The following is a 72,089-nucleotide window of genomic DNA, read 5'->3' on the forward strand; positions in this document are numbered from 1 at the left end:
GTGTTTCACAGTTGCAGGACCTATGTGATGTCTGTTCTTTCAAAGGAACGGACACCATGCATTCACAGAAGTCAATAGGACATTATCAAATTCTTTTTAAAAAGAAGTACATGGTCACACTAAGAGGAAATTGGTTATAAATGAATATATTCATACAAACTACTCATTTTATTTAAAACTGTGTTTAAAAGTGAATATACAAATTATATGCATTTACAACAACAGTTTGTTTCATAAGTACAATACATATATGTGCTGACATTTTTCATTTACTCACTGGCAGCAAAAGGCACATAATGGTAAGCATCTTTGTTTGTTTATTTGTGATTACAATTGTGTTGGTCATTTATATAATCAAGAAATTTTTATTACAAAATATTCACTTTACTTTCATACCATGAAGATGGTTCAGAAACAGTGACATTTAAGGGCACTTCTAGATTGACACTCAAACTGTAAGCTCAAAAACTAGTATATATCAGAAGCTTTACACAGAATTGTTTTCTTCAATAATATTCCCATCCACAAAAAGGATATGGACAATACCTTCTTTTCGTTTTCCACTTGTCACAGTCTTAATACATGCTGGTCTTCCTCCAAGATAAAAGAGAGTTTCACTGCCATCTTCTACAAATTCATGCTGAAAACATAAGGGTTTATGGAAAAACAGACTTCAAGAATTCACAGAAATTAATGTAATCCTGTGTGCTTCTATACTTTAATGCATGAACTGGATACCCTTGGGCCTTAGATTCACATCTTAATTAAGAAATTTTTATCATCTGGAATGTTGGGAACGTTAATGTTTCTTTTATGTATTAGGGAACTGGTGTTGACTGATTCTCAATTCACTGCATAATGTGACTCTTCAAGGTTAAGCTCAAATCCACTGTATTCAATGGAACTCATTCTTTGTGAGTAAAACATGACTTTGATATAATTAACACCCTAAGTTTGACAATATTATGAAAAGGATAGTTACTGCTCACGATATAGTGGAGATACTGAGTCACAGATAAGCACAACAAAAAGACTGTCAGAAAGTAAGCTTTTGGCCGACAAGGCCTTCATCGTAAACAGAAAACATACACTGGCAAGGGCAGATTAAAGGGGGGAGGGGTGGAGGGGGGGGGGGCAGAACAGGCAATCACCCCCTCCAAAAGTTGAAAATAAATTAAAATCAATGGTAATTTTTGTAATCTGCAGCAAAGGTAAGTATGTGAATTTAGAGTCTTGGTCAGTGGTTTTAGTCATTTAATTCAGTATTCCCTAAGCCGTCTTACTTGATGTGCCCAAGAGAATGTACTACCTGTACCAGTGACTTGTGCTCCCCCTCCTGGTTGAATTGTGGGTACCAAATATTAGCAGGGCTTCCTGATCTGCCACAGCAGCATGCTTTACAATTATAATTTTCAAAATATAAATACAAATACATTTATGAACTAAACTGGCCAAAATATAGTTGTGAACAAATTAAGAACTACAGTTTTAAAAGTATTTTATTCTAATTTTAGTTTATTTGCTTTTAACTTGCTTATCATCTGTGTGTTAACAAAAGGCTTGAGAGCTTGTTGCTGTTCGTTAACAATTATATAAAAGACAAAAGTTACTTAGAAAAAGGTTGTGAATGCTACACATTTCAAGAAATTTAAAACTTTTTTGTCTAATATAAAACATATTTTTGCAATCATTTGATATTTTTAAGTATCAAAACAGCTTAAAACAGTAGTTTCTGAAGGTTTTTTCCTTAACTTTCAAGGCGAGTACCCCTGGGTCTTCTGTCTCTTCTAGACAACTGCCCTCACTCACAAGACTTCTTTAATCTCCCCTTTACACACACACACACACACACACACACACACACACACACACACACACACACACACACATACACACACACACACACACACATTAAATGTACAAGAGAAAATGAAATGCTTTTCAAAGGTACGTTGAAGAAATACCTGCTTGACCATCCACTGTACTCATTAGATGAATTCTTTTCCAGAAGTAATGCCCTCCCTTAATAATAGATGTATTTAGTCTCTTAGTTATTAGATGGACGGTACAATATTATGTTAATGTTATAGTTATAATGTTATATTGTGAATTGCTATACTAGTTAAATGACAGCTTGTAAATGAGAAAAAGTGATACTTATTAATATCTGTATCATTGTATTATATTACTATTCTGTAGCATTAATTGTATTTGTACAATTGTATTGACACAGTCCACATCCATGGAATACACATACCAAATAAATAAATAAAATAAATAAAATGTGTGTATGTGTGTTTTCTATTTCCAATGAAGGCCTTGTTGGTCAGAAGCTTACATTCTGACAGTCTTTTTGTTGCACCCATCTGCGACTAAGAATTTCCGCTATATGGTGAGTAGCAACTATCCTTTTCATAATATTGTCATAGTCCATCCTGGATTTTCCACTGTTTGAAATCATAAGTGTGTATTCCTGACGCAAGGGAACACTGTGGGATCTCAGTTTCCATATTTAGTATAAAGGAGTGTTGCTCGAGCAGTAGCATCTCTTTTAATTTGGCACTGTGAAATGGACTGCTCACCATCATGTCAAGTTTGACTCATTGTTCTTCTAGTTTTAATTAAAAGTTGATGCATTTAATCAAATATTGATTACTGAGTTATTACATTTATACAGTCAACTGTTCTGCGTCATTATTACAGCCCCTTTTGCCTACATGTGTCTTTTGTGCTAATTGATAATCACTGAGAGAACATCAACAGCTATTCGAAACATGTTCAGCACTACAACATCATATATGATATTTTTATATATTAAAAAGAGTACTAACACTAGAGTAGGCATCTAACCTGCAAACTGTATATAACTGGGAGACAGTGACATCCATAATATAAATTGAAGACCTAAAATCTTTTTAGTATGTATACGGAAAAAAAAATATCAGTAACAGTTATGTACCAGTATGAGCCTACTGTGACTTAGAACACTTCACTGCAGGTACTGAAAGTGTCCAGAAGAATCCTCACTTAGTTCTCATTCAAACACACTGTGTTTAACTGATAAGTCCATTATCTTACTTCACTACTTACTCTATCACATCAGACACATGATTGTAAATGACTTCTCCTTGTAAATTCTGTTGACAGTCACTTTGGCCAATAAACTTCCAGATTCATAATAATGTGGCACTGTAACTTCACTAAAATTTCCTTACTGCTAAATAGTGTCTCCTGTATGAGTTCTAAGAAATCTGTTCATCCCATTTCAGTATCTCTTACTGCCTCCATTCAGCTTGTCTACATTGGGTCCTAAGAGGAAGTGAATCTAGTATGCTTTGACTTTGTTCTAAAACACTGTTTGTTTGATGTTATTCTCACACAATGTTTTGTTAAAATTGAAGCCCTGTGGTGGACTCAACAGAAATTAATGAGTTTTAATTGACATATGATTTACAATGATACAAAAAAATTAAATGATCAGAGTATTAACATGTCAAAAACGAGTATTTCACACCAAATGCTGACATAAGAAGTCCTACAGTTCTTGACATTGAGCCAGATGAGGTTTCAGTGTCTGAGGAACAGCATTGCATCTAACTTGGAATCTGAATGTTACACTTAAGTTCAACAGTATTGACTATTAGAGTAGCATCGTAAACAGGTCATTGAATGATTTAAAAAAGCTCAAATGTATTAAATGGGGTGTTTTTTTGTGGGGCTGGGTGTCAGGGGATTGGAGAGCATGTGGAGGAGCAGATACATGCATGCCAGGCAAATAAGCAAGGTAGAGAAGATGAATTACTGAATATTGTTTGTAACACATGGATGAACACGTTTGTTGAAATAACAAGTGGGAACATTATGTTGAGCCTTGCAGTATCTCTGCTGGAGCCATACCTCTTGACAGCATGGACTGCTCATGACACTCAATGGTGCAAAAATTGTGAGTACCTATTTACTGGCTAAGAAGTACTCATCCCTCACTGTAATCCAAACTGAACTGAAGCTCATTGGAAAAACTGATCTTTTGCCATTTGATGCATCACTGTACACATTGGCAAGTCTTTAATCTGTGCAGAAAAATGTATGTAAAAAATCTGATATAAAACCTAACAGCTGACCAACAATCACAGAGACTAAGTCTAAGTAATTTACTTAAAGCAGCAATAAACTTGGCCATCCATCAGCACAATAAGTGCAGCCATCTGTCCAGACTAGTGACACTGTACAATGAAGAGGATTCCAGAGGAAGTGTTGTCTTCTGCTTGAGCTGTTCTGCCACTGAATCTACTCATGTTATAGCAGTAAATGTCATGCAATGTAAACACAAAGCTGAAGATTCAAATCCACTCCTTTATTGATATTCTAAAAAACATTTCATCATACTGGTTGTGATGAAAGTATCAGTATGATGTAAGTTTAATATAATATTACTGTATTTCACTTACTAACTCACCAGTAACATATCAAAAATATTTTTTATGAAAGAGCTCGTGGCTATTTGTCCAGCTCAGACTACTTTCTGCTTGAGTGTTTGGCCACAATGCAGTAATTATTTATTTCATACAAAAATGCAACTATGTTATATTAGTAAACACCACTGTTAAAAAATGGTGATTTTTTAGCATTATGTATCACAATATTTGGACAGTCTCCCCCATTCCCACACCATCTGCTTCATCTTCATCTATATCTACAGTTGCATCTGCATACATACTCCACAAGCTACTGTAAGGTGCATGGTGGAGGTTACCCTGTACCACTACTCTTATTTCCTTTTCTGTTCCACTCGCAAATAGGGCGAGGGAAAAATAGCTGTCTGTATGCCTCCAAATGAGCACTAATCTCTCTAATCTTATCTTCAAGATACTTTCGTGAAATGCATGTTGGTGGCAGTAAGATTATTCTGCAGTCAGCCTCAAATACCAGTTCTCTAAATCTTCTCAGTAGTACTCCTTGAGAAGAATGTTACCTTCCCTCCATGATCCCCATTTGACTTCCCGAAGCATCTCCATAATACTTGCATGTCATTTGAACCTATTGGTAACAAATCTAGCAGCCCACCTCCAAATTACTTCAATGCCTTCCTTTAATGGAACCTAGTACAAATCCCAAATACTCAAACAGTACTTAACAATACGTCACACTAGTGTCCTATATGTGGTCTCCTTTATAGGTGAACCAAACTTTCCTAAAGTTCTAGCAATAAACCAAAGTCAATGATTACCATTCCATACTAGGGTCCTTACATGCTCATTCCCTTTTATATTGCTTTGTAATGCTTCACCTAGATATTTAATCGATGTGACTGTTTCAAGCAATGCACTACTAACACGATACTCAAACATTATGGTTTTTTTTCCCTACTCATCTGCATTAACTTACATTTTTGTACATTTAGAGCTAACTGACATTCATCACATCAAGTATAAATTTTGTCTAAGTCATCCTGTATCCTTCTACAGTCACTCAATGACGATACCTTCCCATACACCACAGTAAACAGCCACAGACTGCTCCTTTCCCTGTCTGACAGGGTATATAAAATGTAACACCAGACCTATCACACTTCCCTAGGTCACTCCTGACAATACCCTTGTCTTTGATGAACATTCCCCATTGAGAACAACATACTGGGTTGTGTTATTTAAGAAGTATTCGAGCCATTCACAAACCTGGGAACCTATTCTGCATGCTTGTATGTTCATTAAGTCGGGAGTGTGGCACCACGTCAAATGCTTTATGGAAATTAGGAACATGGTATCCACCTGTTGCCCTTCATTCATGATTTGCAGAACCTCATGTGAGAAAAAGGCAATCTGAGTTTTGCACAAGTGATGATTTCTGAAACAATGCTGATTTTCAAACAGAAGCATTTCCCTCTCAAGGAAATTTATATTTGAACTGAGACTGTGTTCAAGGATTCTGCAGCAAACCAACATTAAAGATATTGCTCTGCAATGTTGCAGGTCCATTTTTTCAACTTTCTTATATACAGGTGTCATGTGTTCTTTTTTCTAGTCACTTGGGACTTTGTGCTGGGTGAGAGATTTGTGATAAACGCAAGTCATGTAAGGGACCAATGCTTTATAGTACTGTTTGTAAAACCGAACTGGGATTACATCAGGGGCTGTCAACTTATGTACTTTCAACACTTTCAGTTGTTTCTCTACACCAGCAATAGTTATTACTGTATCCTCTGTACAGGAGTCTTGGTGATGGTCAAATGAAGGTATGTTTGTATGATTCCCCTGTGTGAATGATTTCTTAAACGCAAGATTTAAAACTCTGGCATTACTTTTGTGATCTTCTACTGCCACACTAGACTGGTCAACAAGTGACTGGATACAAGCCTTAGACTCACTTAGCAATTTTATGAAGGATCAGAATTTTCTCAGGTCAATAAGATCTATTGCTAAGGTATGACAGTGGTAGTTGTCATAAGCTTTGCACATTGATCTTTCTTCAGATGCACAAGTTTCTATTAACTTTTGCCTGCCATCATTTCTGCTTTCTCTTTTGAACCAAGTGTGCAACAACCTTTTGTTCCTCAGCATTTTTTAAAATTTTGTTTTTAAATCATGGTGGATTTTTTCCATCCATAATCTACTTACTCAGCACATGCTTCTCCAGAGTATGATGTACAATCCATTTAAACTTTGTACATAATTCTTCTACATCCATCATACTGAAACTAAATGCTGTCAATTCATTGTGATATCTGTACCTTTGTGTTCATATCTTGAGGTGGTGTAGAGTGCTGTGTATAAACGCCTCTCCAAGCTGTAGTTGTTTTAACTTTTTTTTTATGAATGCACAGTGTAATGGAAATTTTTCACCACTAGCAGAATGTGCTTTAGGCAGTATGATGGTGACCAATGGCTGATTCAAAAGGGTTACTGCATTTTTGAAAAGCTTTTGTGATTATTGTTGGCAGAAAACTGAATAATACATTCACAAAGGTTGGCCATTAGTCACCAGACAAATTCTGTCACTTGGTCACACAGCATACATTGATGTTGATAAAATGCGCTGATTTGTCATGTGATATTTTATAAGAAAATATTCAGTATTTTCATACAGCCTTTTATGTATATACTGAACATCAACATTTAAAGAGTATGATTCAAACCATATAGATGGAGTCATCCTCAGGTTGCAGCCATTAGTGTGGGATGCCTAGCTTTGAATAACTTTTATGTCTCTTATAATTTGCATGTCTTTTTCATTTACAAACAGTTATGTAATCATGCTGTTCACAAATAAGTGTCTGCTATTTCATCATCTTTACAGTTCATGGTTGTCATTGCTTGTTTAAAAAGGTTAACAGACAATAACAAACATCAATAAAGATGAATAAAATGGCCACATTAATGTGTATACAAAATAAGTATACCATTTTTTTGTTAACATTGTAACAGAATTAAAGATGAAGGCAAATGAAATGAAGATGCAGGCAAATGAAATGAAACATACAGGACAATGTACAATGTGGCTTTACTGAAATTGTAGTTCATATATGTGACACATCATGAATTACTGTGAGGCACGAATAGGTACCATGATGGCAATCCATTAGGATCAGTATTTGCTCAAGTATGTATAAATGTGAGAGTACTGTACACCAGTATTAAACTGAATGAGGTAGTGCATTTGTTAAGAAACTGACCTCAGTTCTGGTGGATGAAGACTCATGCTCTGCCTCACCATCATGATTTAATTTTCCTGTGGATTTCTTAAATCACTTCAGGAAAACAGTGGGATGATTCCATCAATAACAGCAAGATTAACCACCCGTCTGCTCCTCATTAAACACATCTATATGTCTGTATATATAACAGGTTTTACCAACTATTAAACTGGTATATCCTATGTTATTGTAAAATTACCCTTGAAGAAATAAATTACATACTATAGGCTGCTACTGCAGTTATAAATATTCCCTTACTACAAAATGAAAAAGCAGTTTGTGTTTTAAAATCTCTTCTATACATTTCTTTCTATTCTAGAAATATGTATGAAAGTTTTCAGTAATATTTATGGCTGCACCAAACGATACAGAACTGTGCTGATAACATTTCTATAATAAAAGACCTATCTGAAAAATCTGAGACCTAAGATAAGGCTACCAAGAATGGATAAGATGTTCCTGTCATGCTGTGTAATGGCATCTGTATTGTAGACCGTTAAATATGTATTTATAAATTTTGAATGAAGCACACATATTCATGTAAACTGATGAAAATAAATTACAATTTTCTGTTAATACTCAATTACTGCTGAAAACTAGAATATGGAAGTTAGAAGGCACTTATTGATAATTAAATTTTTAAAATAGTTCTGTACACAGAAAAACAGGAAATAAAGACAAAATATGACTTACAGTACATTCCAAATTCTCGCCATTTGCCCAGACATCTAGTGTACTTTTTTCTGAAAATAAATTAGGTTGTATTTGAAAAACATATTAGCAAAAACTAATTAGAGTACAAATCATAACTTTAAAATGCTACACTTCATTTAGTTGCAAGCAAAATACCTATAAAGTAAATGCAATAAACAGTAAAATGTACTCATAAACCAATTATATGTTGTTCTTGCTTATGGTACCAGGGTTGAAATCTACCCTCATGCTAATACAAGACCCATTAAATGTGAATGAGCTATCAGCACAGATAATATAGTGCTTAAACAGCTGCATTAGAAATGTTTTATGTATTCATCATAAAGGCCTTTCTTGCAATATTAGGAGGCAAGTAAACCATTTTCATAGTACACGTGCTTCCATATATTTCACTTTTATAGAAAATAATATTATTGTTAGATGAGAGAAGCTGACAAAGTCTATGTACTATAAAATTAAATATCAGATAACCTACAGTAGCCTTGACTCACACCTTAGTACATATTTTATACTCAGAAAGAATACATATTCATAAATTTATAATTATCAAAGTATATCTAGATAAATTTAAACTCCTTTTATGAATGTACTCCTGTGGTTGATGCGTGTAGTTATGTGTCTTTTGCATCATGTATGTGGACCTGAAATTCTATATTTGTGTACATATACAGGGTGAATATTAATAAAACTGGCAACCTGCAGGGACAGACTCCTGACTGGTAATGCAGGAAAAAAGGTCCTATGAGTATGTGCCTGGAAATGCACTGTTGCCACAGTAGATGGCACTGACAAATGACAGCATGTTTTACAATTTCTCTGACCACATTCCATGTGTTCATTGTGTCTTGCAGGGTGTGTGATTGACACAGAGTACTTTAAGCAGCAGAATGGTTTGTCAGTAAAGGGGACTGGTGACAGAAATCCCATAATTATGATGGTCTGGTGCAAAAACCATCAACAAAATTCTTCCCTGTAGAGAGGATTCACTGCTGATAACCCTTGCACTCATTGCAGGTGATAAGGATATTAGAGGTTGTCATGCAGAATACACATAATTGTACTTTGGGTTAAACTATGTTAGCAGGCCACTCGCTTGGAGCTTGTACTAAGGTTTGTCTCAATGTCCTGTAGAACCTGGTCATCTAAATCTAGTGTATGTACAATCCACCACCTCCCAGCATTTTCATCTGTCTGAAAGGACCCATGATCATACAAATGCCAAAAAAGGGGCTTGAAATGTTGAGTGATGTGATTAATGTCTGTGAGGGTACTTGTTTTGTTATAGCCATGCTGCCTCTCGACTATTTCCATCTGCTTGGCATGTTCTTGACATGAATACAACACCATTAAGCTACTCGCAGTATGCTGTGTCAATCACACAGCCTGCAACACACAAGGAACACATGGCACATGGTCAGAGGAACTTTCATTCATCAGTGCCATCTTCGTGGCAGTGATGCATTTCTGAACATATGTTCAGAGGACATTTTATCCCCCATTTCCAGCCAGGAATGTCCCTGCAGTTTGTTGGTTTTTTTAATGTTCCTCCTGTGTAACTAGAATATTTCTTACTTTACTAAAACCAATCAAGATGTTTCAATAACTTATCAGATACTATGTGTGGTGTCTTTTGTGTGTCTGTATGTATGTATGTATGTACATAAAAAAGTGTTTTCTTATACTTACTTAAGTAGAATATTGTTCATTTTATTACAGTCAGTGAATGTGTGTTGATGAGAAAGCTACCAGACTACACATAATATTACAACTTATATGTGCCTATAGTTTGTAACTGAATATAAACTTGAAAAATTCTATGATTTCATATGTTTTGACAAGTCCTGCATCATGAATGTGATAAAATAGGAATAAGTAATTAAATACTTTTATTTTGCAGTGGCCTTCATAGAATGTAATGTGTGTGTGTGTGTGTGTGTGTGTGTGTGTGTGTGTGTGTGTGTGAGTATCTTACATCTCTTATAATTTTCAGTACTTAAAAAAACTTAAGAATTTTCTATGTGATCCTGTTGTTATTCATTCTGTGTAAGTGACCACAGAACTGTGATTAATGTGTTCTAATTGAACTAACATTTCCATTAAACTGATGAATTCTGTTTGATTGTTTTCTTCATCTGCGATTTTCCTCAAGATTTTTCTTCTTTGTTTATAATTTGTCATCTGCTACATAATATCATAGTTTCAAACAAGTATAGCACTTCTGTCTCAATCAGTGTTTCATAATATTATAGTTTTACCATTTTTATTGAGAAATTTCTATTATGTGTGTTCAAGTGAGCTTATATGCCACTTGTAGTCTTGTAATTCTTTCTTTGTTAGAGCTTCTTGATGAACCCCTGCCAGTTTAATAATCTCAGCTGTTGTGTTGTGCTCTTGAGTCCTAAGATTGCAGTTCTCCATGCTAGTTCATTTTGTGCAAGTGTCTTCATCTCACCATTAAGTACAACAATTTTGTCCTTTGTTTCTTTTACTGCATGCTCTATGTACAGTTTTAGTAACAGGAGGAATACACTGCAACTGAAACTCTCAACAACCTCTGATTATTTCAGTTCATACAAATCCTGCCACCTTCATTTCCTATAATTTTCAAATTTCTTCAGCTATAATATGGATTTCATGATTATTAAATTATGATCTATGTCCACATCAAGACCTGGAAATATTTTGCAGTTCTATATCTGGTTTTGAAATATCTCTCTTATCATTATATAATCTATATGGAACCTTATGGTGTCTCCAGGTCTCTTCCACATAAACAACTATCCTTCCATGATACTTAAACCAAGTGTTAAGCATTATTAAATTGTGCTCTTTGTTGAATTATAACTAGCAACTTATCCTTTGGTTCCTTTCTCCCATTTCATATCCTCTTACTATTTTTCTTCTCTTCCTTTGCCTACTATGAAATTAGAGTCCCCACTACACTTAAGTTTTCATCTTCCTTAGCATACTAAATAATTGATTTTATCTCATGTTACATTTTTTCAATCTCTTCATCATCTGCAGAGCTATTAAACATATATACTTGTATAATGGTGGTGGGTCATGGCTTTGTGCCTGTCTTGGCTGTGATGTACTACTTACTATGCTGTTCCCAGTAACTCACTTTCATTCCTGTTTTCTTATTCATTATCAGACCTACTCCTTCATTACCCCTATCTGATATTGTGCTGACAGCACTATACCAGTCTGACAAGGAATCCTGCTCTTCGTGTCACCACATTTCACTTATCTCCACTATATGTAACTTACAATGATCCATTTTTGTTTCACATATCTACCCAGTAAAGTAATCTACAATTCCACACTCTGACCTGTAGAATGAGAAATCCATTTCATGGTCTATTTTACTTCCAGAATATTTTACCCAGGAAGCTGCAGTTCTTTGGAAAATGTAATAACTGTAGTTCCCCCTTGCTTTTAGCTGTCCACAGGACCAACATACTAAGAACTAATAGACTAATATTACAAGGCCAGATCAGTCAATCTTCGAGACAATAACTATTGCAGAGGATGACATCCCACTTCTCTAATCATATGTTAGTCCAGCCTCACCAAAGACACCACTCCATTGTGGATGTACCTAAGACATGGCTCTTTGTATAATTGAAACACTCATTTAAATATTCATATTTGTCTATAAGGGAGATTTTTCCAAATGTGATGGCTGAAGGGTAATTCTTGAACCCCTTTTCTGCATACTGTATGAAATACTTCTCCTATGGAATTCTGGAGTTCAATCTTTGGTACTGTTTCATGAAGCTTCTATACTCATTGAACTTTATCTTGTTTATTGTTGGAGAAGATTGTAATTTCATCAGGAGATGCTAGCCAATGAAGATTAAAGCAGATTAGGAGACGTCTGCCAATAGTTGAACCCTTACATTCATTTTGATATTTTCTAATTGCTTTCTCCTAAATTCTCTTTGTTTTTCAATAAGCTTGTGTAAAATAAATATTGAATTACCAGTGAAAAATGCTTTTCTAAAAGTCATTTTTTTAAGTAACTGTTAATAAATCAGTTATGAAGTGCCAAATACACTTATACTTCTATAGTTATTACAATGGGGTTTCTAGAATTTCTTGAATAATGATGGTTTCTGACAATTCTCCAAATTTTGGTACAATTTTCTGCTTCCAATAAAACTTATAAAGCTATGATAGGCTGTTATATACATTTTCCCTGTATTTAATTAGTTCTGCATTAAAACCATTTAAACTAGTCTTTCATTATGCCAAATGATTTTTAAATAATTTATCCATTCTGCATAGTGTATTAATCATTTGTTTAGGACACAGCAGACTCATTTGAAATTAGTAACACAATTAATTTCAATAAAATTATAGCTAATGATATGGAGCAGTAGTCTAAAGTTATTTTTTTCCTTTAAATTTGCAGCTATATTTACATAATAAAATTGATGATTAGTGACACCCTGCTTAAATGATCAGTTGTTCTTTATGATTGTTTTCACTGAGTAGTAACATTTATGTATTGCATTATCATGTAAATCTTTCAATAGACCTAACCTCATGTTCAGAATGTTCTTGTGTTTCAGGCTGTCAAAAATTTATGTTCTCTTATATTGGAAGAGTCTTAACACATAATTTTAATCAATGAACAGGAAGCATAAAGTTCAAGGATGCCCAAGTCCAGTGGCAAAAGGGGGGGGGGGGAGGGGGTACACTACCCTCCCCCCCCCCCCACCCCTTCCAAACCCAGAGTAAAGTAAAAATATAGTGTAGTCAGAGTCAGGTGTTTTTCTTTCAGAAAAAAGATTTGAAAGTCAGTGTTATGCCGGTTTTTAATAGGATCAGAACTGGAAATTTTTTATGGTTACTTACGTCACCATTCACCTTCTCAGATATTAAAAACATTCCATATTACATACCCCAAGTCTAGTCCCCTCCCCCACTCCTCCTTACAAACTATCATATGAGTGCCCTTGACAACATTGTCTTTATTTCTTGTGCTATATGAACAATCAAATAGATGTATAAGGTTGGGACTGTTAAAAGTTTTAGTTTTTTAAATAATATTCAGCTAACGTATGTCTGATATGTTGTTTCTAGAGATTCAATACACATGGTGTATTAATAGAGCCTCCCCCATAAAACTAAGTCATACCGTATTATTGATCAAAAATACTGTGGTGAGTAATTTTCCATGTGTCCATGTCAGTGGCACTGGACAATATTTGCAATACAAATGCACAGCTACATAACATACATGAAAAGTACTCAGTATACATATTTCAGTTTAAATGATCTGGATTTACTTCTAAAAATATGACAGTTTCTACGTCTGCTATGTCTTTACTTGGTAGCTCATTTCAGTTTCCTTGCATTCTGACTATTAGTTTGTCCACTGTACCATATGTTTTTGACATGTCCACCTGGAACCATGTTTTTGAGTTATCGAGAGTGTTATATATGTAGTCAGAGATTTTATTCTGCTTCGCAGTTTCAATTAAATTCATCGATAGTATGAAAACTGTAAGACTTACTGTTATCTTTGATGTTATGATGCAGCAATATTGTACTCATTACTTATTTCTGGATTCTGGAACTTTTTAAGCTAGGCATGCCCTTTTCTCTGGCGGGAGCATTGTTTTGCTGTCTGGTATAACACAACAATGCCGCAGTGGTAGTGGTCATGCACAACCTTGGTATGTGCAGTGGAGTTGTTGGGATTTTGGACAGAGCAATGATGTGCAGCTGCATCGCAGATAGACAGTATGAAGAAATTGGTAGAAAGTATAATTAAGACTTGAAAGGGTTATGCTGTTTTATAGGAGAAAATTACTAAGAGTAATTAAGTTATTTTGCTGACAGCTGCATGGAATTAGTTATGAGATTCATGGTTGAAGCAGTGTCATCTTTATGAATCAGTCACTTTCATGGAGGAATATATTGAGAGTAGAAAATAAATGTAAAGACTTCCGTGATCAGTGATTACCTATTTAAGTAATGTGGAAATGCAAGATAGCTATGGTTACTTCAGTATGAATGTGAAATGAGCTTTTAGCTGTTAACACAAGATTGGATGAATTTAGGTATTGTTAGTGAAGTGTGGTACATGTGAGAGGGACAATAAAACAAAGTAATTTGAGTTGTACTGTTATTATTTCAAAGTGTCATTTTCCATTTTTCTACTGAACATCTTTAATATCTGAAAAGTACAGGAGAGACACATTTATACTGGGCACATGGTCAGCTTTATTTCATAGCAAAGTGTGTTGTCTATGTAAAGCTGCTGTTCTTAAGTCTGATAGCGCAACTGCCATAAAAATTAATCTACGACTACTAGAGAAGCTTTACAAAACATAACTGATGTAAAATTGATGGGGACTGGCATTTAATTAAGATAGAAAAGGAAGAAAACATGACCAAGAATAGAGTCTCCAGGGACACCTTGCATCGCTTATTTGCTATTTTAAAGGATAATTTAGTGTATTCGAGAAGATAATTACTCTTATGTTACATAGGTATCATGTAAGTCACTGTAGTAAACTGTCCCTAATAGTATATTCATTTGTTTTGTGGGCTAGTGAGATGTTGTTTACTAATTCAAAGCTCTTTGTGAGGCCATAGGAGATTCTTGTCGCTGTATTAATCTTGCCTAGTGAGATACTTATACTGTCAACATAGTTATTTTTAGTGTCTATCTTGTAATCCCACCATATGTGTAAATGGATGTTGTCTCATTATTGATATGCCATATTATACCTACATCTACCATGGTTAATGTGAGAAGGGAACAACTCAGTGTCTCTGGCTAGCATGTCATGTGAGCCTATCAGGAAGCCAGTTCAAGGTCAAGTGGCTGCCGGCCCACTCTCACTTCTGTGTGCAAGTGAATGCCCCATGGCATACATACTCACAACGAATCTGTGCTACATTAGTTATTTGTTGGACTGTTTGCATTACAAATGGGCCTGGTTGGGCTCTGAGTATAGTGCCAACAGCCTGCCACTCTTCTGCTTCAGAGGACTGTGACACCATTATTTACCTAAGTGATTAATTTTCACCTCACATATGAGTGGTTTCCACCAACATAATTCTAGTTGTGGTGCTATCTGTTTTTATTTGTGGTCTTGGACAATTCACAGGATAAGCAACTCTCGTGAATGGAGTGTTATTTACTTTATGTTTCAGCATACTCAACATGAGTTAATAAATGACTTTTGTAACCTTAATTGGGTACTACAAAAGTCCACAGATTCTTTTCCTTGCAGGAAACCAAATTAGTTATTCAAAATAATCTTATATTTTACAATAAAATTTTGTATCTGGGTAGCAGCTAGTTTCTGAATAACTTTTAACAAGGGAGAAAGAAGAGAGATATGGTGATAATATCCTCTACCTTCCCTTGGCCCTTTATTGAAGAGTGGTTTCAGTTCTGTATATTTTGATAAATCTAAGAAACAGCATTGTTCAAAAAGCCACTTTATTACTGTAGCTGGTGGTTGACTTATTTTATGTGCTGATTTAAGTACTTTTGTGGGTATTCCATTATCAAATTCAGAAATTTTCTTTTTTAATGATAGTAAAAACTTTATATGTTCTCTGTTCAAATATTTCTGAATTTTGTGATAGCAGTATCAAAGTTGTCTTCATCAAACACACCCAGCACAGTGTGTGTTGCTCACAGTTACATGGGAGATGCCACTTTTGAACCCCCCAACAGTGCATCACTGGGCGAGCTTGCTCTTACATCACCCACTGTTCCAATAGAGAGGTGCCTGCATACATGCCACCAGAGGATGCTAAATACACATGACCTCACTGTGTGTAACTCTGATTGTCTGGCTTGAATTTTGAGCAGCCACACTCAGAGCTTCACCTCAGAGGCTCAATGGCTCTACAGACTTATTAACCTTAGTACAGAAGACTGCAGTGAGGAAAACACATTGCCATAGCACAATGTTACTGAATGTTACTATGTGTCAGTGACTTATCTGAGTGTATCACCAATGAAGACTACCTGTTTTATGAACAACATGACTCTCACTGTATATAGCTCAGCTTCACAGGAGGACCTACAGCTCTTTAAAGTTATGTATATTTCCATTATTGTTGTTATGTGTTGCCTTTTTGGAAATGTCTCATTGCCTTTATTAGCAATATATAAATATTAGTCAATACATCAAAAATATACTTGAACTTTTCATCAGTCCCAAAGTGATTTAGTTTTTCTGGTAATACGCAACACTAAACTCTGATACAACATGTTTGAAAAACTCATTGAAACACTGTGGTGCTTCTTCAGGATTTATAATAGCATAATTTTCAATCTTAATCTCAGAAATTTTGCTGTTACCAGATTTTTCACCAAATTCAGATTTAATACTGACTCAATACCAATGACTTATTTTTATGTCTTAAAATTAAGCTATCATTTGACATTTGCTCTGCTGCCTTCACAGCTTCCTTAAATACAATTTATAATGTTTAACATGCACAATAAACACTTCATAGGTGAGTTGGCAACATGTCTGATTGTCATGTGGAGGACTTGGGTCGAATGTCTGGTACTGCCATGAATTTTTACTTGGTAGGAGGACTGGACTGGAGTTCACTCAGCCTTGTGATGTTAACTGAGGTGGTAACACAATGTGAAGTGGTATCTCCAAGGTCTGGAAAGCTGACAACAGCTGGGGGAACATGTGTGCTGACTCCATACACCTCCATACTGCATCAGAACGATGCCATATGGCAGAGGATAATATGACAGCTGCTTGGCATTGTACAGTCCTTTGGACCTGATCATAGTGTTTAGATTTTCTTTTCCATTATATAATCAATAAAGGAAATGTCTCTTATATTTTAGTTTTATTTGTAACAGCCCTTTTGGAGTGCTTAAGATTTTTATGCCTTCACTGATCTATTTAAATTTGTTGTCAGTTTGCTATAGCAAGTTTTAGGTAGAAAGATTTTGTTGGGCACTTCTAAAGAATTAATTACAATCTTGTTAAACTGTTCACTATTTGAAATATTTTTGTAGTAGTGCCTTTCTGTTTTCTTTGACCTATCACGAGACGCAATCAAATTTTCTTGATTGAGTTTCTTTTTCAAATAGTTTCACACACCCTATAATGCAATAAGTACTCTGCTCATCACCCAGTTTTACCCAAAATATACTTCGTAATGAAAAGAAATATATTTGTCTCCACAATCTTTTCAACATAATTGGCATTAAATATGATGTACAAATCAGGTGAAGAAGAACAGGAAAGAATTAACCATGAACCTACTGAGAAAAATCCTGATATCTACATCTAGATGACTACTCCTCAAGCCATACTTAAGTGGTTGGCAGAGGGTTCACTGAATCGCCTTCAGGCTATTTCTCTTCTGTTTGACTCTCTCACACTGCATGGCAAAAACGAGCACTTAAATATTTCCATTCAAGCTTGGATTTATCTTATTTTCTTTTGATGATCATTTCTCTCTGAGGTGGGCATCAACAAAATATTTTTGTATTAAGAGAAGAAAGGTAATGACTGAAATTTCATGAAAAGATCTCACTGTAGCAAAAAACACCATTGTTTTTGCAATAATGTAAAGCAAGATACCCTTAGAATTTTTTCATTGTCCTTTGTATGTTTAACCTGCAATGATTTAAGGCATCACAGAGCACCTAAATCAAGATATCAGATTTTGACTTGAACACCAGAACTAAGAAGCTCATAACTTAATTGCTGTTCCATTTTCATTAAATACTGTGGGTCAGTTTCCTGCATCATATCAACAGTGATCTTCCTCCCAAGTGTGTAACATGTGTTTTGCTTCACTATAAGCTACATGGAGTAATGTGGTCTTCACTTGTGTTGTTAGTTGATAAATATCTAGCCTGTTCATATGGAGTGACAAACCTATACAATAACATATGTGTGTGTTCTACACTACTTTGTTTGACAATATTGTGAACCTACATAATGAATGGCAGCACTGACCCTAACTATTCTTATTGCTAGACTTAATTTGCACTAAATACACAGGACAATGTAGATGTTATTCCCAATTAAAAGAATTTTCTTCATTGGTTTACTTCCATGCACTGTACATAATGACGGTGATCAAAATCACCTCTCGTGATGGTAGATTTCAATTTTCCTCATCTCCATTTCTGACTGCAATTGTATTCCTGGATCTGAACAATGTTAAATGCATCTTGGTGATTCAAATATGCATCTTGGTGATTCAAATAGATTTTCTGGTTGTAGGACTAAAAATCATTTGAAGTAACTGCACACTGAAAAAGGTTTAGACTACAATGGAACAATGTTTTCCAGTTTGATTAACACTTCTTCTAATGTGCTAACTAATAAATAGGAGTTCTCATAATACCATTCTGTTCCAAAATAAAAGTCTCTTCAAGTCAGCTTCCATGGTCCATCCATCTTGTTTTAAATGAAATTTTTTTGACAGTACTAAATTATATCCTTACTTCAAATGAGTTCACTGAGTTTGTGAAAACAATCAGTGTTCCAAAGGTTTTCTCATTTTTCTCTGCCAAATCTCAGTTTTCAGGATGCTTTTAATGAATTAAAAGTCAGCCTGTACAACAAAGAGAATATTAACAAGTTTTCATTTTTAAATTGGCAAAACTGTTCCACCACTTACAAGCTTATATTCTTAAACATGGATGACCAAAAGTGTACAGCTTTCCTCTTAGTCTCAGGACCATAGTTTTATAATACTGATAAATTCAACCAATTGATAGCCAGAAAACCTGTGCAGTCACTGATATTAATGGTACAATATCACAATTCAGGTTTCTTTCAGTTGATTCAGTTGTTTAATTTTTAGTTTAATATATTTATTAACTTACCTAAAATAACTCTGAATGATCCACTTTCAAGCTCTACCAGCCATGTTTTTTTTGTTTTTCGTTGTATTTCTGTGAACTTTTGGTAGCTTTTGTCATTCACACAAAGCTCATAAGAAAAGGAAAATGCTCCAGCGGGCATAACTTTAAGCACGCATTTAGCATTTCCAATGTTGAATATTTCATCACCGACCAACTTAAACATCCAGTCACGGTGGATTATTTCCTATCAGGAAGAATAGATATAAATTATTTTCTTTTTTCCCCTATTCTTATTTGAAATTACAGAGAAAAAGGTACACAAATTAATTAAAGTAGGTCTACATGAAAGATGAAACTCCTCTGTGAGATACTAACTTGTGCAAATACATTACATGAGTTACAAACTGATTTCTATGAAAGCTATCAAACCCCTAATTAGAGAGGAAAAGGCATCAGTTAACTTTACTCTGAAATAAAACAAGTTGTCATCACAGACTATGATCTGGGGATATTGCCGTTATTTGTCATCTGTAACACTGTGTTTTGAGTGTTAACTTGATGTACCCTGTGCCATTTCACTGGCATATCCATTTGAGAGGTTGGTATGCTGAAAACAACACATATGGTATGGTAGAAGTCTAAGCTAGCCTTATTTACTTCTCCCAAATCCTCCCTGTTACTGTCTCTCTTGTATATTATATTTATCTTTTTGGACACTGAATGCACATAGGTCTTACAAACAGGAACCAAGAAATGCTCTACTAATTTCATATTCACATTAACCTTGGTCTAGGTGAAGACTTTTGTTTCTGCACATTTCTCATTGCTGAAGAGATCAATTCTATGTAATTTTTATTTTGTCTCATGATTGATTTATTGTGAGTATGAGTAATTAGAGGAGAATATTATGGCTATTATGATATCTATAGGAGGAAACCTCTTCCTTTTTCATCATATTGATCATTTTTCTATACTTAACCTAGTCCTAGCTGTATAAATGAGATCACTATAATGCCCACTTTTTTCCTTAATCTAGTGTGAAATAGCTAATTTAGGATCTGCTGAAACACTGGGAATACATAGCTATCTAGATGACAGTGTGCAAATTTAATATGAATTAATTAGATTTAGTTTATGCCAGTTTTTCACCATTCACAGAAAGATATATAAATTACTTAACTTTAAATTTGCTAACTTCAATTTTATTATTGCTATACTTATACCAACAATATTTTGTCACTTCATTCTTAAAGCAAAAGAAAAAAAGAATAATTAGCATTAATTTCTAATTTCACTACATTAACTAAAAGTTTTAAATTATGTTCCACAGCCTCTTTGTAGGATGATAATTTTGTACTTAATTTTGTACTTCCTCAGTCACTGTATACAATAGCATCATCCACAAAAAGCCTCATGGAACATCTGATTTGTCTATTATATTATTTACATGTCCGCAGCTCATGGTCTTGTGGTAGCGTTCTCGCTTCCCGAGCATGGGCTCCCGGGTTTGATTCCCGGCAGGGTCCAGGATTTTCACCCGCCTCAAGATGACTGGGTGTTATTGTGTCATCTTCATTACCATCATTCATCCTCATTATGGTCAGAGGAAGGCAATGGCAAACCACCTCCTTGCCTAGTACGGCGGTGCGGGTCTCCTGCATCGTTCCCCTATGCTCTGTCAAGGAGTATGGGACTTCACCACCATCACCATTGTTTACATATAGCATAAAAGCAGTCTTGCCTCTTGTCACATGGCCAGCATAGGAAAGAGGTCCATGGGGCCAGCAACCTGTGCTGGCATTTTGGTTGCCATCTGGTGACTGCATGTAGCTTGGTAGCCCTTGAGAGTCATCTGTAAGGAAGTAGGTTGCCTGCATAACTTGGTAGCAATGTGGGTTGCTGGTGGAGTAGACATTAGCCCGTGATATAGCTGCCACTATACTCCTGAGACAGGGGGCCTGAAAAGTATGCAGTCACCATGTTTGATCCACATTAACACTTGTAGTCACCCAAACTATTTTGCACTTGGAATCTGCACTAATATCACTAGGTATTAATATTATTTTTATGGCTGTAAACATGCATCTATCACCAGTGTTCACCCTATCTTTATGATATCGTCCCAGTTGGAATTTAGAATATCATTGCTACAGATATCTGGTTTCAGCCAGCTTTCTGTTCCTACTACTATGTGGGCCTAGTAATAAGTGGCCAATTACATATACCTTAACATGACAACAGTACAAAATTCATGCTCATTCATCCGAATGTACAGTCATTTCCAAATAAAATCATCAATTTTGATCTTGTCAGATGATCTGAAGGAAGATTCTGTTGTATGCTTAAGTGAACATTGGTTGAGCAGTGATATGCTGACAGTTACAAAACTACCAGGATTAACACTATCCTCATTGTTCTGTAGGATATTCTCTGCCCATGGTGGAACATGCATTTTTGTTAGAAGCAGCATGAAACATTGTTGCTTAAAATCCTCAGAGATGCTAGGAAAGGAAAAAGAATTTCAGATTTGAACTATGGAAACAACTTTGACAAAAACAATTACAGTTTGCTTCTACAGAAGCCCACACAGGGTCTTATACATATTACTAGAGAAACTAGACACTGTGCTCAGTAAACTTAACACTAATAAGAAAAATCTAATAGTATGTGCAGATTTTAATATAAATTTTTAGGCAAACTCAAATGAAAAGCAAACTCTCATGATTATACTTTCAGCATATAAATTACAGGCCATTATATACTCTCCCACTAGAATTACGAAAACTACATGTACCACTATTGAGCAAATATTTATAAATGCAGAAAATAGTGACTTCCAGGCTGGAACCATAAATACAGGATATAGTGACCATAATGGACAGTAGGACTACATTACTGTCCAAAAATATCCAAAACCACAATGCAAACAGAATGAGTCAAAGAAGAATGAATCCTATGTGAACAAACCATAGGTACATTCAGACATCTGTTAGCTAAGAAAACCTGTAATGCAGCATATCAGCATGGGAGTACATGTGAAATATTTACTAAGTACTATGAAACTCCATTACCAGTGAAAAACATGGACTAAGGTCCAGTAATAAAAATAAGTCTTGGCTAACAGCTGGTATTAAGACCTCAAGCAAAAAAGACAAAACTACTATATGATATTATAAAGACAGCAGGTGCATGATGAATTTCATGCTCACTACAGAAACTACAAGACAATATTTAAAAATGTTGTGAAGGCAGCAAAAACAAAGGCAAATGTCTTTTATATACAGTCTGCTAGAAACAAGACAAAAACTACGTGGAAAGTTGTGAAATAACAGACAGGTGATGTCATTACCAAAAATGCCAATATCAAGCTATATTAAGATGGAGAGAAAATAACAGATCCAAGGAAAGTAGAATATATCTTCAACAACTATTTTACAAATATACGTGGGAAACTAATCAGTCACATTTACTCAGTTAACGAAAATGCAACTGCACCATTATTAAGATCAACAGCTCAGCTACCTCTCTATTTCTGTACCCAGTGAATGAAGAAGACATTTTGGCAATCATAATACCTGAAAAATGTAACAGTCTTCTGAAGTAGATGGTATATTTGACAAAATGATAAAAGCCTGTGGTGAACTCTTAGTAAAATCACTGACACATTTATGCAATAGTTCACTAGCATTAAGGATTGTAGCACTTAACCTCCATAACATCAAGGAAAGGGTCATGCAAACTATAAATACACAGTAGTCAAACAAAGCTGTGAAAAGAGTTTCTTGGGCTTTGGGTCCAGGCTAATGTCAGGTGGAGAACTAATACTGACAACCTCATCGAAGAAATTGAGTACATCTTGCTATGTGATGAGGATACTTGAAAGCTGCTGCAGCAAAGACTACCTAAAGTGTGCATTATGCAGATGTTCAGTCATTTTCTGGGGAGCTTCTCCAAACAGCATTAAGTTATTCAGAATCCAAAAAACAAACATAGAAGGTACCACACACAGAAAACCTTGCAAGCCACTCTTCAAAAACTGCAAATCTCTCTACTTTCATGCCTGCATATATGAGGGCATGCTCAAAATAAATGATCCAATTCTTTTATGTGAAAACTCTTAAAGATTTTTAAATAAAACATATTTTATTAACATTCTACATCTTTATTCTTCATGTCTACATATTTATTTCTCAACATAGTCACACTAGTGATGAACATGTTTCTCACAATGAGACACCAATTTGTTGAAACCGTCTCTGTAGAGTGTTTGACTTTCTTGACAGAGCCACAAACTCACCTCTGCTTGTGCCACTTCATCAGTATTGAAGTTAAGCCCTAAAAGGTGTTCTTTAAGTTTTGGAAACAGACGAAAACCACATGTGGCCAAGTTAGGGAGCATGATTGATGACAGTGAGCCCAAGGTGTTAGATTGTTGCAGATGTCACAGCACTCATATGTGGTCTGGCATTGTCATGCTGAAAAGAGGGTACTCCACGTGTAGATGAACTCTTTGAATTAATGCTTTCAATTTTTTCAGCACCACTCATGGAGCAACATAGTTTGTTACACACCATCATGTTACATGCTACAATTTGGAGCTTACTAGTGGCAGAGGGTTGCAATTCATGTCAGCAGTAATTAATATACATTACATGTAATATCTCAACCAACATTGAGAACAGAATAAAAAATTTGGAGGCATTACTTTCCAGCACACCCCCATAAATAAAACCATAGTATTCATAAAATAGTATAAGATTGAAAATCCCACACCCTTTATCCAAAATGAAGATTTACATACACACAACAAAGATATTTAGAAAATTACCAAAAAACATATAGTCAGTAAACAGTGTTGCAGGATTCAGAGCTGCCATGAAGGCATATATAATGGACCATTTCTTCTATAGCCTGAAATAATTCTTTTATATATCATACTGTATCAGTATCATTAATAATGTACCAGTATTATGCACTGAAACCATAGTAGCACTGTAATCACTGAAGCAATGTTAATACTGTAGCAATAATTTGTACCATAACCACAGGTAATTAATGATGTTTTATAATGATAGAAACATTATTGTGTTCAACGATGTCCAACATCTTACTATACATTCTCGGTACCCACAACATCTCATGGACAAATAAATAAATAAACGGTTATTGTTTATATGCCAGACTAGTTCTGTGACCTTTACATAGATGTCACTATAGTTAATTCATACCATATTAACATTTTCTTCTTCCAGGCTGCTATGATCAATGCTACACTGTCTGGTATCACAGCACATCTTGCTGGGCCTGTGGAGGGGTTTCTCTGTCCTAAGAAACCCTCATGAGCACAAGAAATGTACTCTGCCACCTTAAAGCCACTTCCTGAATATCGTTCATATCTAACTGATTAAGGATGGGGGAGACCCTACAATTCTCCACCCAATAATGAAGGACAAGAAATCCACATCCAAGGTTTTTGTGGAATCATCTGAGCCTCTGGTTTTAAAATTACTCTGGGCTCCAAACCAGAGGACCACACTCAGTCCTGGGAACAATGCTGCAAAATGATAGCTCTGCATCTACCCTGTGGGTGAAGGTAGTTGTTTTCATCAAATCAGCCAGCTGCCTGTTGGATCTGAAGACAGCCTCTGAACTCAGGTGCCATTCATTACTACATGAGATATGATTTAGAGCTGAGTGCACCAAGTGTGCTCAATTACTGCCAGCAGAGCCTCCTCCATTACCTGGATGAGACTTGCCAGCAAGCAAGCAGAGTAGACACTGCCCTTCTTACCTGATGTGCCTATTATTTCCCTGAGAGGCCCCATAATCTACCTGACACTGGAGCTTTCAATGACAAGCAATCTCACCCTCTACAATTGTATTGACCTGTCAGGAAGATCGCCCACTCGCCCCATGGGTGAGGTGTCCTGTGCTGTTTCAGATTAACTTCCAGCATTAGGCAATACCTCAAACCTGTTTTTAATAGGTAGGGTGATAGCAGAGTGGCTAGAACCCGCTTTCACCCCGGAGATTCACAATCCGCCAATGTTTGCCGGCACCAATAGGTAAGCGTTGACAGGCTGGGATGTGCAGATCTGAAAGTGCACTGGCATCTGGGATCTCAGTTGATGCTATAGGCTCCAGAGGAAATAAGTGTCATGTGACGAGGGCCTCCCAAATCGGGTAGGCCATTCACCGGCTGCAAGTCTTTCGATCTGACGCCACTTCAGCAACTTGCGCATCGATGAGGATGAAATGATGATGATCAGGACAATACAACATCCAGTCCCTGAGTGAAGAAAATCCCTGACCCAGCTGGGAATTGAGCCAAGGCCCTTAGGATTGACATTCTGTTGCACTGACCACTCAGCTACCTGAGCAAGATGGCTCCAGAGGTGCCAAAGCAATTGTCTCAGGTGTCCTGATGCCTCCTCAGCAGCCTGCAGTCTGTTGACTATGGCCTGCACAGTTTCCAACTGTTTATGGACAGTGCCAAATTACCTCTGCATCTGTACATGATAGGTTTACAGTCACTATCCATCTTTCTTTTTGTCTGTATCACAGGTAATGTAACACTAAACCAAAAAGTTAAACTTACAACACAAATAACAGATAAATATGCAAACTCTTACAACAAAATAAATAATCATTCCATGTAGGCTTTCACGGCCGACGTCTTCATCAGTAAACACTTCCGGGCTAAGTTGCCGTGGTCGATCTGTAGAACTTCTTCTCCCTGACGTTTCGTTCTCAACTACGGAGAACATCTTCCGAGGTGAGTCGAAAACTGGCTGCTAGGAGCTGGGGCCACCGCTTATATGAATATCGTAGGGGGCGCCACCGCACATCACGTGGCGTCAAAGTGCAGCTATCTCTGGCTATTGTCTGTTCTCTCGATTGCAGGCAATCGATTGTCACGTGATTGATGCAACGTCGACCGCCATACCTTATCCAATTTTAATCCTTCTTCTTTACAATTAAAATTGTATTGATGTTTGTCGATTTCAATTGCCTTTCTATACATACGTGTATAATAGTGCGACGTCCTCGCTAGCACGCTTGTTTCACCAAATTTTATCGACCACGGCAACTTAGCCCGGAAGTGTTTACTGATGAAAATAAATAATGTTGCTATAAACAGATAAATGAACAGCTATGGTACACGTCTAGTCAGAAGCATATAAGAATACCACTAACCTAAATGAGAATATTAAAATAGGATAAACTGCTACTCACTGTATAGAGGAGACATTGAGTTGTAGACAGGCACAACAAAAAGACTGCTACACATTTTTAGCTTTCGGCCAAAAGGCCTTCTTCTGAAGTAGAAAACACACAAACACATTGACACAAGCACAACTTACACACGTATGGCCATTGTCTCTGGGAACTGAAATGAGACTCAGTGGTCTCCTCATGAATAAAATATTTTGGAGGTAAAATAGTGCCCTATTCAGAGCTCTGTGCATGTACTACTCAGGAGGATGTCATCATCAGGAAAAATAAAACTGACACTATACAGATCGGAGTGTGGAATGTTAGATCCCTTAATCGCAATTTGATCACGTCCACATTGTTCAAATGGCTCTGAGCACTATGGGACTTAACATCTGAGGTCATCAGTCCCATAGAACTTAAAACTACTTCAACCTAACTAACCTAAGGATATCACACACATCCATGCCAGAGGCAGGATTCCAACCTGCAACCATAGAGGTTGCGCGGTTCCAGACTGAAATGCCTAGAACTGCTTGGCCACACCGGCCGGCTTCCACTTTGTTACTTTGTGCCAGGAAGGGCATTCAACAAGGAAAGTGGCCAGGTGTCTCAGAGTGAACCAAAGCGATGTTGTTTGAACATGGAGGAGATACAGAGAGAGAGGAACTGTCGATGCCATGCCTCGCTCAGCCCACCCAAGGACTACTACTGCAGTGGATTACCGCTACCTATGGACTATGGCTCCGAGGAACCCTGACAGCAATGCCACCATCTTGAATAATGCTTTTCTTGCAGCCACAGGACGTCGTGTTATGACTCAAACTGTGCACAATAGGCTGCATGATGGGCAACTTCGCTCCCGACATCCATGGTGAGGTCCATCTTTGCAACCATGACACCATGCAGTATGGTACAGATGGGCTCAACAACATGCCGAATCGACCACTCAGGATTGGCATCACATTCTCTTCACCAGTGAGTGTCACATATGCCTTCAACCAGACAATCATCGGAGACATGTTTGGAGTCAAGCTGGTCAGGCTGAATGCCTTAGACACATTGTCCAGCGAGTGCAGCAAGGTGGAGATTCCCTGCTGTTTTGGGGTGGTATTATGTGGGAACATCCCTGTTGTTTTGGGGTGGTATTATGTGGGAACAATGTATGCCACTGGTGGTCATAGAAGGCGCTGTAACAGCTGTAGGATACATGAATGCCATCCTTTGGCCGATGGTGCAACCATATCAACAGCATATTGGCGAGGCATTAGTCTTCATTAATGACAATTTGCATCCCCATCATGCACATCTTGTGAGTTACTTTCTTCAGGATAATGATATTGCTCAACTAGAGTGGCCAGCATGTTCTCCACACACGAACCCTATCGAACATGCCAAGGATAGAGTGAAAAGGGGTGTTTATGGACGACGTGACCCACCAACCACTCTGAGGGATCTACGCCGAATTGCCGTTGAAGACTGGGACAATCTGGACCAACAGTGCCTTGATGATCTTGTGGAGAGTATGTATGACGAGTACAGGTATGCATCAATGCAAGAGGACGTGCTGCTGGGTATCAGAAGTACCGGTGTGTACAGTAATCTGGACCCCCATCTCTGAAGGTCTCACTGTATGGTGGTACAGCATGCAATTTGTGGTTTTCATGAGCAATATAAAGAGCAGAAATGATGTTCATGTTGATCCCTATTCCAATTTTCTGTACAGGTTCCGGAACTCTCGGAACCGAGGTGATGCAAAACCTTTTTTGATGTTTGTAAATTATTTAGTTATGGGAGAGGAAAATTTAATTGTGATGGGTGACTGAAATTTGGTAGTAGGAACAGGAAGAGAAGGAAAAGTAGCAGAATAGTAGGAACAGGAAGAGAAGGAAAAATACTAGAACTATATGGACTGGGGGACAGAAATGAAAGAGGAAACTACCAAGTAGAATTTTGCACAGGGCATAATTTAATCATCGCTACCACTTGGTATAAGACTCATAAAAGAAATTTTTATACATGGAAGAGACCTGGAGACACTGGAAGGTTCAGTTTGATTATATAATGGAAAGACAGTTTTTGGAACCAGATTTGTAGACTCTGCAGGAAGGTAGGATATTAAGGAGATGGGACATGGAGAAGCAGAAAGAACCACAAGTTGTTGAGAGTTTCAAAGGTGGCATCAGGCAATAACTGACTGAAGAAGGGAAAGAAATACAGTAGAAGATGAATGGGCAGCTTTGAGAGATTAAATAGTGAAGGCAGCATAGGATTAAATAGGTAACAAAGCAAGACCTGGTAGGGATACTTGGATATCAAAGGAGATGCTGAATTTTAAATGATGAAATGAGAAAATATAAAAATACTAAAAATGAAGCAAGCCAAAGGGAATACAAGCACCTAAGAAATGAGATTGACAATGGCTAATCAGGAATGGCTAGAGGACAAATGAAAGTCTATAGAAGCTTGTATAATTAGGGGAAAGATAGATACTGCCTACAGGAAAATTAAAGAGGCCTTTGGAGAAAAGAGAAGCAGCTGCATGAATCTCAAGAGCTCAAATGGAAGGCCAGTACTAAGCAAAGATTGGAAAGCTGAAAGGTGGTAGGAATATACAGAAGGGCTTCACATGGGGAATGAACTTGAAGGCAATTTTATGGTATACAATGGCAAAGTAGATGAAGATAAGATGGAAGATATGATACTGTGATAAGAATTTGACAGAGCACTGAAAGCTAAGAGAAGACCCTTGGAGTAGTCAACATTCAGAGTGGCTGATATCCTTGAAAGAGCCAGCCATGTCAAAACTACCCCACCTGGTCTGCAAGAAATATGAGACAGGAAAAAGAAGAATGTAATAATTCTAGTTCCAATGAAAGCAGGTGGTAACATGTGTTAATATTAATGAGCTATCAGTTTAATAAGTCATGGTTGCAAAATACTGACATGAATTATTTACAAAAGTATGGAAAAATTGATAAAAGCCGAGTTCAAGGAAGATCAGTTTGGGCTCCAGAGAAATGTTGGAACACGTGAGGCACTACTGACCCTATGACTTTTCTTAGAAGATACGTTAAAGTAGACAAACCTATGTTTATAGCTTTTTTATACTTGACTGGAACAAACTCTTTAAAATTATGAGGGTAGAAGGGGTAAAATACAAGGAACAAAAGGTTATACACAACTTGTACAGAAACCAGATGACGGATATACAGGGTGTTTCAAAAATGACCGGTATATTTGAAACGGCAATAAAACCTAAACGAGCAGCGATAGAAATACACCGTTTGTTGCAATATGCTTGGGACAACAGCACATTTTCAGGCAGACATACTTTCGAAATTACAGTAGTTACAATTTTCAACAACAGATGGCGCTGCAAGTGATGTGAAAGATATAGAAGACAACGCAGTCTGTGGGTGTGCCATTCTGTACGTCGTCTTTCTGCTGTAAGCGTGTGCTGTTCACAACGTGCAAGTGTGCTGTAGACAACATGGTTTATTCCTTAGAACAGAGGATTTTTCTGGTGTTGGAATTCCACCGCCTAGAACACAGTGTTGTTGCAAAAGACGAAGTTTTCAATGGAGGTTTAATGTAACCAAAGGACCGAAAAGCGATACAATAAAGGATCTGTTTGAAAAATTTCAACGGACTGGGAACGTGATGGATGAACGTGCTGGAAAGGTAGGGTGACCGCGTACGGCAACCACAGAGGGCAACGCGCAGCTAGTGCAGCAGGTGATCCAACAGCGGCCTCGGGTTTCCATTCGCCATGTTGCAGCTGCGGTCCAAATGACGCCAACGTCCACGTATCGTCTCATGCGCCAGAGTTTACACCTCTATCCATACAAAATTCAAACGCGCCAACCCCTCAGCGCCGCTACCATTGCTGCATGAGAGACATTCGCTAATGATATATAGTGCACAGGATTGATGATGGCGATATGCATGTGGGTACCATTTGGTTTACTGACGAAGCTTATTTTTACCTGGACGGCTTCATCAATAAACAGAACTGGCACATATGGGGAACCGAAAAGCCCCATGTTGCAGTCCCATCGTCCCTGCATCCTCAAAAAGTACTCGTCTGGGCCGCCATTTCTTCCAAAGGAATCATTGGCCCATTTTTCAGATCCGAAACGATTACTGCATCACGCTATCTGGACATTCTTCGTGAATTTGTGGCGGTACAAACTGCCTTAGACGACACTGCGAACACCTCGTGGTTTATGCAAGATGGTGCCCGGCCACATCGCACGGCCGACGTCTTTAATTTCCTGAATGAATATTTCAATGATCGTGTGATTGCTTTGGGCTATCCGAAACATACAGGAGGCGGCGTGGATTGGCCTCCCTATTCGCCAGACATGAACCCCTGTGACTTCTTTCTGTGGGGACACTTGAAAGACCAGGTGTACCGCCAGAATCCAGAAACAATTGAACAGCTGAAGCAGTACATCTCATCTGCATGTGAAGCCATTCCACCAGACACGTTGTCAAAGGTTTCGGGTAATTTCATTCAGAGACTACGCCATATTATTGCTACGCATGGTGGATATGTGGAAAATATCGTACTACAGAGTTTCCCAGACCGCAGCGCCATCTGTTGTTGAAAATTGTAACTACTGTAATTTCGAAAGTTTGTCTGCCTAAAAATGTACTGTTGTCCCAAGCATATTGCAACAAACGGTGTAATTCTATCACTGCTCGTTTAGTTTTTATTGCCGTTTCAAATATACCGGTCATTTTTGAAACACCCTGTAAAAGTAAAAAGGCATGAAAGGGAAACAATGGTTAACATCCCTGATGTTATTCCATCTGAACACTGAGCAATCTGTGAAGGAAACCAAGGAGAAATTTAGAAAGTGAATTAATGTCCACACTGAAGAACTAAAAACTTTGAAGTCTGTTGATGACATTGTAATTCTATTAGACACTGCAAAGGACTTGGAAGTACAGTTCAATGGAATAGATACTGTCTTGAAAGGAGTTTAAAAATGAACAATAACAAAAGCAAAACAAGGGTAATGGAATGTAGTTGAATTAAATCAGGCAGTGCTGAGGGACACTGCAAGCAGTAGATGAGTTTTGCTATTTAAGCAGCAAAATAAATGGTGATGGTCAAAGTAGAGAGGATATAAAATGCAGACCAGGAATGGCTAGAAACATGTTTCTGAAAGAGAAGATTTTGTTAAAAATGAGTATGTGTTAGGAAGTCTTTTCTGATTGTGTTTGTCTGGAGTGTTGTCTTATACAAAAGTTGATCTTAGAGGATAAGCCATTCAGGCAAATAGAACCTTTTGAAATGTGGTGCTACAGAAGAATCCTGAAGACAAGGGAGAGGGGGGGGGGGGGGGGGTAGTTCATATGAGTAAATAAGTAATGAGGAGGCCCTGAACAGAAAAGGGCAGAAAAAAAGTTGTATCATAACTTGACTACAAGAAGGAACCAGGTGATAGGGCACATTCTAAGACATTGAGGAACTATCAGTTTAGCACTGAAAAGGAGTAGAGGGAGTAAAAATTGCAGAGGGAGACCAAGAGATGAGTATGGTATGCAGGTTCAAATGGATGTGGATTGCAGTAGTTATACAGAGAAGAAGAGGCTTGCACAGGATAGAGTAGCATGGAGAGCTGTATCAACCCAGTTCTTGGACTGCAGCCCACCACCACCACCACCACCACCACCAACAACAACAACAACAACAACAACAAGATGATGAGGTACAAAAGACAGATAAAGTTGGTGTGTGTTAATGAAAAAACAAAATTGGATTAGAAAAAAAAAAATGATCTATGTAGGAAAAAAGGATAAGCATAGAAACATAAAAGGCAAGAAAGAGTGACCCTGAGAAAGAGAAGAAAATTTGAGGAAATATAAATGAACAGAATAGTTGTCAATTAAGTCTCTTAAAGGCACACAAATTTGTTTCTTTAAGATATTATTTATATTCTCTGTATTTTGTATCTTTTAAAAGTAGCTTGTCTATATTATTAGATAAAATGATCAAAGGTTGAATAAATATTGTCATTCTTTCTGATATCTAAAATAATAACCAGTTAGTGAACTATGCAAAATAAATATAAAATGACAGTAACAGAATGATAAAAGTCACACAAAGCAAGCAGCTCAAAAACTTGAGGTCCAGTTCCAATAATATGTTAGACATGTAATCATTAGGGGCATATGGCTAGGCAATGTGGCGGATCGAGATGGCTCATGACTAGACATAAGAATTAAGTTCATGTATTTTGTTTTCTTGTCTTGCGAGTGTTAGCTCTCAAAATGAGTACTTTCAAGAACAAAGCTTCAATACAACCAGAGATACAAGGTGTGTCAGAACTGGAAGCAGTACATATATTATTAGAAAAGGTAGCACATTTAACAGCAGATAATACACAACTGTGTGGGTTGGTAGAATTGCGATCATCACAGTGGGGTGTAGATATGCAGTCACAAGTTTAACTACTCTTTTTGTCTGGTAAGGCAACTGAGGATGAGCAGGCCTTTGTGGGAGATCTTGGAAATATGGCTGTGATGGAAGGTTTGTCTGATAAGGAATTACTGAGAGTTGCAAAACTGAGACTAACAGGGGGAGCTAAAACTTATGAAGGGAGCCTCAACATTCAAAGAATTTAAATAAGGGTTAATTCAGAGATATACAAAATGAAATAGTGCCAGACACTATAAGGAACAATTAGTGGCAATGCCTAAGAGAAATATGGAAACTGTGGGACAATTTGTGGAAAGTATAAGGATAATTAATGGATGTACTTATGAATTAGGACAGGATGCTGCAGTCAGTGAAATTATTTTGTAAGAAGCTGAGCAGAGGGTGCTCGATACTTTTTTAAGAGGGTTGCATGCAGAAATGTCATGATGTGGATGGACAGGGGGTTTGACGCATCTATGCACAGCAGTGCAGTTAGCTATAAAGTGTGAGGAGATCGATTTGTCAACTAGCATGCAGGGTAAATGGACAGTGTTTGCAGCTAGTGTAAAAGTTTCACATGAGGATGAATGGAGTAAGTAAAGAGGCAATGTCACCAGCCTCAGAGTAACAGTTTTAGAGGTAGAGGGCCAGGGAAGAATAAGATATTAAACACCAACGGGAATCGCAGGTCCACCTATGGTCATTCCCACTAAGACTGGATGGTGTGAAATCATATAGAAAGATAGATTATGCAATAAGAGGAATAGTAGGTTTTTGCAGGATACTATTGGACAAAGGGTGCATGTGTTGGTTGCAAGTAGTGGTCTGGTGAAACATATGCAATGGGACCCACCACGATACAGATGGCGTGGAGTGGGAGATAAAGATGACAACCATTGGGCTATGTGAACATTGACTTTTGTCTGGATATAGTTCAATTTACATAATGTGTAGAGATCGTGCCACATGTGAGTGAGGATTAGATTCTAGGATGAAAGATGATTCTAGGATTAGATTTCTTATAGCAGCATTGTATCATAATCGATCTATGGCAGCATAGGGTGGAGTTGATAGGAAAATGTTTCAGTTAGATGAAGCCATTGCCCATGTAGAGATGCCATAAAGGGGAGTCTATCACAAAATACAAACTGATTAAACCACAAACGACCACACTAAGAGTTGATTCGCAAGATTGTGTACCTATGGGTACTGGGAAATCACTCTGGGTTAGTGTTGAACTAGCTTGCTGGTAGGAATTTTGTGTGTGGTGGAACCATTAGAAGAGAATAAAGTACTAGATCAGGCAGGTTGCTTAGTTGAAAGAGGTATTGTATGCATACAAGAAATAAAGGGTGAAACAAAGGTATCTATTTTTATAGATAATTTTAGCGCAGAGGACATTGGATTAACAAAGGGGTTGTTCATTGCTAATATGAATATGCTGGAAGAAGAAGAGTGGGGCACGAGGCGTTCCAGCCATGGACAATCGCTGGACGTCATTCACACTGCATTAAAAGAAAAAGTGGAGCACCTAGAGGGATGCTATAGGGAACAGATGGCAAAATTACTTTTGGAACTTAATGGAATTTAAGGATATTTTTTTTTCAAAAGGGGCAGAAATATGCACATTATGTCTGTGATTAGCATCTCTGATAATAAAATTAAAACAATTTGGAATATTGTTAAAATGGAAACATGGCAATCGAGAACACAGGAAGACTGTATTTCTATCAAACTCAATGAAAAGTTTGTTAACAAAAAGTCAGAAGCAGAAAAAAAATTTAATTATCATTTTTCACTGTTGTAGAGAAAACAGGATCCTGCTATTCATTAGAAAGTGTAAGGCTGTATATGGAAGAGGCAGTACCTATGCAGTTTGACAAAACTGAAATTCAACCCACCTCTCCTACTGAAATTATGAATATAAATTCACTCAAAAGTAAAAGCTCACATGGAACTGATGGCATTTCCAAGAGAGTATTAAAAGCTTGTTCCCAACAGATAAATAGGATTCTCAGCCACAGATGTAGCAGCTGACTGAAACAGGGCATCTTTCCAGACAGACTGAAATATGCTATTGTTACACCATTGGATAAAAAAGGAGATAGGCCTGTTGCTAACAACAACCCAATCACAGATCTGACAGCTTTATCCAAAATTCATGAAAAAGTAATGTATTCAAGAGTAGTTTCACATATTTGAAAAAATTAAGTACTAATAAAATGTCAGTTCAGCTTTCAGAACGGCTTTCCAACAGAAAATGCTATATATTCTTTCTTTGATCAAATATTAAATGCTCTGAATAACCAAACATCACCCACTGTTATGTTTTGTGATCTCTCAAAGGCTTTTGACTGTGTGAATCATGAAGTTCTTCTTGATAAGCTTAAGCATTGTGATATGAATGGGACAGTGCACAAACGGTTTACTTAATATTTAACTGGAAGCCTGCAGAAGGTTGAAATTAACAGTACAGATAGTCTGGAAAAAAAATCAGCAGAGTCCTTTAACTGGGGAGGTATCGAGAATGGTGTCCTACAGGGTTCAGTCTTGGGTCCCTTATTGTTCTTAATATAAACTGAAGAGCCAAAGTGATACATCTGCCTAATATCATGTAGGGCCCCCACGAGCTCGCAGAAGTGCTGCAACATGATGTGGCATGGCCTCGACTAATATCTGAAGTAGTGCTGGAGGGAACTAACACCACAGATCCTGCAGGGCTGCCCATAAATCCATAAGAGTACAAGGGGGTGGAGATCTCTCCTGAATGGCACATTCCAAGGCATGACAGATATGGTCAATAATCTTCATGTCTGCAGAGTTTGGTGGCCAGCAGAAGAGTTTAAACTCAGAAGAGTGTTCCTAGAGCCACTCTGTTGCAATTCTGGGTGTGTGGGCTGTCGCATTGTCCTGCTGTAATTGCCTAAGTCCTTCGGAATGCACAATAGACATGAATGGATGCAGATGATCAGACAGGATGCTCATGTATCTGTCACCTGTCAGACTCATATCTAGAGGTATCGGGTTCCCATACCACTCCAGTTGCAAATGTCTCACACCATTACAGAATCTCCACCAGCTTGAACAGTCTCCTGCTGATATGCAGGGTCCATGGATTCATGAGGTTGTCTCCATACCCATACACGTTCATCTGCTTGATACAATTTGAAACGAGACTCATGTGACCAGACAACCTGTTTCCAGTCACCAACAGTCAAATGTCTTTGTTGACAGGCCCAGGCGAGGTGTAAAGCTTCATATTGCGCAGTCATCAAAGGTACACGAGTGGGCTCCGAAAGCCCTATTGATGACGTTTTGTTGAATGGTTCACATGCTGTCACTTGTTGATGGCCCAGCATTGAAATCTGCAGCAATTTGCAGGAGGGTTGCATTTCTGTCACATTCAACAATTCTCTTCAGTTTTCATTGGTCCCACTCTTGCAGGATCTTTTTCCGACTGTAACATTATCAGAGATTTGATGTTTTACCAGATTCCTGATATTCATGGCACACTCATGAAATGGTCGTATAGGAAAATCCCCACTTCATCACTGCCTTGGAGATGCTATGTCCCATCGCTTCTGTGCTGTCTACATCACCACCTTGAAACTCACTTAAATCTTGATAACCTGCCATTGTAGCAGCAGTAACCGATCTAACAGCTGCGCCAGACACTTGTTGTCTTATATAGGCATTGTCGACTACAGTGCCATATTCTCCCTGTTTACATATCTCTGTATTTGAATATGTGTGCCTGTACAGGTTTCTTTGGCACTTCAATGTATATTAGTGACTTGCTACTCTATATTCATGAAGATGCAAAGCTAGTTCTGGTTGCGATGATAAAAGTATAGTAATCACACCCAAAAAACAAGAATTAGCTGAGGAAATTGTAAATAATGTCTTTTAGAAAATTATTAAGTGGTTCTCTACAAATGGACTCTCACTGAATTTTGAGAAAACACAGTATATACAATTCTGCACAGTAAATGGCATAACACCACTGATAGATATAGACTTTGAACAGAAGTCTGTTGATAAGGCAGAATATTCAAAATTTCTGGTTGTGTGCACTTATGAGAAATTGAATTGGAAGAAACACATTGATGATCTACTGAAACAGTTAGGTTCAGCTAATTATGCTATGAGAGTTATTGCAAATTTTGGTGATAAACATATCAGTAAATAAGCCTACTATGCCTATTTTCAATTACAGCTTTCACATGGCATCATATTTTGCAGTAATTTATCATTAAGGAAAAAAATATTCATTGCACAAAAGCTTGTAATTGGATAATAGCGGGAGCCCACCAAAGATCACCTTGCAGACATTTGTTTATGGAACTCAGGATATTCACCGTAGCTTCACAATACATATTACCACTTATGAAATTTATTATTAATAAACCATTCCAATTCAAAAATAATAGCAAAGTGCATAGCTTCAACACTAGAAGAAAGGACGATCTTCACTATTCTGGGTTAAATCTAACTTTGGCACACAAAGGGTGAACAATGCTGACACAGAAATCTTTGATGGGTTGCCAAATAGCATTAAAAGTTTTGCAGATAGCCAAACTACATTTAAAAAGAAATTAAAAGAATTTCTGAATGTCACCTCCTTCTACTCAATAGGTGAATACATAATTGAAGAAAGTAGTAGTCAATGGGGAACAGGAATAGTCATCATGCCAAAATAATCAATGTATGAAACACGAAAACATAAATTTTGTTGTGATTACAGACACCTAAATGCAAAAACCATTAGGGACAGCTCATCTCTGCCAAACATTATAGAAACCTTGGATCATTCAGGACAATGCAAATATTTTTCAACAATGGATTTAAAGAGTGGTTATCACCACACAGAGGCTGCACCAGAGGATCAACACAAAACAGTGTTCTCAGCACCCTGTAGATACAGCAGCATATCACAGTCATATCATAAGTAAAGATGGTGTTAAGGCAGACCCAAAATTAATTAGAGCTGTACATGCATTTCATGTACCAGAATCTGAAAAGGAGCTGCAATTGTTCTTAAGACTTGCAAACCATTATAATACTGCCAGTATGTAAAGGGATTTGCAGATACTGCCAGATTACTTACACAATTGTTAAAAAAAGGGTACTTCATTTGTGTAGTCAGAAGCATGGCAGCACATTTTTGAGTAGCAAAAAGAAGCTTTAGCATTGAGTGCAATATTGGTATTTCTGGATTTTAATAAAGAATTTGTTTTATCATCTGATGCATCAAACCAAGCACTTGGCTGTCTTGTCACAAGAGGCAGAAAGTATAGAATATCTGGTAGCCTAGTATCAAGACAACTAAATTCCGTGGAAAGAAATTATTCCACAACAGAGGAAGAGATGCTAAGCCTTATTTATAGAATCACATATTTCAAACGTTATCAGTATGGTAATATGTTTACAGTAATAACACATCACATGGCATTAAAATGGTTGTTGGGGTTAAAGGATCCTGCCAGTATGTTGGCATGATAGGCAGTAAGACTAAGTGAATTTGATTTCACATTCATGAATAAACCTGGGAAGCAGCACAGCAATCAGAAGGTCTAAGTAGAAAAGTAACAGTATTACATGTTTGGGGTAGTGAACATAAGAAATGGCAAACTGCACAGAGAATGGATGACAAATGTAGGCAGTATTTTAAGCATCACAGTTTTGTATGCAGGATGGGTTGCTATGCAGAGAAACCAAGTTGGGACTTCAGGTAGTGGTGCCAGCAGAGCTAAGAAATAGAGTGCTACAAGAAACTCATTATCATATCATGGGGGTTGCAGATCTACCACAAGAAGAGTAGCAGAAAGCTATCAGTGGAAGAACAGACAGACACACGTAAACCAGTGTGTGCAGAATTGCATTCAGTGCACAAAGAGAGCAGATTTCTGTCAAACAAGAGTTCCACTGCAGAGGATGTATGAAGCATTAGCACCATATAAATTACTGGGGACTGATGTTTTAGGTCCACTCAATAAAACACCTGTGGGAGATAAGTACATACTCACAACCATAGTGCATTTTTCAAGATATGCAGAAATGGTTGTGATGCCAAACAAGCAGGAAGCAACACTGGCACAAGCACTTGTGAATTATTAGATACTGAAAAAATAGTAACGGGACAGGGAATGAACTTCATGTCAGGTCTATTCAGGGAATTGTGTAAGTTACTGAATGTGAAAAAGTTAAGGATGAGTCTTCTTCATCCACAAGCCAGCGGAAGAACTGAAAGAGGGCATAGTACAATGAGGAAGATGCTTGGGTATTATGTTGACTCACATCACACCAAGTGGGATGCCTATTTGAAGCACACTATCTCTGCCTACAGCTCAAAGCAGCATACAAACATAGCATTATCACCATATGAAGTAATATATGGTCATAAAATGCCATCACTATTTGACATATTGAAAATGAAGAATGGGAAGACTGGAGATTCTGTTAAGGAATTTGCCAATTTGATTAGGGAAATTTGCAATAGAGTATGCAGAAGCACTGGAGAAACAGGAAGAAGCCAAAGGGAAACACAAAGAAGTTTTTTATGCAGTAGCAGGGGCCATACCAAGAGACTACGCCACCAGTAAATGCCAAAATTCAATTGCCGATGAGAATGAAAGTTATGCACGTAGGGCAGCTGAAACAATTTCAAGGGAGTCCAGATGTTATTCCAGGGATAGGAAGATAAACAAGAGGTTGTGAATGAAATAGTAATGAGGAACTTGTACGCATTAAGGCCTAGGAAATAGTCATTTAATTGTTTTTATATTTAAGGGAGAGGAAAGTAATAGGGATTCCTGCCCGTAGGTGAGGTGCAGGTAAGATGATACAGTTCATAGTGTGACTATTGATTTTCATTGGGATGGAAGTGTTGCAGAAGGGGGGCAGTGCTGTTTGCTAAGCAGGAAGATGTAGTGATCATCAGTCATCGGTGGGCGATACAGATGTAATTCAATGCATGGGAGATGCATAATGAGGTGGAAAGATTGGAAGAAGCATTCAACAAATTCCGTCAGGGAATGGAAAGGCACAGGATACTCAAAGGAAGTGCTGTGGTATGTGAGAGAGTACATGGAGCATATGAGAAATTAAGGAGTGAGATGACACAGGTACTCTGGATTATTCTACACACACAAAGGAAGAGGGGTTGGATCAATTTATAAAAACAATATTTGACACTGCTGATGAGGAACATTTGAAGGGTGAACAACACTGTAGAAGAGGTTAAGTACTGGGCAAAAGGGGGCACAGCCATGAGTGATTGGTGCACAATATAGATTGCAACTTTAGAGAAGGACATATTGAATAACACACAATCACTATAACAACTGACCAGAGAAGTTATGTGGAATGCCAGAGCTGCAGAAGAGGCAGTTAACTAGAATATAAGAGAACTAAAAACTGAAGTAGAAGTCTTAGTTAGGAAAGTAGTAATGAGAAATGATTGCAGTCCATAAAAGATAGTGTCTGGGAAGCACGAGGGAGAGTAACAGAACTACAGGAGGCTGTGCAGCAGGCTGTAAGAGGTTCAGCTAGGGGTAAACCTGCTGCCACCAGAGCAGTATTTAGATGGGCTTAGGAAAGTACAGAAGGAACCACCAGTGGAGTTGGGGTTGTTCTAGAAATCGAGCACAAAAATTTACCTTTCATTTCCTGGTAGCCACAGTATAAGTGAGAAGTGATGGAGCGAAAGTCTGCATTCAATTTCTGTACCAGTAGTAGGGAAACAAGCATGTCCCAAGTGCTACATAGTTCATGCATATCCTGTCAATGAAAAAATTTGCAAGAGTAAAAATTCAATGACTATTATTAACTGCAAAAAAGAAGGGAAGATACATACAAATGGAGGAAGCAAAGCTACAAAAATGCTACTGAGGGGAAATCACAATCAGCCTGAATATGATAATAAGAGAGGGGCAGGATTCCTGTTAGGCAAAATTGCTAATGGGACAAAAGGAGGTAAGAGAATGCAATAAAGAAGTGACCAAGCCAGAATTGTACTTTCAGCATGTCGAGACCCATTGGTTGTGCTCTATCTTTGACAAAATGGTAGTAATGGCCAGTTGTTTTGAGCAGGTGAAGCTTACGTCAGCAAAGGGGCTAGAATTAAACCAGAATTGTTTGTTATTAAATGGAACAGCATATGCGATAATGGGGCCTACTTTCCATCTGCCAACCATGATTTCCGGGTTAACTCAACTGAATATTTCATAGCCTTGTTTGTATTCACCAGAGTCGCCCATGGAAGTGCTACTTGCTACAAATCTAACTAGCTTAAATCAAACTCTAGGGCTCGAGTTAATGCAGTCTATAAACATGCAAATGAACCAGCAGCAGTCATGAGTCTCCCTGGAAATCTTATTGCAACATGCAAATTCGTAGAAGGAAAATCAGTACAAGAAAGAGGTGACATTAACTATTGTCATACCAACCACCACAGTGACACTTGTTTTGCTAAGTGTAGTCCTTGTTATGTTATGCAGAAGATGGAGCACAAGACTGAGTTTGGACCCAGCCATCATTCAGATTCCAGTGGATTGGATACCCTGAGCATAAAAGCAGCAGAATGCAGATGAACACACAAGGGGGCAATATTAAGGATAATTGATTCATTTTAGCTTGTAAATTTGGAAAGAGAATTAGAAGTTATTGTGCAGGAAGCCTAGTAATGCAATTAGTTCCATGGTGTTTAAATGAATGAGCAGGGCAAGGGGTCCTGTAGAATTGTGTAAGATTAAGTGATACAGTTAAGGAAATGAAGTGTTAGAATAATTCTTAAGAAGTGAATCAGGACTAGAAGGACTGGTCAGCAGGAACTCTAGTATAAAGGTTAATCTAGTTTGGTTGACCTGAGGGACCAGGTATTGATAAAAAAAGAGGGCAAGTACCGTATCGAGTGCATTTGGTCAAAAAATATGCCAGAGTGGAAGTGAGTTGCAACAGAGTCAGCCACAGACAGGTTATGCACTGTGAAGCAAAACGTGGCAGCAGGCATTGTGCAGTAAAGCAACAGCTACTGCTGCAATACATTAGCGGAAAGACGGTAGTCTCTCCTCACTTGTCACCATGGAAGTGTTTTAGAGTATGTGCCTTAAGCCCTAAACAAACATAGTCTGGATCATATAAGTACTCAGCCATTCATGTACTAAATTATTCTCATCTCAGTATCACAGCCTAGACCACAAGCCTGTGACACCCTGAGTGACATCCTGGAATGCAGTACAGAGTCTGCTGTTCAACCATGGGATGGGGGGAGCCTTCCCTGAGTCATCCTGAGACATTGCCGACATTGGCATTCAAGTGACACCACACTTGGCTCCACTGTTTGTGCTCTCAGCAATGCCAGACATGTATTGTTTCACATGAGAGGCAACTGGACACCTCTACCAAGCTGCTCCTCATGTACTATGATCAAGGCCTGGAATAAAGACATTAATTAAGCAAAGCTACTGTCATCCTTATGTCTTATTTCACTCTCCATAAATGACAATCCATGATTCATCTAGTGGATTGTTTTTTATTTAATGAAACAATAACAAGTCTTTCCACCTATTTATTTGCAATACGTTACATTTTTTCATGTTGATGGTCATCTTTCATCCCTGAAACAAGCTTCAAACCTCTGTATTTCACTATAATTTTCTAGTGTTTTGACTTCTCTATGTTGAATGGCATTTTACAAAAACACCCAATGGAGGTTCTGACATTAACCACTGGATCATTTATAAATCTTGTTGGCAGTAATGGTCCAATAACACTTCTCTGAAGTTAACACAATGACATGATGTGTTCTATTTGCTTGTCACTCCTGAATCCAATCACAGATTTGATCTGATATTCAGTATGTTCATGTTTTATTCATTTGGAGGTAATGGGAACTTCGCCAAATACCTCACAGAAGTCAAGAAACTAGGCATCAGCCTGACACTAGTAGTTACTGTCTTCTGGGTTTGTGGCAGAACAGAATGAGCTGAGTTTCACAAAACTCTTGTTTCAAGAATTCATGCCGATTCCTACAGATGAGATGTTTCATCCCCAGAAAAATCATAATACACTAGTATGAAAAAATTCTGCAGATTGAGATTACTGATATTGATGTGTTGTTGCATGCCATTGTCCTGTGACTCTTCCTGAAATGGCAATGATCTGCACATTTTCCAAACATTTGCCACACGTAATTCATTCAGTTATCTGTAGCCGAATTCTGAGGAATAAGTTATTTTGTATAGTCAATGTAGAATCATATAGGTATTGCTGTCAGATCTAGTCACCTTTCTTTAGCTGAGCAGTTTTACTTGATTTTCTATCCTAGTTCTTATCTTGATAGTTATCATTTTGCCATTCATATGATAACTGGAAGGATGAACTGTAGTTTGATCTTCCTCAGCAAAACAATTTCAGAAAATGGAATTTAGTACCCTGCCCTATACTCTGACATCTTTAGTTTTCATGCCAGTAAGGTCATCTAATGAACGGATAGATGGCTTTCATCTATTTACTGACTTATTGCTAGACCAAAACTTCTTAGCATTTTTTGTTAGATCAGTGGATAGAATTTTACTTTTGAATTTAACTTTTGGTTTTCCATACGCTCAGTTTGGCTACATTCAGTTGATCTTTGTGAACAAGGCTGTGGTTACAGTTAAGACTGTGGTGATGTTCTTGATGCTTTTCGAAAAACTTTGAAACATTGATTTTCAGCCATGATGCACATTTCCCAGTTCTCATGTCTATTTCACACAAATCAATTTAACACATATTATACAGTATCTTTGGATTTTGTCTACTTATACTCAGATTAGATGGGTAGATTACATAAATAATGAGAAAGTACTGAATAGAACTGAGAAAAGAAATTTGACAACTTAAGTGGAAGGAGGGATTGGTTGATGGGAAACATTCTGAGGCATCAAGGGATTATGAATTCAGTACTGAAAGGAAGTGTGGGGAGTAAAAATCGTAGAGGGAGACCAAGAAATTAACACAGTAAGCAGATTTAGAAGGCTGTAGGTTGCAATAGTTATTTGGAGACAAAAAATCTTCCAGTGGATAGAGTAGCATGAAAGGCTGCATCAAACCAGTCTTTGGACTGAAGACCACAACAACATACTCAACATTTTCAACTTCAGAGATGAATGATAGATGTTGATTGATCATGTGATCTGAAATCTCTCTCGTTTCACTTATGAAGTACCAGACTTATTGTTCCTATTAAAACCTGTAGTCAATGATTCTTTTGGTCATCTTTTCTATGTTAATTGAATCAATAAGTTCAGCCTCCTTGTAACCAGGAAATCGTGAGTCACTCTCAGATTAAATGCTGAAATTAATTTTCAGATAAGGCATTTAAAACAATATCACATGAATCCCTGTCCTTACTAACCACCCCAATCATTTGAATCTCTCAGTCTGCAGGTAGCATTTTGCAATCTCTCTCTAACACCATAGCATGATCAGAAACTTAATGTGCAACTTTCTCCAAGTTTTCCCTGAAATATTTCACCAATACAACTCTGCAGGTATGTTCAACACTTCATCTTTGTGATAAGGGGTTACCTGCAATTTTTACATTGTTTGTACCATGTTAGCAGACTTACTCTAAGTAGCATTGGTGTACCCATGAGTTTCTCCAGCCTCTTGACAAGGCCAACTCAACGATCATAAAAATAACTGTTTTACATGAAATTTAAACCACTATTTAGTTTATAATGAAATTTATATGCAAGATTTTTCCACAGACAAAACTCAAAAGGACTGTCTGAAATCCATTAGCTGCTGGAGATTAAAGCAATAACTTCCTGTCTCCAACTGCATGCTCTAAACTAATGAGTTACTAGACCACCAAGGGGAAAAACAGTTTTCCCTATAGCTGTGTAGAAATGAATATACTTAATAGAATGTGGAAAAATCAAAGGAGATAAACAGTAAACTATCAAAAAATATCACTTTTCCCTATTGTTTTCAATGGTACACATGCTTATTGCTCACATGATGAAGTTTTTGGAAACAAAAAAGTTTGTACTGAGCATATGAGAGCATGGGAAATGGTAGTAGATATAGCAACTCTAAAATTCTTCATTAAAAATGTGAGTGAATGATATAATGTATGTTAACTGGCTCTGAAATCTATTTGGTGGAGAAGCCCAAGTAACTGTTCCACAGGCTGATGTAGTTTACAGCAATATGGGCATATGCAACAAGAGACAGAGGAGGGTCCTACTGAACTCAAATTCCTGCTGTGCCAAAAAAACAGATATATCAATTTGAAGAAAGCCATAACATGAAATGGATACTGATTGGTAATATTTGTCATGAAACCTCATACTATTTTGCTGTTTGTCACTGTTCTCTTTACAGGTGAAAATGTCAGATGGCTTGTGTTCTATTTGTGATGTATTTTCTTCTATCACTAGTCACTCTAACCCCCTCCCCAATCTCATATCCTGGGTATGCTCCTTTTGAATAGCAACCAATCAATTTGCATATATCATTAAACTAAAGTTCTCAGCATCTATCCTGCTTTGTAAATAAAAAAAAAAAGGCAGCAAGATACAAATGATCTGTCAAACCCATTTTCCATTAGTTATTTTATGGGGTATTTCATTTTTTTCTACTGTATTTGTTACATTAAGCACCATATTTCCAACTAACATTGCAATCTTATTCTGAGCAGCTTTGGGATTTTACACAAAGGCAGAAGATTTTTCAGTATGATTATCTCAGTTAGTTCCACCCTCATATTATGTACACAATACACAACATTCAGCTATTCCTGAGACTACTATAAAAATACATTCAAGGAAATAACTAAAATATGTGGAAAAAAAAACATCTCTAAGATAGAGCAAAGTCGTGCATCTCCCTTAAGTTCATGGTTTTGTAGATTTCAAATTAAAGTAAGAACTTACTTTTCCATCAACTCTTACAATGCGTTTACCAGATGCTGTGCCATGTTCAAATTCAATCCTATGAACTCCATCATTGAGAGGCACATCCCATATGGCAACAAGATCACCAGAAGCCTGTTCTGATTCCTTTTGAAACAAAATTCACTCTCTTAATAAAATCAATATTAACTGTGATCTGTTCATAACATCTACATCTACAGTGATACTCCACAATCCACCTTATGGAGCATGGCACAGAAATCATGATCCAATTTGTATTAACATATATGAAACAGTGACAGCTTGTGATAAATGTTATTAACTGTAAAGCAATATGAAATATAAAAATTATTTTCAATCAAAATGTCTATGTTTGAAATGTGTATTATGTCAATCAAAGTACTACTATGCAGACACTGAAGAAAGATACACCTTCATATTATACAGCAAAATAATAACATAGGGAATTCACACACAGAGATGAGTCAACTGAAAATGAACAAACTGGGAAAGCATTAACACATATTACTCAAAATCATACTAGTCACCAGCAACAACTAATGGACTATGAAACAAATTGGTATTACAATTGTATCAGACAGTATTCATAGAATATTTATTGCTTCTTTGGAATCAGAGAATATCCCAAATTCTGAGAAATGCTCGATAACTATACCATCAATAAACTGATAATGAAAGTAAATAATGCCTTCACGAAATAAATAAATGTCTTGGCTATATATTGTGGCAGATGATGAAACACAGATAAACCTGTTCAAATCAGAAATCAACTATAATGTGGAAACATTCCACTGTCTTGATCTAGGACAAGTTTCCAATCAAGTAGTCCACTGTTTTCTGGGGTCAAGTAGACTTAGCTGTGCAGGGGCTATGTTTTATTCCATTTTCTCAAGTTAATTATTTCAAAACCCATTCATCATCTTTATTATGTTGTCATATCTAAATTACATGTAATGCTAACATGTGACATTCCAGTATTTCATAACAATACTCCTAGTCACTATGAACTTAAAACCATACAAGCTTTACGTCATGATGCTTTCAAATCTTACATCTACATTATTACATGACTATTACCACTTTCCTGTTTTATCGAGTGAGATGGGCTATCAGAAATTTTAACCAGATAATGGTGCTTTGGAGGCTGTGCAGTGGTTGCTATTTAAGAAAGAAAGACATTTCATTCTACTGGAACTGTAGTATACTATCAATGGGAGCAGATTAGAACATTAAGAAATTCTAAACTCCTTTTATTGATTATTGAACTGAAGAAATCAGGTAAACTTTTAAACTTTAGTGAAATAAGTGTTTTATACATGAATGCATTGCTTTTTCTACTGATTGCTTTTATTTTATTTTTTAAATGCCATTTGTTCCCACCTAGCCTGGTATACAAGTACATCATTTCTGATACCAGTCTCTACCTACATCTCAGCCTACAAATTACATCACATGATGCTCACAGTAAGTTTTTCAATTGCCTAAATTCCCTCATTCTAATTCATTCAGTACCAAATTAGTTGATATTAGTGTACCAGTATCATTTATTTTTTGTTGTTATGAAAAGTCCAACCATTTAAGATGGCAGTATTTCTGTGTTCAGGTCAGAAGGTACCACATTTAAGTGTAAATTGTGTCAAAGAATTATCTTGCTCACTACAATGTTTTCAAATAAGTTTAGTGAGCTATTCAAGAAGCATTGAGAAAGAAGTTACACATTGGTTAGAAAGAGGTTTACAGTTACCTGTTAATCAACTCTGAATACTTATTTTTCTGCTATTGGTACATAATCAAACATTTTACTCTGTAAATACCACTATGACTCAGAATCTTCATGTATACAGAAATGGGTTTCATCCGTTCTAATATGCCTGTAGAATACTGAAGATCTACTTTCAGTCTTATTTTTAACATCTCGCATTTCACCATCTTTGTGAAACAAACCAACTGATTACAAAAAGACAGTATATTTTTGTAACCTCTTTAGGCATAATTTTTCTTTTACATCTCTCGTTATCTTACCATGTATGTATGTTTCAGCTGTACTTTCATGTACACTAATATTCAGCACATATTCTATAGACTTGTATGGAGGTGGCGCAGTGGTTAGCACACTGGACTCACATTCGGAAGGACGACGGTTCAATCCCGCGTCCGGCCATCCTGGTTTAGGTTTTCCGTGATTTAATCTAAATCGCTCCAGGCAAATGCTGGGATGGTTCCTTTGAAAGGGCATGGCCAACTTCCTTCCCCATTCTTCCCAACTCCTTTGAGACCGATAACCTCGCTGTTTGATCTCTTTCCCCAAAACAACCAACCAACCAACTTGTATGGTGATACAGACTGTTTCAGTGTTTCATTACACCTTAAAAAAACTTGAATCCAGGAAAATGTTCCTAAATGAAGTGTTAAAATGTAATTAAAATAACAGGGAAAAGCCCAAAATAGTTTCAGAAAACATATTTCATTCTGTAGCAGAGTGTTCCGAAAAGAGAAACTTCATGTGACTCTTCAAGCTTTCCTTATGTATATGTTGTAAATAGTCTTCACAGGTTTGCCACCAGATGACGTGCAAATTCCACATTTCCTTGGAGCAACAGTCTGACATCATCGGTGGTTAAACCTTGCTGGTGGCTAAGTATGACTGATGGTATCTGCCATTTATCTGCAAATCAATGCACATGTGTCATTTATGTGCCTTCACATTCTTTGCATGCATGTTCTACATACAGGGACATTGACGTACAGATACCATCAGTTGTACCTAGTCACTAGCAAGGTTCAACCACCTGAAGATGTCGGAGAGTTGCTCTGAGGAAATATTGTGGAATTTGCACAGCATTATCTGGCAGGCAATCCCGTGAAGACTATGTACACAGAAACTTCACGTAAGACAAACCATTCATTGGAATTCAAACAGAGACCCTTTTCTTTCATGTGTAATGTTTTGCTGAATGAGCTATCCTAGCAATATTCATGTGCACTGTCAGAAACATTTAAAACTTTCTATCCTAAAGTAGTGAGAAAAACTAGAGAACTGTCAGGAAACATGATCTCACATCCTCTCATAGCAGGTTCATCTCAATCTACAAAGAGTTAACCTTCTGTTTATGATTTCCTGTGACAAATTAAAGAATAATGATGCAGAAAGAGTGAATTATGCAAGGTCAAAGGACAAATAAAAGGCTAAAATCAGATTAAGGAAGTTCAAGGCAAATGATGATTATATTAATAAGTCCCTAAATAAATGTAAAGCAGAATGAACTATTGTTAAGACTCAGTTGGGTGGAAGTAAAGGTATTAGCAAAGATAATTCCTATAATGGTACCACACCAAATGATTTCAATACATTCTTCATTAATGCTGGCAATGTGAGTAACACTGCTGCAACATAACATAGTCATAAAATTGACAACATCCATAACTCAAATCATGGAAATGCCTTCCTACAAAGTTTGAAGATTTAGTTCCTTTCTTTAATTGAAAAGAGGTATGAGTAGGTGATACTGCTACTGTAGTAGCAAAATTAAATCACTCAAAATTAGAAGCCATTTATGGTCTCTCCAATTTTGAGATAAAAAAAAAGTTGTGGATATGTTAACACATTTACTGTGTTCTCTTATAAACCAGATGTCTGTTAGCAGATATTTACCTTTGTCCTTAAAAATGACAGTTGTAACTCCTCTGCACAAAAAGGATGACAAACCATGTCCTAATAATTACTGCCCAGTCTCTCTTTCTAATGTATCAGAATACTGCATACAGCTCCAAATCAGTCACTATCTGTCTGTAAATAATATTCTTAGTGAGTCACTGTATGGCTTCAGGTCCAGTTTCTCAACAGTAAAAGTAACTGAAAATATACACTACTGGCCATTAAAATTGCTACACCAAGAAGAAATGCAGATGATAAACGGGTATTCATTGGGCTAATATATTATACTAGAACTGACATGTGATTACATTTTCACGCAATTTGGGTGCATAGATCCTGAGAAATCAGTACCCATAACAACCACCTCTGGCTATAATAACAGCCTTGATTTGCCTGGGCATTGCGTCAAACAAAGCTTGGATGGCATATACAGGTACAGCTGCCCATGCAGCTTCAACAAGATACCACAGTTCATCAAGAGTAGTGACTGGCGTATTGTGACGAGCCAGTTGCTCGGCCACCATTGACCAGACGTTTTCAGTTGGTGAGAGATCTGGAAAATGTGCTGGCCAGGGCAGCAGTCTAACATTTTCTGTATCCGGAAAGGCCCGTACAGGATCTGCAACATGCAGTCGTGCATTATCCTGCTGAAATGTAGGGTTTCGCAGGGATCCAATGAAGGGTAGAGCCACGGGTCATAATACATTTGAAATGTAATGTCCACTGTTCAAAGTGCCATCAATGTGAACAAGAGGCGACCAAGATGTGTAACCAGTGGCACCACATACCACCATGCCGGGTGATACGCCAGTATGGCGATGACGAATACACGCTTCCAATGTGCGTTTACCACGATGTTGCCAAACACGGATGCGACTATCATGATGCTGTAAGCAGAACCTGGATTCATAGGAAAAAATGACGTTTTGCCATTCATGCACCCAGGTTCGTCGTTGAGTACACCATCGCAGGCGCTCCTGTCTGTGATGCAGTGTCAAGGGTAACTGCTACCATGGTCTCTGAGCTGATAGTCCATGCTGCTGCGAACATTGTCAAACTGTTTGTGCAGATGGTTGTTGTTTTGAAAATGTCCCCATCTGTTGACTCAGAGATCGAGAAGTGGCTGCACGGTCTGTTACAGCCATGTGGATAAGATGTCTGTCATCTTGGCTGCTAGTGATACGAGGCAGTTGGAATCCAGCACGGTGTTCCGTATTACCCTCCTGAACCCACCACTTCCATATTCTGCTAACAGTCATTGGATCTCGACCAACGGGAGCAGCAATGTTGCAATGCGGTAAACCACAATTGTGATAGGCTACAATCCGACCTTTATCAAAGTCAGAAAAAGTGATGGTATGCATTTCTCCTCCTTACACGAGGCATCACAACGACATTTCACTAGGCAACACCGGTTAACTGCTGTTTGAGTATGAGAAATCGGTTGGAAACTTTCCTCATGTCAGCACATTGTAGGTGTTGCCACAGGTGCCAACGTTGTGTGAATGCTCTGAAAAGCTAATCATTTGAGTATCACAGCATCTTCTTCATGTCGGTTAAATTTCGGGTCTGTAGCACATCATCTTCATGGTGTAGCAATTTTAATGGCCAGTAGTGTAGAATGCTATCATCATCATCTGAATTGAGATTATATGTTAATATAATGCTTTCAAATCTCAGCATGGCATTTAACTGTCAGCCATAGACTTCTGCTAGAGAACTATAATGTAATGGTTTTAGAGGCTCGAAACTATTGCTGATCAGATCCTACTTGAATGAAAGAAATAAATGTCTCAGATATCATACAGGACGTGACACCGGGTTCTGTGTTTGGACCTTTAAGCTTCATACTTATGTAAATAACTTGCACATTATTATGTTGTGTAAATCTACACTCTGTGCAGATGATGTCGCTTTTGTTACAGATGGTAAACACTCTGGAGTATTAAAACAAGAAAGTGGGCATCATCTCACAGCAGCCATTAAGTAGTTCCAAATCAATGAACTGCATACCAATCATGAAAAATCTGTAAATTTTCTCTCCAGCTTTCTATTAAAGAAGATGGCTGTGACTGTGCTTCAGCTAAACTTCTTGGGCTAGATCTTGCCCCAAAATAATATGGAAGAATAATGCCAATTATGCCTGCACTAAGTTAGCAGTTGTTCCAAAGTTGTTACATAAACTAAAGTCTTGTATTAGTAATAAGCTACCATTTAATGGAAAGTATGCCTTTTTCTACATCCACCTGACACATGCTGTTATGGGGAATCTGCCAAAAGAAGGCAATCCGATGTGCATCTATGGAGTCAGAAATAATAAGTACTGTAGACCATATTTCAAAAACCTAAAAATACTGATAGTTGTGTCCTTCCTTATACTAAGTTGTTCATTGCAGACAAAAGAAAACCAACACAGTTGCAATCTATGACAAAATGCCCATCAACATAATGCATGCTTAAAACAGCAGATGGACATCATAGTTGCTAGACTTACAAAAACTCAAGATAGTTACATACAAATGGGGGTAAACCTATTTAATAGGTTGCCAGTACAGGCACACAATGTGTCACTGAGTATGTTTGAAAATGCCACACAGATATGGCTTAGAGAAAAAGAATTTTATACAACCGAATAGTTCAAAATGTGCCCTAAACGTGATCTTAAGTGTTAATAGAGTATCATTTAGATTAAATTTACACTGATCAGCCAGAACATTATGACCACCTGCCTAATAGCATGTATGTCCATGGATAACAACGGTGACACACAGTGGCATAGAAGCAATGAGGCCTTGGTAGGTTGCTGATGGGACTTGGAATTACATCTGCACACACAAGTCACCTACTGCCCATAAATCGTGGGGAGGGGAATTATGAGCTCTGGTGCCATGTCACATCCCAGATGTGTTCGATTAGGTTCAGATCTGACAAGTTGGGGGCCCAGCACATCAACTGGAACTCACTATTCTGTTCCTGGTGTATGGTTGAGTATGCAATGAATAAGATGGTAGCTAATTTCTCCCAAATAATACAAAGCTACTGTGAACTTTGAAATCTACACTTGATAAATATACTACAATGAACATAATCCTGTACCCCCAGGCCCTAAGACATTAAGAATAGGTTTGGAAAAATGCAGAACACCTATGTACAATATTATTATAAGGACCTGTATGGCATCACTTCTGTCTGGTGAACAAACACCGATGACAAATGTTTCTTCCATTGTCTGGGGTGAAATGAGGGCTATCACTATTCTGTTACTGTCCATTAAATGGACTAGAGGTAGGAATAAACCTGTAGTGTTTGAAACATTCTGTTTTAGTCATCCTGCATCCTTTTTAAAGGGATTCTGAGTACTGGAATTCAAGATTTAAGTATGACACATTACAATGCTTGCTGGGATTGTAATTAATGTTGTGGCAGTCAGCGTAACTTGGTAAAAATAATAAAATCACTTAACATAAACAATAAAACAGAAATGTAGTTTGAAGAATGTTTTTATTACAAACATGAAATTATTATGTTTTTGAAAGTAAACTACTAAGAGAAGACAGATATGTTAACCTGAGTATGGTACAGAAGGGGTGCACTTCTGGTGGGTGCAAGATTTTTAATGCCACCCCTTCGCAAATATTGTGTTTAGTTGATAATAAGCTCTTGGTTAAAAAGCCTAAGGCATTTCCTATTGTAGTTGATTGTTTTACATAACTGTAGGCTTCCTGAGCCACAGTGTAGCCATGTATCTGTAAGTCTCAGATACATTCCCATATCCTTGTATGTGTTTCTGCCTGTTTATTATTGGAAACATATTTATTTTTCCCTAATATATTAATTTTATGTAATATTTATTTATATGTAAAATGTAATTTTCTGTAATAGATCCTAAGTTGTAGATATTCTAATATAAAACTGATTAGTGCTATTTACATAATACCATAAACTGTAACCACACCAGACTCGTAAAACTAACATGTTACATGTCAAATATTCATAACATGGACCAGCAGAACACAAAATAAATAAATAATAGTAACTTAAGTGAAAATAAATGAGCTGATACAGGCATTAGAAACATAAAATAAAGAAAAAGTAATCACTGTAAGATAGAATTTTTGAAAAAACAGAAAACCATCCAACAATATGGGAAAATTCTAAGAATGCAAGGACCTCAGAAACAGACAAGGTAAGTTACAGTTGAATGTCTTATCAACAACAAGTTAATTTGGAATGTACACTAGTTCAGATGGATGAAGGTAGAAAATTAAATATGCCAAGACCTAGTTGAAGGAACCATCATGCATTAATAAGAATTCATTAAAGAACAAAGACAGGGAAAAAAATGATAATTGCTGGACAAGAATTTGAAGTACAGACTTACATGATAGAGGTCCAGTAGGCCTACCTTAACTGGTGTTTTGTATAGTATGAAAATAAGTAGTGTCAAAAAGCCAGATAATAATGTCATTTTTCTTATGTGTGGCTGTTCCAGTCTTTTCTTTATACAAACATGTGTTACATATTTAACACGGTTTACAAGATTAAAACATTAAAATGGCAGACCTGGTCTCCTAAAGCATATTTAAAAAAATTAAAACTAATGTATGTCTATGTTTCACTGATAATAAATTTATGATCATCTGTTCAGAATTTTTGGTTCTAGAGAGCAAGTATTCACACAGGGTGATACTTTTCTTTTATCTTGATTCAGTCATCAAGGAAAATAAAAATCAACATGGTTGGACCAGAATCTGAATCAATTTGCTCCTGCTTACAAGTGAAGCATTGAGGTATTTTATTGTTACTTTCTCCTTTTTAACAATCAGTACAACAAATCTCTTAGCAACATAAATGTATTAGGTTAAATTAACTAACTTACCACTACAGTCAATCAGTGTAACTTTTACCCAGTCAGTGTATCTTTGAAGTACTTACTATTTTTGTTTCAAATGGCAGGTGTTCCTTCCACCTGCTGGCATATTGTGTACAAGTAAGTTTTATTGTTTCTGTTTCTTCAAGAAGAAATCAATGCCAGTAAGTGGAACACCAGCCACTTGAAAGAAAAATAGTTGGAAGAACAAAGATACCCTGCCTGGTAAAAAGTTACCCTGACTGGCTGTACCTGTATTGTATGCATTTCATAAATTAATCTGGTATCTGTGGTAAAGTAATATGATGGATTGTGTCAAAGACAAGGTGTCAATTTTTAAAAAAAAAGTACACACAGCAGCATACTTCTCATCTTGAGAAATAAGTATTCCCTTTGTGTGTGTGTTTATTGTGCTGTCTATGATGTTAAATACCACACTAATATGTTAAAACAATAACAGGTATATCACGGACGACAAAAGAAGCATTACCAGTAAAATGTTATATCTACCTACTGTTCAGTAAAATGAAGTCTTAGGAGATTGATTTTTCTGTAAAGACATTTTGAATTTGTGCTCTTAAAGCGTTCTTTAATTAGACTTAATGGGAAATAATAGTACCAGTTGTCATATAAGGTAATCTGATACAGTTTCTCACTAAAGTTAATTTAGGTACTACTTAGTTACTAAAGTTATTTATTTATTTTGGAGTTCCGTGGATCCTTGACGATAGTGCATATCCAGGATGTAGGCCAGAATGTGTCATATTAGTCACGAGATTGTTTCCATAATTACATCTACTCTGCGAATCACAATAAATTGCACGTCTTTACTAGGTAATAAATATTACGAACACTAATATGTTAAAACAATAACAGGTATATCACGGACGACAAAAGAAGCATTACCAGTAAAATGTTATATCTACCTACTGTTCAGTAAAATGAAGTCTTAGGAGATTGATTTTTCTGTAAAGACATTTTGAATTTGTGCTCTTAAAGCGTTCTTTAATTAGACTTAATGGGAAATAATAGTACCAGTTGTCATATAAGGTAATCTGATACAGTTTCTCACTAAAGTTAATTTAGGTACTACTTAGTTACTAAAGTTATTTATTTATTTTGGAGTTCCGTGGATCCTTGACGATAGTGCATCTCCAGGATGTAGGCCAGAATGTGTCATATTAGTCACGAGATTGTTTCCATAATTACATCTACTCTGCGAATCACAATAAATTGCACGTCTTTACTAGGTAATAAATATTACGAACCAGATTGTGAAACGTTATAAAACGTATGTCTTTACTAATAATTGTTACAAATGAGAGTATGTAGACTATACAACAAGTGGATTTTTTGCCTGATTGGTAACCCACCACTAGAAAAAACACAGTACGGTATGTGTATCCGTTACAAACATCTGATTAACCAAGTCTCCATCAAACGTTCGTCTGTTACAAGCCGTAGGGTATAAGATTTATATCTCTTACTTGTTATAAAAGTTCACTATGAAATAGAAATAAATGCAAGCAAATATGAAAATTAAGCTAAACAGTCAGACTTTTCGTAAAGAATCTGTTGTCTAGCTACAACAGATAGAAACTTGTCAGGGTGAATGACACTGCAGGCTAAGGTACACACCTTGCTCATCACCGTGTTCGATGTTTTGAACAGCTCTTCCAATTCACCCCAACAGCCACAGAGTCAATGCAAGAATGCGAACACCACCGATTATCGAGTTGCGTGTTCATGAGCAAGCCAGGTGGCTCAACTGTAACATTTACAGGTAGGCCACCGCATATTGATCGTTCTCAGGGCTGGTCAATATTCTGCTTAAGAATTCTGCCTCCACCCACCTGTCAGCAAACTTGCGTTATACAACATTCTATGTGGAGAGCGTCCTGCTTCCGTGTGAGCGAGCAAACCGAGGTAAACATGAAGAAGACGAACGCCCTTTCACCAGTGGCTGATCATTGGCCTAGCGACCATCACCACTACTACTATTACTACTAAGACGATGACGGCGACTACCGCTATTACTACTACTAATAATAACAGTAATAATAATAACAACAATAATAATAATAATGATACTCACTTTCACTTACAGATGAAAGTGTATTGGGCGTTTGAACGTTGTTACTCGTAAAACAAGTTACCTCAGCGAACCGTCTTCTGCCCTAATCTTTCGATGACATCGTCATACCATGTGTCGTATTTCAAGTATTCGCAGTATTGGTACTGAGGTATAACTAAGAGCTGTTAAGCGATCCTGAGCCATACTGTCCGTCAAATACGTTTTGAGGGTTTAAGACAAGAAAAACTCCTTACACTGAAGCACTCGTTGCGGGAATGGTAGCAATTAGACAAACAAGTCTGAATGCTTCTGGAAGAATTTGGTCTATTTCATTCTCAGTCATTCTGAGAAACTGACATAGTGAAATGTTTGTTTAGGCTGAGAAGAACATACAGTCTCCCACCTCTACGCGAAACTGCGAGCGACGTTTGTGATAATAAATCCACACCGCCTACAGAAAAATGCTGAGCTTAATTGGCGAACTGAGTAGTATCGTTGGAAAGAATGCGTTTGTCAACAATACTCACCAGAATAGCTGTACGTTTAGAAGACTGGTGGAAAAAAGCAGGAATACACCGAAGCGAGGAGGAAAAAATCCTTACTGGTTTTGTACAATAACAGCTCTGCTGCCAAACTAAATTCAAACTATGTACAAAACAGTGAGTAAAAAGAGCTTAGGAGGCACACTCGTGGCTCTTAGCTTGCACGCCATTTAATTCTCCTGCCAGAACAGAAAGCACCACCATACGTTTTGGCCACCAGTTTGATCTTCATATCACAGTTTTGAAACACGCCACTCAGCACAATGAATAAAACAGCAGCAGTTCTAGCTTTTCTGACATAATGAAAACCAGGAAAATGTTCTTCAATCTCGCTGTTGCTTCGTTCACAATGTAGGCTTGAAAGTTTATATCCACGAATCAACTCATTTATACATTCAATCAGTTCGTTCTGTATAGTTATGGAAAACGAAATATACCATTTTCTTCAAGTGTGCTTTCAGATCTTCGTTTGTGTTTAGCACAAGTTAAGAATGGTTCAAAAATTTCTGGGATTCAAGGAATCTTCTGTTTCATCATGGCGTGTGAAAGCTAGCTCCTGCTTGCACAAAAGACTTATATGATCTTTAGAAGAAGCATGTCGTGCTGAACCTCTAGACGGATTCTTCAGGTCGTTAAAACCCACGGCGGACCATACGGTTTTTCTTGTGCTTAGGAGCAAATACGACCAGCTGAATAATTGTCCTTTTGTAGGGCTAACACATAACCATTTGTGCTGCTCAAACCATGAAGTTTGGAACGTACGTGATTTGAACTCATCTTTCTGAAGAAAGGTGTAACGTCGGCGCTGGACGTCCTTTCTTCAAAATTACATATCGTTCAGTTTAACATCTCACTGAAAAGGAAAGATCGTACAAGGAAGTAATGATGTCCTCACTCAAAGGCGTTACATTAGTACTTGTACAAGGCCGTGCTTCATCCATATTCACTACACATGGGACAGCTAATGTGATGGAAACCTACAGTGGTGGGAGCCCTTCATGTACTATAGTTCTGAACCGGGGCAAAAACTTGACAGTGGCGCCTCCCCCTCCCCCCCCCCCCCCACCTCCTCCTCCTGCCCGTCTCCCCCAACACCCCACTCGATCGAATTTTCAAAAATTTTTCATTTTGTAGTGCACATCTTTCTGAAGAGTTTGATATATAAAACACATATGTTTGTGGAAATGTGAAAGATGTTATTTGGTCTTAAGTGTGCCAAAGTGCAATGCCACTCCTTTTCACACAGCATTCTTGTATCGCACGTCACTGTATTTTGCTCTGTAGAATTCAAATGTGTATATTTTGTAATGGAAGCTATCAAACTTATATTCGGGACAGTGGAAATTAAAATGCCCTGTGGTGCATCTCCTGCTCCCAGTCGGTTGGTTTGACATCCTACCCCTCTCAAAAAAAGAAAAAAAGACACTCACAATTAGTACTGGGCGGGATTATTTGTGGCCTGGAGAATAAGAACTCTTCAGAAAATTTTCACTCTTTATGGCCTATTAGCTAGTAACTTCCTCTTTTGTGTGACATAAAATTAAATATAGGAAACATAAAACCAGTAAAGACAAGAGACAAGCAAGACAGTACACATTTCTTCAATCCTTAGGTCCCAGCATTTTTTCTCTCTAATCTCGCTACAGCTTTACCCAGCGTGCTTTCATTTCTCCGAAAGAATCTATTACCTCATCAAAGTTCGTTAAACGTCTTGCTACATGAAAAATCAAAATGTCATTGTCTAATACTGAAAAAAAAACTGTTAACAAGGATAGTACCCAAGACTGCCGTGGTTTCTCGATTTGATTACGTCTATTTTGCCACTGTCTGCTAGGTAAAACGAAATAGGCCTTTCTAATATTGCAGCAGTTGTGACACACGCCAAATAAGCAAGACTGTTTTGGCACAAATGGTCGTTTTGCGTACCTCATTTGCATAAATAACACTACAGAATACAATTCACGAAGTACCAATATCAAACGCCAATTAGGCCTACTACAAGCAAAACGTTTTATGTCCCGAAATACTTAAACATATTCATACGCTCCAGTTCCCCAAACATGAGATCGAAAAGTGGTAGCAGTACAAAATTTTGATAAAAATTTGGAATTGTCATAATCTTCCATATAATTTGTGATGTCGCCTTCCTCGTTCTAACAAACAATCTTGTCAACACGAATTCTGAAACTTTTCTTGTCTTTGTCAAAACTTATTCTGGTTAACTTCTCTACCATTGCCAGAATCACCGGTTTAGTTATCCTGCGTTTAGTCTCCGGTTAGGCGTTTTTACGTGTTTGTTCAAATGGCTCTAAGCACTACGGGACTTAACATCTGAGGTCATCAGTCCCATAGACTTAGAACTACTTAAACCTAACTAACCTAAGGACATCACACACATCCATGCCCGAGGCAGGATTCGAACTTGCGACCGTACAAGCAGCGCGGTTCCGGACTGAAGCGCCTAGAACCGCTCGGCCACAAAGGCCGGCACGTGTTTTTAGGCGCTTTGTGAAACAAGGTTTTTTTCTTCAAGAATATGATTCTGGCGCCCCATGAAATTGTAGCCCGGGACAGATACCCCGGTTTGCCTCCCTCCCCACCACCCCGTTTATATTCGTGCCTGAGTTTAGGATACTCTGCCTCGTTGTTCTTTTTCGGTGTTCAGAAAGATTGTTTATCAACGCTTCCTAGTGTCCTCAGAATCTTGTTTGCAAAAGATTGTGGACAGCAATTTCAGTAACGGTAAATCGCCCTCCTAGCTACTATGCCTGCTTCGTGCACTGGCGTGTCCTGAACTCCTTTCAGAAAAGTCAATTAAATTATTTTGGTTACGTCGTCTCCCGCGGGCTGTTCGCAGAGTTTAGTCCGTATTTCCTGACCTAATTGTGGATTAACTGGCTTTAAAGGCACTTGCATGGTATGAAACGGTTAATTCATGCGAAGCGATTGGTAACGTTATGGAGAACTGCTCCGAGCCGTGCGCATCTGGCGCGCCGAGTAATTTTTCGCGCGCTAGGCACTCAGCCGAGCAGCCGCCAGAGACACCTATGAAGCAAATCCTCACTGACGTGGCAAGACTGAACGCCACGCTGGCAGATGGCAGCCCAAGGAGCATGCGGCGCAGCGGTGAGCAGCCGCCACGGAAATTCGAATGGTGTTGGTTCCACAGACACTTTTGGCGCAATGCTTCCGACATTCACAACCGTGCGGGTTCCCAAAGAAAACAACGGACGCGCATAGGCACGCGTGTCCGTTCTACAACCAGTAAGTGCCTACCCGAAATGCATAATGCCACAGTCTCTGCTAAATCTGAATCTTCAAGATTGTTCGTCTTGGATAATACGTCTGGAATGAAATTTTTGGTCGACACAGATTCGAAGATGAGTGTTGTTCCTCGGGTCGCGAAGGACAAGCCTCAGTTTTGCGCCGTCCCTGTACTAACGGCTGCAAATCGATCTTCAATTCAGACATTTGGCTGGAGGCATATGACACTGAATCTGCGGGATAGTTTTTCAAAAATGGTTCAAATGGCACTGAGCACTATGGGACTTAACTGCTGAGGTCATCAGTCCCCTAGAACTTAGAACTACCTAAAACTAACTAACCTAAGGACATCTAAGGTGGCCATATTTTCTAGACTCAAATTCGGGACATTAACATATTTCCTAGGCCCAAATCCGGGACACATTAAAAATTTTGCAAAATAGGCTATATTTATTTACTGTATGAGAGAAGGTTTCAATTAAATATAATAAATACAAAATATCAATTAAATTTGTTACAAAGAAAAGCACATTTACATTTTATTAATACCTTGTAAGATGAATGAGTGTGATCAGGGCAACTGTATTTATCAGTGCTGTGAATTTTCTTTATCAAGTCTGTATTTTCCAACAATAGATGAAAAAACTCGACACAAGTTTCATCATGATTTATTCTACTGTAAATGTAATAAATACAAAATATCAATTAAATTTGTTACAAGGAAAAGCACATATACATTTTATTAATACCTTGTAAGATGAATGAGTGTGATCAGGGCTACTGTATTTATCAGTGCTGTGAATTTTCTTTATCAAGTCTGTATTTTTCAGCAACATATGAAAAAACTCGACACAAGTTTCATCATGATTTATTCTACTGTAAATGTAATAAATACAAAATATCAATTAAATTTGTTACAAAGAAAAGCACATATACATTTTATTAATACCTTGTAAGATGAATGAGTGTGATCAGGGCAACTGTATTTATCAGTGCTGTGAATTTTCTTTATCAAGTCTGTATTTTCCAACAACATATGAAAAAACTCGACACAAGTTTCATCATAATTTATTCTATTTACTAACATTGCTTTCATGGTTTCTACAGCCAACTGTGTTTTGTCACTTGTCCGTATATTGTTCATGTGGAAAAATACCATTTCAGTAGCAGGATTAGTGCCAGGAAGGCAGAAAAGAAACTCCACTAGCTTGAGTACATTTGAGAATGGCGCATGATTCTGGCTGAAATGAGAAATCATCTCAACCCATCTTTGACCTGGAACAGTGTTGTTAGCAGTCCATTCAATGATTTTCTCAGTGGTTACAAACTGTTTGACACTGACATACTCATCATACATTACATTTTCTGCAAACTGAACATATGGCACAGTTTCGCTAACTAGAGAAGAAGTTCTTTCAATGTCATCCCATACAGGTATTTGATTCAAGGTAACCCAATTGTAGCAGTCCAAGCTCTGGAAACTTTTTTCAGTCCACTTTTTTAAGTAGGATAGAGCAGTTTCATAGAAAAATAATACAGCACCATGAAAACTCTTTACCTCTGCTGGAAGCAAACCTACCCCCGTTTCAAGAATTGTTTTAACTCTTGAGGGAAGGAACTGGTCTTCAATTTTGGAGTGCAATGTAGTTTTCAACTTACTAATACAATCAGCCACTTCAAATATAGTGACTGTCTGTCCTTCAACTTTTTTAACTGTTTCATGAAATGATGAAGCCTGACTGTGAAAAATAGTATAGCCATACTTCAGACAAAGGGTTTTGAAAGAAGTTTTGAAGTAACAATGGACACTTTTTTCAGACTGGAAGTATGATTTTAGTGGTTTAAACATTTTGCATTTTGATGACTCACTCAACAGCAGCCAACAGTGCTAACCATTTGTTTGAGCATAACCCAAAATCATTGCAAAATCTGTTTCAACAAAGCTGCAAAAGTCCTTCAGAGTTTCAACTCTCATAGTGTATGATTTGAAATACAGAAATATTCAGGAAACTACCATTTCTATATCTACAGGCAAAATATCAGCAGCTGCTCGAACAGTATTATGCAGTATATGAGCAGCACAACGAACCCCTATCAGTCTATGACCGAGTTCCACTTGTAGTTTAGTAAACACGTTATTCTGACCTTTCCTTTCAGAACCTCCAAACTTGCAATTAGTGTTATCAGCACACAGTCCAAAAACTTTTTCTTCTAGGCTGTTTTTTCTGAGGCAGTCTGTTAAATTGCCACTCACAATAGTAAATGTTTCCCCAGGCAACAATTTTAATTGTAATAATCTTACTTGTACACCAGTTTTGAAATCAAAATATGCCGGCCGCGGTGGCCGAGCGGTTCTAGGCGCTTCAGTCCGGAACCGCGCGACTGCTACGGTCGCAGGTTCGAATCCTGCCTCGGGCATGGATGTGTATGATGTCCTTAGGTTAGTTAGGTTTAAGTAGTTCTAAGTTCTAGGGGACTGATGACCTCAGATGTTAAGTCCCATAGTGCTCGGAGCCATTTGAAATCAAAATATCTGGCGAGGATAGGATATACCTTAATCTCTTTGTGGTTTGATGCATCAGTTAGAAGTGAAATAAATGTCACTTTTTCTAAATCACGTCGCTACATATCTAACGCATGAGGAGCTAACACATTCACAATTATTGACTCTGTTTTTGTATGTGCACAAGCAAATTTAGGCTCTAAAGTCGCCTGAAGAAGCTTCGATGTACAGTCCACAGATCTGAAACTATGATTGTACGACACGCAAAAACGCCCTCAGTTGCAACTAACCTCTCTTCCTGACCACAAAGTTTCTCTGATTTAAAAAATAACTTTAATGTTGCACTAGACGCTGCTGCAGAGACTGCTCTTCTATGTTTGTCACTTTTTAAATGTAGTTGTATATCACCACGCCCACTGTGACTTAGTGAGAAACTAGAAGCACATGTGTTGTACCTCACTTTTCCTTTTGAGTCCGAAGAACTAATGTCACTGATGAATGAAAATTCTTTCTGCAATTGTTCATTGAAGGAGCACTTGCGCTTCTTTGAACTCATTCTTGCGAAGAAGTATTGTTATTGTTACTGACGAGGAAAAACAACTAAACTTATCAAACGTAATATACCATAACACGACGTAACACAAAATTCAGTCCGATATAATATGGCGCACACAGATGACAAATGGTAGCATTCTAGAGACCAGCATACACTGCGTTGGCGACGCCAAAGTCAACGAGAGCGTATATTACTGTTCGTCTGTTCGAGTTACTTTGTATTTCGTCTGCATGTTTACCATAAAACCTCCTCCGCCTCTTCCATGGCTATCAGAAAATATGCAGATTTCTTCCTTCTTCTGTTCGAGTTACGGTTAGAACCGTTTCGACTGCGCGAATGCGTTCGAGTGCGACTTTTTCCCAGTTGCCGTGGTCTCTGACTGCCCATTAGCTGTTTGAGCTGCGGCCAACACGTGTTTGCACAGTAGAAACAGTTTGGTAACGGTTTCGACAATTTGTCGTACCCTCTTGTCAAACAATTTCCCACCATAACTGAAACTAATAATAAAATATACCGATACAGGTGAAATGAATGTCTAATTCGGGACAAATTGGGACATGATTGTTAGTTTCGGGACAAACATGTGTCCCGAATTACCTTTGAAAAAATTCGGGACAGACACACAAAAATCGGGACTGTCCCGAAAAAACGGGACGGATGGTCATCTTAAAGGTTGGTTGATTGGTTGGTTTGGGGAAGGAGACCAGACAGCGTGGTCATCGGTCTCATCGGATTAGGGAAGGATGGGGAAGGAAGTCGGCCGTGCCCTTTCAGAGGAACCATCCCGGCATTTGTCTGGAGTGATTTAGGGAAATCAAGGAAAACCTAAATCAGGATGGCCGGACGCGGGATTGAACCGTCGTCCTTCCGAATGCGAGTCCAGTGTCATCTTAAAGGACATCACACACATCCGTGACCAAGGCAGGATTCGAACCTGCGACCGTAGCGGTCGCGCTGTTCCAGACTGAAGCGCCTAGAACCGCTCGGCCACACCGGCCGGCCGATAGTTTTTCACCTTCGTGGCTTTTATTACAAGCCGACGTGTCTGGCCCTATTCTGAGTGCTGATTTTCTTAAATGTTTTTCATTATCTACGGACCTCCGTGATCATTTTCTTGTGCAGTCTCTGGCTGTAACCAGGCACTCTTCCGCGTCGGACACCAGATGCGGTCTTGCGGGATCGGAAGGCATGAAGATCTCCGCGTCTCCCGCGTCGCGACAACTTCTACCCACTCCGTGCACGCCCCGCTGCGGAGCGCACACCGCAAGAAGTCTGCGTTACCTCTTCCCCGAAACTATACGCAGCGGGCTTCACTTCAACAGCAATGCACTTCACTACAGCTGGAGATTACTCATCTCAATGAACTTTTCCTCAAAGAAGAAGAATCTGTAAGAAGCCTAGCTGACAGCAATGATACACTCAAGCAGCGGATCGCCGATGTAGAGAAAGCTCTGTATGAGGCTCAGACTGAATTACGAGGTTTAATGTCGGCACCCATTGACCCTGCCCAGCCGACCAACAACACTGCGCAGCAGTTGCTTCAAAAATTCCCCGCGATTACGGATCCAGTATTGGCACTGAGTCAGCGGCAACACTCCACCGTCCACTACACTCACACGACGCTGGGATAGCCTTTCGCTTCCCGCCCACACCGACTACCTCCGGAGAAGTTAAGGGCGGCTAAAGCCGCTTTCGACGTATTGCTAATAGACGGAATACTGCGCGGGCCTCCCCCTTACAAATGGTTCTCAAAAGGAAAAGTCTTGGCGTTTGTGCGGTGATTGTAGGGGAGTGAACCCCCGCACTACGCCAGAGCGGTATCCGATACCGAACGTGTTGGATTTCACAACAATTTTAGGAGGTGCCTCTGTGTTCAGCGTCATAGACTGCACAAAGGCTTTTGCACATATTCCAATGGCAGAGACAGAAAAGCATAACACCGCTGTGATGACGCCTTTTGGGCTATTTAAAAGCAACGTCATGCTTTTCGGTCTTCGTAACGCCGCTCAGACGTGGCAGCGTTTTATGGACGAGATTCTGGATGATAGTTCCCATTTGAATGCGGTTTTCTCTCGTCTTGACGCATACGGCGTCAAAACTGACAAGGAAAGTGTGTATTTTGCTAAGGACAAAGTACAATTCTTGGGCTATCTTGTATCAGGAGACGATACTTCACCAACTCCTCAGAGGGTCTCAGATATTTTGCAGATGCCTCTTCCCACCACATTCAAAGAGTCATACAGGTTTGTAGGTACGGTCAATTATTATCGGCGACACCTGCCGAAGCTTGCAGAAATTATATAACCCATCAGTGACCTGCCAAAGGGCAAATACGCCTCCGGTGTCATAAAAGTCTCCAGGACGGGTCTGGCCGACGAGGCTTTCAAGTCCGTGAAATTGTCTTTGGTGAAGACTGTCTTATTGGTCTACCCAATTTCCGGTGCCCAGATGGCTCTTTTTGTTAATGCCAGACATATGCTATCATTAGTATCATTAGTGTGGCAGCCACTAGTTTTCTTTTGAAACAGTCTCACTAGACAGCAAAAAAATGGAGTGCATTTGACAGAGAGTTCCTTGCTGCCCAATATTCTGCTGATGCCAGCTACATCTCTGGATCCTACAACATTGTCGCGGATTGCTTATCTCGCAATTCTACATCTTAGATGAGATGTGTATTAATTAGACAGCTGTCGCAAAAGACCAAGATTCTGATGCATCTTTACAACAGTCTCAGCACGATCCCGCATCCACTAGTCTGAAACCTGAACGTGTGCCAATACAGGGTTCCCAGTCTCATCTACGGTGTGACACTTCTCAAAACGTTTTGTGCCCGTTTATTCCATTAAGTTGGCGGAGCACCATCTTCGATGTTTTGCACGCCTTGTAACGTCCTAGCGTCAACGTTTCTGCTAAGTTCGTGGCCTCCGAATTGGTGTGGCCAGGAATGCGGAAAGATTGGCAGTGCTGGACGCGTAATTATATACCATGCCAGAAAAACAAAATTGGTCGCCAGACGACCTGTCTTGTAGATGCATTCCCCACACCTACAGGTCGTTCTGCCCACATTCATGTTGACATCGCTCGGAGGCGTTTCGTTGTCACCTTAAGTGACGGGTTTAGGAGGCGTCCCAGGGTGGCCGGAGGCATGCCCAGTGTCTGACATTTCTGCTTGCACCGTTGACCGAGGTATCATCTCCACATTGTTTGCTCGGTTCAGTATTCCTACAGCACTTACATCTGAAAGAGGCCGTCAATTTGATTCCCAACTTTTTTTTTGTGAATTGCTACGTATGACAGATTTCAAAGACCTTAAAGCTACGAGCTACCATCCCTGTAAGAATGGGATGGTAGTAAGTATGCATCGTACTCTGAAGGCTGCCTTGGCGTTCCACGGTGGAATCTAGGCAGTTGCTTTGCCTATGATTCTGTTGGGACTCCGCAGCGTATTAAATGACAGTATTAGGTGTTCTTCAGTGCATTTAGTCTACGGCGAAGCATTTAAGGTGCACGATGAATTTTTTGCGTCATCCCCTTTGAGTGACTGGGGAACAGGCGAGTATGGCCAATTTCTGCGTTAGCTGCAGGTAGCAAAGCGCGTGCTACACTCTCCTCCCCCACTGCGGCACCGTTCTCGACCAATCTTTTTCTCTGAAGACCTCTTCACTTGCCCTCAGGTGTGGATTAGGAAGACATCGTCAGGCCCCCATTGGCTCCTATTTATTTAGGACCATTTACTGTGATTTACCGTAACACCAAGACCTTGTCCTCCCCCGATAGCTGAGTGGATGCCGGCACGGTAACTCAGCGTGTTACGTCAGGGGGTTAGCTGCCGCCGGCCAGAGTGGCCGAGCGGTTATAGGCGCTTCAATCTGGAACCGCGCGACCGCTACGGTCGCAGGTTCGAATCCTGCCTCGGGCATGGATGTGTGTGATGTCCTTAGGTTAGTTAGGTTTAAGTAGTTCTAAGTTCTAGGGGACTGATGACCTCAGAAGTTAACTCCCATAGCGCTCAGAGCCATTTGAACCATTTTTGGTTAGCTGCCCTCTGTAAGAAAAGACTGAGTTAATCTATCAACGACGAACCGAAACGGGTGTCTTGCGACGTCCGCCCCGACCAGATACAACGAACAAAACGAACAGAATGAGATAAAAAAAGTTGTCAGTGTGAGAGAATGTCAATCCTAAGGGCCCAGGTTCGATTCCCGTCTGGGTCGGAGATTTTCTCCTCACAGGGACTGGGTGTTGTATTGTCCTAATCATCATCATTTCATCTCCATCGACGCGCAAGTCGCTGAAGTGGCGTCAAATCGAAAGACTTGCACCCGGCGAACGGTCTACCCGATCGGAGGTCCTAGTCACACGACATTTACATTTTTACCAAGACCTTCATAGTTGATGAAAATGAAAATCATGGCACAGTCTCAGTTGACCACCTGAAACCGGCGTTTACCGAGTTACCAAGCGCCCACCCCCCCCCCCCCCCCCCCTCTGGCGTGCGGATCCTTCGGCCAATCCCCTCAGCCTCTCGTGCCGGATATCCCTTCCCCTTCCGCCCCTCTCAGACCTGTTCTGGCAGATATACCAAATGCATGTACCGTGAGGTCCAGGGTGCTCCAGGCTTCCAGAGTAACAGTGTCTCGTTTATTAGAGTGGACCTCTCCAAAATGGGGGGGAGGGGGCGGGGGGCGGGGGGGGGGGGGCAAATGTGACGAGTGTATCAGTCAACGACCAAGACGTCGAACATTATATTGTGTGTTGTCTCTTTTGTTTGAATATCCTTTGCATCTTCTTTTTACTACTGTCTAGCTGTGAAAAACGTGCCTGTGTTGTGCGTTTTTGTTGAGAAGTAAATTGCGGTAATTAAAGAAGGATTCATTAAAGTTCTTACTGTGTGTACAAGTATTCTATACCTTCTACAAGTAATGACATGTTGTAGTATGTGCTTCATTATCAACATCTTATATTAATAACTGATAAGCCTGTTTACTTACCTCACACTGCAAAACGTACACAGTGGCTAATTTTGACCAATATCTCAGCCTTGTGCAGCACAGAAAAAAATTTCATTTGAATTTTTACCTTGTTTTAGAACCATTAGTCTGGAACACTATCCTTGATGAAAATACATCGCAATAATCTCATTTGTAGCGAATATATTCATTCTCTTCGAGGATTGTCACATAGAGACTAGGATCAGTGATTATGGCGCGCTTGTTGCAACAGTGTTCACCAATGTGAAAAGAGCATAAAATTAAGTACAAAAGCGTACTTGCCCAGGAAAATGGATAAGAAGGTGACCTCATTTCTCAAACAAGAGCTAGGATCATTTAATTAGGGAAATGAACAGTTCTGCACCGTTGCTTAATGAACAAAATAAGAGTGCACAGAAAATCAGACCAACTTTTTTATTGGAATGAAGAGTTTCTAGCATGTAGCAAACAGCACATCCTTCTTAAACTTCCGTGAGTCGCAATCTTTTTGTAGCTTCGTTCGCTTGCAATGTGCCAAAAAAGCGCACAATTTCTAACTGTCATAACTTTCAACCCCTTTTGGATACGAGGGATGTTCCTTCGTAGTTACCTTCCTTAGGATCTGGAATACGAGATTAAAAAAAGAACTGAAGGAAAAAAGTTTTTTATTGTCCAAAACACATGATTTTAAAAATAACAATTTTTTCTAGCTCTCCACTGTACTTCATTCAAAAATTGGACTGAATGGTGACCTAAAAGTTAAAAGGAAACACAAAAAACGAGGTAGGCATCTCAGCCTGATCCTAATGAGCTCAGTCCTCTTCAGTTTCCCTGGATTTAGGTCCCTCAGAAAGAATTGGAAGGATGGCAACTTTGCATCCATAGCAAACGTTGTTTTCGTGTTTATTTCAGATTGGCTTCGCGCAACGCAGACATCTGGACATGGTAAGCCTCCTTAGACCAGTTTCAGTCGTTCAGGGCATGCACCTACGACTCTTGAAAGGTGGTCCGTCTTTATGATGAGCATTACCAAACTCCCTTGCGGGGTTGAACTTCCTAAAGCGGATTTGGAGGCTGGAGGGGATCCCATGTCAATTCTGGCTCCTTCTCTGCAGCTCTGGGAGAGTAAGCACATGGGCCATTTTTTTGAGAAACACACTCCTGTGGAATGGCTCAATTTCATTGCCTACACAGATGAGGAAGCAGTTGATCCCAGTCATATTCGTCATCGAATAAAAGATTACCTTAGGACAACCTTGTTATTTATGCATACATAATAAATTGTACACATCTGGTGTGCAGTATCCACTCCATCTTTTGTGCAGCTGTAGGAAGCTATTATCTCTGGCCTCTTGGCCTGTCCAGATGAATGATCAAAAGCATTGTCATCATGAAAGGAAGAAACAAGGATCACACTTTTTGCTCTCTTAGAATTTGAGAGCTCAGAGTTTCCCAATCATAGAACCCGAACGTACTGTCATATTGCTTCCTTCCTTCCACATTCAGAGAGGCTGAGGCAATTGTTTCTTGTTTCTCCTTACTGCACCAATGTAGGCGAGTTCATGCTTTTTGAACTCTTCAACAAGCGTAAAATCGGTAAACCAATTGTCCGACGTGATGTTTCGACTACTTTCCAATTAGGACTGAACCATTCGTCTAGTGATGTCAGGTGGTTTGTTGCTCACTCCAGACAATGTACCAGCGTACACTTCCAAGTTGTACATGTAGGTGCCGGCCAGAGTGGCCGAGTGGTTCTAGGCGCTACAGTCTGGAACCGCGCGACCGATACGGTCGCAGGTTCGAATCCTGCCTCGGGCATGGATGTGTGTGATGTCTTTAGGTTAGTTAGCTTTAAGTAGTTTTGAGTTCTAGGGGACTGATGACCTCATAAGTTAAGTCCCATAGTGCTCAGAGCCATTTGTACATGTAGGTAATTTTTGCATCTACAAGGGCGATCAGTTTGAGTTAGTTAGTTTCATGTTCCATAGATCATTTTGCATTATAGATCGTAATGACGTGGAACGAGTCGTTTCACATTCAAGTCACAAATTAATTTGTACATATGGCTACAGTCTGAATATTTTTTAGAAAGGAAAAAAGATATACATATGTTGTGAGTCCCACTCACCACCTTTTTCACATTACAGGAATAGAAATTCTTTTTTTTTTCAAGTTTTACTTTGCTGTCTGTCAGACACTGATCACTCGGTAAGTAATCAAACATTTCTATTGTAGCATTGTGAACCCCATATTGTGCTAAAGACAGCCTTAATGTGGAGTAATGAATGTCCTTTTTCCTTCTGGTAATGTAATTATGTTCAGCATTGTTCCTTTTGAACTGCAGTGGATTATTTACAAAAAACTTCGTGAGGGAATAAACATACTGTGCAGCAGTAGTCGGAATGCCCAGCTCCTTAAATATATCTCTACAATATAATCGTGCGTGGGCACCAGGTATTGTTCTTACAGCACATTTTTCTGCAATGAAGACTTTATTTCCTAATGATGAGTGACCGCAGAACTTTATTCCATAAAACATTATTGCAAGAAAATAGGCAAAATATGTCAATTTACTGATTTGTCTCTCCTGTAGATTTGCAATCATTAGAAGTGCAAAGGTGACAGAACTAAGTTGTTTTGGTAGTTCCAAAATATGCATTTTCCAATTTAAATTCCCATCAGTATGGACACTTAAAATTTTTTAAGTTTTCACCCTATTTTTTATTTCCTCGCCATATGCTACACTTATCATTGGTGTAGTGCCCCCAGATATGCGGAACTGAAAATGTTGTATCTTTTCAAAATTAAGGGTGAGACCATTCGCAACAAATCAGTTAATGATACTTTTAAGTACTTCTTTTACCATTTATTCTATATGTATGATTGGATTTATTATAATGTTAGGATCATCTTCAAGAAGAACTAATTCTGCTTGTTGTATATTAGATGGAAGACCGTGTACATAAATGAGGAACAATAGTGGACATAAGGTCGAGCCTTGGGAAACCCCATACATGACTTCTCCCCAGTCAGAATCATGTCCCCAGCCTATATTGGCTGTGTTCCTAAGTATAACTTTCTGCATCATTTTGATTGAATATGACATTGTCCATTGCTTGGTTATAGCAACAGTTCAATGAAACTACAATTTTCAGGAGGATACTGTGATTCATACAGTCAAATGCAGTATATAGGTCGCAGAAAATACCAACCGGCGCTATTTTATTATTTAATGTTCATGAAATCTGGTGTGTGAACATGTAAATGGCATTTTTAGTAGAGCAACCCTTCTGAAACCTAAACTGAAATTTTCTGAGGATATTATTATTGCTAACTTGTACGAATCTAAAAATTCGTATTAGTTATTATTCGATTTTGTTCAAATTTGATACACAGCCTTTTGCTATTTATGGAATGATACTGTTAAAATCTTCGGATTTATATTTATTATAGTTTTGGAGATAAAGAGAATTACCTAAAACGCGTAAAACCTATGCTTGTTCTTTAAAACCAAGTTATGAACAATAACAGATTGATTTTCATTATCATTTGAAGCCACTCCAAAGTTATCAGTGCTTAAAAATCAATTAATTAGAATTTTCTTTTTAAAACTTTAGTCCACTGTGCGTTACATAATACAAAAATCGATCAAAATTATTATTTGATTATATTTTGCCGTGTATGAGAATGATTGAGAGTGTATGTGGGACATATGTTAAAATTGAATATTTCATTTTACGTAAAGCCTTGTACAAACGAACCGTGGGAAAGTTATGTTGCAACCACGATTGAGGTGACGTATAAAAGGAGCCAGAATGGAAGTTAGAGGCGGAATAAGTTTATTTA

The 72,089-nt window shown here is 38.2% G+C and overlaps 1 protein-coding gene across 1 annotated transcript; it reads right to left on the reverse strand.

Annotated features, from left to right (window-relative positions):
* Positions 1–256: 256 nt before the first annotated feature.
* LOC126471602 (fas apoptotic inhibitory molecule 1) lies at positions 257–56,145 on the reverse strand. Its single transcript, XM_050099839.1, has 5 exons — positions 55,973–56,145; positions 45,810–45,935; positions 19,260–19,482; positions 8,384–8,433; positions 257–640 (listed from the first exon to the last, which is right to left on the reverse strand). Exons 1-5 carry the CDS (start codon positions 55,979–55,981, stop codon positions 488–490), a joined length of 561 nt encoding a protein of 186 aa, XP_049955796.1. The 5' UTR covers positions 55,982–56,145; the 3' UTR covers positions 257–487.
* Positions 56,146–72,089: the final 15,944 nt, after the last annotated feature.

Source organism: Schistocerca serialis, chromosome 3 (assembly GCF_023864345.2).
Source record: "Schistocerca serialis cubense isolate TAMUIC-IGC-003099 chromosome 3, iqSchSeri2.2, whole genome shotgun sequence".
Taxonomy (NCBI): domain Eukaryota; kingdom Metazoa; phylum Arthropoda; class Insecta; order Orthoptera; family Acrididae; genus Schistocerca; species Schistocerca serialis.

Bases quoted from the DNA above. Each gene is read 5' to 3' on its own strand.
- LOC126471602 (XM_050099839.1), bottom strand. The intron at 19,483-45,809 runs GTAAGTTCTTAC...TCTTCCTGATAG, and splicing joins TTGTAAGAGTTGATGGAAAA to GAAATAATCCACCGTGACTG. The intron at 641-8,383 runs GTAAGTCATATT...TTATGTTTTCAG, and splicing joins GCGAGAATTTGGAATGTACT to CATGAATTTGTAGAAGATGG.